This window comes from Dromaius novaehollandiae, chromosome 4 (genome assembly GCF_036370855.1).
Source record: "Dromaius novaehollandiae isolate bDroNov1 chromosome 4, bDroNov1.hap1, whole genome shotgun sequence".
NCBI classification, from domain to species: domain Eukaryota; kingdom Metazoa; phylum Chordata; class Aves; order Casuariiformes; family Dromaiidae; genus Dromaius; species Dromaius novaehollandiae.
The window spans coordinates 68,065,604-68,126,112 of NC_088101.1; the positions used below are offsets into that span (position 1 = coordinate 68,065,604).

General features: G+C 37.9%; 3 protein-coding genes across 6 annotated transcripts; all 3 read right to left on the reverse strand.

The window, feature by feature from the left end:
• Positions 1-4,596: 4,596 nt before the first annotated feature.
• ANAPC4 (anaphase promoting complex subunit 4) lies at positions 4,597-24,850 on the reverse strand. Of its 4 annotated transcripts, none has more exons than XM_026120484.2 (28): positions 24,621-24,848; positions 23,966-24,071; positions 22,722-22,854; positions 21,362-21,436; positions 21,205-21,231; positions 21,063-21,107; positions 19,198-19,282; positions 18,688-18,798; positions 18,061-18,144; positions 17,753-17,839; positions 16,959-17,023; positions 16,815-16,857; positions 16,640-16,716; positions 16,077-16,177; positions 15,936-15,987; positions 15,587-15,642; positions 14,347-14,393; positions 13,068-13,124; positions 12,841-12,897; positions 12,208-12,301; positions 10,311-10,408; positions 9,748-9,809; positions 9,628-9,666; positions 9,439-9,540; positions 8,241-8,318; positions 7,341-7,511; positions 5,978-6,101; positions 4,597-5,549 (listed from the first exon to the last, which is right to left on the reverse strand). In XM_026120484.2, the coding sequence occupies exons 1-28, from the start codon at positions 24,726-24,728 to the stop codon at positions 5,334-5,336; spliced, it is 2,400 nt and encodes a 799-aa protein (XP_025976269.2). In that variant the 5' UTR covers positions 24,729-24,848; the 3' UTR covers positions 4,597-5,333. The 4 variants fall into 4 exon arrangements, with proteins under 4 accessions (XP_025976269.2, XP_025976268.2, XP_025976270.2 ...); XM_026120483.2 differs by having other exon boundaries at positions 14,344-14,393; XM_026120485.2 differs by lacking the exon at positions 8,241-8,318 and having other exon boundaries at positions 14,344-14,393; positions 24,621-24,849.
• Positions 24,851-25,507: 657 nt separating this feature from the next.
• On the reverse strand, positions 25,508-36,564 carry ZCCHC4 (zinc finger CCHC-type containing 4). Its single transcript, XM_026120514.2, has 13 exons — positions 36,316-36,564; positions 35,976-36,094; positions 34,508-34,590; positions 33,530-33,805; positions 32,919-32,999; positions 32,537-32,609; positions 30,929-31,079; positions 30,340-30,440; positions 28,872-28,993; positions 28,119-28,194; positions 27,635-27,686; positions 27,056-27,200; positions 25,508-25,740 (listed from the first exon to the last, which is right to left on the reverse strand). Exons 1-13 carry the CDS (start codon positions 36,464-36,466, stop codon positions 25,605-25,607), a joined length of 1,566 nt encoding a protein of 521 aa, XP_025976299.2. The 5' UTR covers positions 36,467-36,564; the 3' UTR covers positions 25,508-25,604.
• A 672-nt stretch (positions 36,565-37,236) lies between these two features.
• PI4K2B (phosphatidylinositol 4-kinase type 2 beta) lies at positions 37,237-57,764 on the reverse strand. Its single transcript, XM_064511344.1, has 10 exons — positions 57,311-57,764; positions 53,503-53,660; positions 49,263-49,463; positions 48,608-48,739; positions 47,100-47,253; positions 45,430-45,497; positions 44,868-44,967; positions 42,789-42,922; positions 41,549-41,608; positions 37,237-38,961 (listed from the first exon to the last, which is right to left on the reverse strand). Exons 1-10 carry the CDS (start codon positions 57,600-57,602, stop codon positions 38,788-38,790), a joined length of 1,473 nt encoding a protein of 490 aa, XP_064367414.1. The 5' UTR covers positions 57,603-57,764; the 3' UTR covers positions 37,237-38,787.
• Between the last annotated feature and the right edge of the window lie 2,745 nt (positions 57,765-60,509).

Here is a 60,509-nt window from a genome sequence, read left to right on the forward strand (position 1 = left end):
ATTTCATTTTAAAACAAAGCTGATTTCACTCATTCACACTCACACTCTCATACCAATATACTCACAAGCACCAGGATGGACATGTAATGGTAGTCTGTGCAACATTCAGGCACCAAGACTCTTGAATCCAGGAGGTCTGTAAGGGACACCAGCTATTGAGTCCTTATGACTCCTGGGTTCATCTTAGGTTGGCAACCATGTGCTGGTTTTGGATAGGCTTTTTTGTACTTATAAGAGCTGTCCATGATCAGTTTCTCCATCCTCTTCCGTCTCTGAGAGTCATCAGGATTTGCTCATTTGCTCAGGTCTTTTGCCTCCTGAGCTGATGTCCTGCATACCTGCATGTAGATGCATGCTAGGATTTTGATGACCTGCTAATCTAGGTGATACCAGCACATGCCATTCTTATAGCCCTTCTGCTGCTGTTTGTTCCTTCTGGTACCTCCACACCCAGACATTCCCATTCATACCAATCTTAACACTTCCATTACAATTCTCCAAAATGTCAGTGATCACTAAGCATGGAGAAGAACTAAGAAAATGATAACCCTCTGCAGAATGAAGCAGAGGAATTGTTTCAATGCACAGCAGAACTGCACAATGTTTGAAGGCAGTAAGTGAACTAACCACATTTAGCCATGAGTTATCAACAGATTGTCCTCTGATAAGTCTCTTTAACAGTCTTCTATTAAGACTGTTGCAGGCCTTGTTACCTCTCTCAAATAATTAATATACATTGAAACATGCTCTAGAAAATAGACCAAGCTAGAAGAGATGTATTTCTAGGTACCACAATAAAAGCACACACACACACACAAAATAGAACTCTCACCTGCCCTACTCACTAGTTCATATTCTAATGTAATTTTTTTTAAATAACATAATTAGAAATTAGCACAAACAGTATGCTATTTTTCATGCAGCTGATCAAAACAACAGCACCTCAAAATTAATATACACTGTCTGGAAACCACAGTGCCCTGTGATGCCTTCCATCTTACTTCTGCTTTCCAATATTCTAAACATGAGCTAAGCAGTGGGAGCACTGAGCTCCATACAGTTTGACTGCAACAGAAGGGACATTACAAACATATTTCTAAAAGAGAAAATAAAAAATCTCAATCCAGTTTCTTCTAGTCTAGTAGGTCTCCACTATAGAGGGAATATAGTTAATTCAACATACGGAGAAATAAAGTTAATTGTTCTTCAGATTATTGCAACATTTTAAAGCACTGCTCTTTGTGCTGTCCTAAGGGAACCATGCATTACCTCAATGATCTAAAAAAAATATGTGACCAGACAAACAAATTCCTTACCTTTGGCCCTACATTTCTTATCTGTAGTCACTGACAAGGTAGGAGAATGATTTTCAGGGCATCTTAGGACAAGTCTGTATCTTCATTACTGAATTTATGAGTTCTCTTGGAAAAGACTGGGAGCAAAATCAGTCTCTGAAGACTCTTTAATAACTCATTTAAGTAAAAAAAGTACAGGGAAAAATGGTTGTGCCTGTAAGAATCTGTAAAAGTATCACCACTGAGAGAGAGGGGTTTTTTTGTTTGTTTGTTTGTTTTTTCCTCCCTCCAAATCCTATTTTCTGGTCAGTTTAAAAGACCTTGAACCTCACTTTCCCAGATGAGGGCTAGCAAGTGCCCCAATCTCCTGGCTGTAGAATCAAACACTTTTTGGTCAAGTGAAAAAATAATTGGTTTGTTCAAAGTGGAACAGCTTCAATGATTAAGAGAACTGCAACACCAGATCTAACATGCAACAGCTCTACCTGGGTGGGACAGTTCCTGCTGTATGACAATCAGATCACACATTTGAAATTAGGGTCTTTTATTTCCTCTACTAGGCCCTAAGAGTTCTTCCTTTTACTTTTTTAAAAAATAGGCTCAGGATACTTTACTTGATCCACTAGGTTAAGCATGGAAACTGCATAAAACCACCGCAGATATTTGATTCACTGTGGCAAGTGTGACTACATGCTTTATCACAGAGCTGCAGGCAGAGCCATAAAAAACGCAGCTAGGAGCAGTAGCTGTGTAATACTCCCCGGGGGAAAAATGCTGAAACACCCACACTACGTTTATATCCCTTTTTAACTTACTTCAACTCTGGACTTTGCTAGCAACAATGGTCTCTTGGCTGTTTTCTTATCAGTTCTACGTATGAAGCCTGAAGTTATAGCTAACTGCATTTTACACACCTACAAGTGGCATTTCTTCTCTCTCACCTAGAGTTCTCTTTTCCTTTGAGTTCCTCCACAGTGGCATTGTCTTCAGAGATCCTTACACTCTTTTTATCTCTCTGCTTGAAACTCATCCTATGACAATTCCTTTCATTCTCTCTCCTCATTCATATGCATTCTCCTTATTGCTCACTACAAAGGGATCCATGCTGAAGTCTTCCTTCCCCCTTCCAAGATGTTCTTCTTAGGCTGCTACCACTGCTCCTTGCCAAAGTCTCGGCCAGCTCTTCCTCTAAACAAGCTTGTGAGGCCAGAAGTTAGGTTGGAGCTGACTTGAAGAGCAACAGCCTGTTTGGGTTAGCAATAGAGATCTTCTCAGATATCACTGCAGCATGCAACAAGATATATGAGCCAGCCCTGACTATGGATATTGATATTGACCACAGAAACTTACTAGAGAAACTTAAGTACTCACATAACCTTGATAGAACAGGAAAGTCATTTAACAGACAGGCTTAAGGCTTTAAAAAAAAGTAGGTTTTTCAAAGCCAGAGTTAAGATCACCTGCAGGTACTGCTACAGAAATACTTACATCGACTAACGTCTAATAAAGAAGGCACATGTCCCTTCTCCCCTATACGAAAAGAAAAGATCAGTTAAAGCAAGCCCCTGGTTACTATTTCTAATTTTCTCTCCCTCCATCTCCTGTCTTTGTAAGCAGTGCTGAAATAGTCTTTTATGAAAACGTGCGTGAGTAGGCAATCAAATCCACAGAAGTGGGAGGCAACCACAAACAGATCACAGCACGCCCACACTGGGAAGCAAAGCAGCACTAACGGGTGAGGGACTGAGGCAGAAACTGAGTGATATAGCAAATTTGCAAGCCATGGACAACAGACAGAAAAGACATGGTCAAGAAAAGGGATTACACAAGGTAAACAGTTGAAAATAAAAAGAAAAGTAGCCCAACTTCTTTAAAAAGCTAGAAATACCACATACAAAAAAGGCAGATGTCAAAAAAAAGGCAGCAGTAGTGGCTTTATAGACCCAAAAGTGAGTAGGACTGTGAGCACATTTGCTGAGAATATAAAAGTACTTTTAACTACAAAAGGAAGAATGAGAACTCATTCATAGCAGAGAAAGGTTGAATGAATGAAAGGCCTTCAATTGGTGTAAAAATGGAGGAAGAAAACAAGATTGAAGTGCCAAGTGAGATCACTGGGTCCAGACAGTACTAAAATCCTCAAAAATTTCTCAGGATCATTTCTTATCATCCTTTCAAAAACAGATGTATAAGCAAGTTATTGACATTTACAATGACAGAAATTTGGTAGCAAAACAAAAATAATTAAAGCTTGACAGAAGGAAGCAGCAATGCATTGAAAAGTACTTATCTAAACTGATGCATTTGTTTTGTGTCACTGGGAAAAAGAGAAACTGCATATGTACTTAGTGAAGCCTGAAACAAAACTCTTGCTCACTCAAGTATGTCCAAGATTGTATCAGAAAGGTGCAAAGAATAACCATAGGGAGATCTCTGAAGGGCATGCCACTGTGGCATGGGACACAGATGCTCTTACCACAAATTCAGAAACAATCACAAGCAGGACAGATCACAAGATTTTCATGTACCTATGGACTAAAACGACTTAGTAGACAGCACAGCAAAATATTGTTTCCAAGCACTAAAGTGTGGCAATTTTTAAAGTTAGATCAGTGGCAAAAACTTCCTGGAAGATCACAAGGCCACAAGGCCTGAGTTGAGTTGTTTCTGTAATAGCAGCAATTGCTCAGCAAGAGTAACTGCTCTACACAGAAAATCCACAGCACTTCTGAGGGGGCATTTCTGCCTTTCCTGTCCTACAGCTTTCTTGTGGCCTTCAACCATTAGCATCTGTTAGACAAGAGCACTGAAGAGCCAGCAACTTTCAAGGAGGCTGGTAAGGAAAGGGAAAAATAAGAAGTCTCTCTCAAACCAAACAGCTTTTTTACAAGGGTATCTCCCAAGAAACAGTCCAAAAACTTTAAAAGTCCTTTTTAAAAAGTTTCTTAAAAATGGCATATTTCAAAGCAAGAACAAGAGGATGAGTATACTACTTGATTTTTTGCAATGCTACAATGCTACAGCAATTTCAGAAGATTATTTCTGAAGTGTAGAATGGAGCACGAGGGTAAAACCTGGCTTCTTCACAAATACAAGGTTCACTCACTGCCCTGAAGGAAGATCATGCATTTAGCAGCTTTGCTCATTCAAAGAGCTGAGGTACAGTTAACACTTGGCCAGCTAGTAGGCAACAGGAAAACATTTTAGGTTTCTAAACATAGTTTCCAGCTTTTACTGGACAAAACATGTATTAGTAAGGAACACAAATATACCAAAGCCTATGGAAGAATACAGTGCCGCATCAGTATAGAAAAATACATTCTCTGTTGTAACTTTTCATTACAAAAATATCAGTGACAGATAGACTTTCAAGAATAATCTCATGGAAACACAGGCAGGTTGAGACACACACACATATTTGACAAAACATACACACAAAAACGTTGCACTGAGGACCAAAGACCTTCACAGGCTGAACAAACATTATGTTACTGTGAACAACAATGCAACCAAAAATAGTTTTTAAAGTATGTATTTAAGTAACAACTGCTGAATTTTGGTGTCTAACTAGTCTTATGCTGATCTGCAGGCTCATTGCTGGCAATACACATACTTAAATTTTGGCTCCACAAGAAGCTTTTGCGCTCATTAGTTAGAACACAAAGTCTGAGAGGGAAATAATTTGGTCCTTAAAACATGGGATATTGTTGTTATCACATACAAGTTCATTTTATCTTAAGATCAGTATTCAGGACTGAACAGGTTGGCTATGAAAACTTTTGTTGTTATTTCCTTTTATCCCCACCTACACAAAACTGCAAATGCAAAAGCTCTGGAAGAAATCACATCAGCTAATGTGCCTCCCCCCCGCAAAAGTACAATAAACATACTCTAGAACACAGATGGTCTTAGCTGAGGAGTCATACAGTATTCTGTCACACACACATCACATTAATGTTGCTATGTACAGTATACACCATCTAAGTGGCCTGAAGTTAGATTTCAGCTTTGTCCCTTTACTGGTATCAAAGCCTAATGTCAAGGATCCAGGCCTGATTCCTGTTCTTCAGTTTCCCCAGGTAGCTCTTCAGCAGATGCACCACACACACTGCCTTGGTTGTCTGCAGACTGATTCAGCTCTTCAGGTTCCCCAGCTGCGATCTGAGTTGTTTCTTCTTCTTCTTCTTCCTCAGCCTCCCCATCATCTTCTACATCCATCTCAAACACCCTCACGTGACGGAGATTTGAACTTAGCTGTGGAAATATTAAGAATCTCCATTAACAAACCAATCAAACAAAATCCCCCAACCTCTCCCACCCCCACAACCCCAAACCAATACCAATTTACATGTTGGTCAATGGCTTTAAAAATAGCCTTTATCAAAATGTTTGTTTTCTTTGAAAAGAGATATCAAGAAAATCAGCAACTGTTTTATTGCTCTGCAGGTTGAAGAGTAATGCAAATAGATCTATTAATTTCGGTTAAAGTTTTTCACTTTGTGTTATGAGAGGTATGATTGCATCCTGACACACTGATAATAGATTATGATAAAATAATCTGTTTGAAAAAAACATTCTTGATAAATCTCATTAAATTAACAGAAACAGGTTATTACATGCTATGGTTGGAGAGAGTATTTCTTTTAATTATTCACAGGCTTGTTGACAGATACTGTACTTACCACACAGGAAACTTTTCTAATACCATTTACAGCAACATACTGAGCTTTCATATTCTCCAGCACTCTCCACTGATTCTCCAGAAAGACTGTCCGTGTGGATATCTCACCACTTTGCTCATCCAGCCTGGACATAACAAGAATAGAAGCACAAAACTAGTGCATTGGAAACGGCTCTAGTACTAAAAAAAAATCAGTTGGCCTAATTCTTTTGGTCTAAGTTTTATTATAGCATATACAACAAGCAGGTAAGCATTTAAAACCATCATAACTCTACTGCAGATATTCTAGAGCAAAGGATCCAGCTGGGGGGGGGGGGGGGGGGGGGGGGGGGGAAACAGCACATTTCAACTGAGGTAAAAGGCTGCAACAAAAGGGAATGTGGAGTTTAGAGTTTGATCTCCCCCCCCTCATAGGAAACATCCTCTACAGCAAGAGGATGAGGCTGGGCCTCCTTCAAACTCCTCCTCTACAAGAAGAGTTTCAGACAAAGTGCTGAAGGTAATGCCTCCACTTACACACAAGTTTGGCCTCCATGATCTTTCACAGATGTATCATTCCCATTCACTCCCACTCACAAGGGCTTTGTATGAAGGGACTCCTTGTCTATTGCAGTGGCCAGAATTAGTTTGAACTTGTTTCAAATACTGTTTAGTTTTCAATACACAATCTCTTTGTGACATAAAAAAAATATTTATGGTCCAGTATGGCTCTTTATTTTCAGGTAAGATATATCTTAAGCTGTTCATCAGAGAGATATAATGGAAAAAAAGAAAAAGTAAGTGAAACTCAGTGACTAAAGCCCGGAATCACAGGTTGAATTACAGTGGCCATTTTCTTTTTCTGTGCACTTTCCCCCAGATGTTCTCCTCTCCATGTTACCATATACCAAGATAGCAAAAAGGCACCAAGGCTAAACTGACAATAGTTGTAAGTGTGACTACCAGGAGAATGAGGAAGAAATATCTGTGTGTCTTTATTAGAAGGCACAGGCACATGAGCAAATATGCCGAAGACATACTAACTTAGCATTCTGACCAGAAAAGTTAACATCCTCTTATGAAAACAAGTAAGATTTCTGCTTCTATAGGATGTCCTCAGAATTGGCCCTCCCATTTCATTAAAGAAGATTCAAATACACCAGTAGTATTGTCTCAAAAAAGCAAAAAAAGACCCCATGAAAGCAAACGTTCAGGAATCTTCAATGAAATTTAAAATCCCACCCTACCCCCACAGCACAAAAAAGGGTTTTGGTCTTTAAAATATTTATACACCTAGAGCACAAGTAACTGTATATAATGAAAATATTTGATTAATCTGCTTTTCAACTCTGCATTTTGAGACTCATTAAAAGTTTTTCAAATACCTTTTAGCAGAATCCCAGATGAATTCCCTTTCTTGGTCCTCATCAGTGTACACTGAAGTTAAAGGCAGCTGAGCCAAGATTCTTTCCTTCCCCTCTTGTTCCACACTCTCCCTCAGAACTACAGTTACTGTCTCATCATCATAGAAATGTGCATCTAAACAACTGTAGCACCTATGGGAAAAGAAAACAGTGTTTACTTCTTGGAAAGCTTCAAAGAATAAAAGTGAATACAGAACTGATATTTTCAGGTTGTGCAGTGTTAATGTTATAAAATATTGAGTAGTTAACAGCGAGCTTTACTGTAAACGGTAAAAAGCTGAGTCTTGCAGTTAAGACACTGAAAGACAGCCAGAACCACTGCGGGCTATGCAACATTTCAGGGACCAAAAACTTTTCACATTTCACCTGAAATGGGAAGAAATAAGAATGCTAAAAAGCAGTAAACACAAACTCCAAGAAACACTTAGAAACACAACTGAAGGCACAGAGGGCAACCATATCTGGCCTTTCTACATTAAAAGGATAAGCTGGTCTGACGTCTTCTAGTATGCTTTCATTCAGGCATCTCAACTCTCATTGTCTTACTTTAACAACATTACAGATATAAGAGCTGTTTCCAGATAGCTTTGTTTTTAACTAGAAAACTGTAGTTTCTTTACCTTCAGTTGAAGTGAAAAATAAGGCTCCCACAATCCTGGAACTTCACGTACCTGTGCCCTTTCTTATAGCTTGACTCACTCAGAGACTACAAGCTAGGCCAGCAACTGAAGCAGTAATTTGCAGGACAAAAGCCAAACTGTAATACCTGAGAAGTTAACTCCATGTAATAAACACTAGAAAATAGGGCCTTCAGTTCAGCAAGCTGCAACTGTAGAATGAAAATCAACTAGACATACTGACCTTGAGTCTGAGCTTTCATTTATACTGTTGTTCAAGAAATTTCCAAACTCTACAGCAATAAGTCCATTACTGACACACCTAAAAGGAGAGTGATCATTCATTACCTGGGTAATTTTTTTTTTCCACTCTCAGAAAATCCAAAGAACTCTGATGGCAGCTATGGAAAGAGATGGTGCAGCCTGTCTATAGACTTTACACAATACATGGCTACATCTCAAAACAATATAACTGGTGGAAGGAAACCTTTTGTTTTATTCTTCCCCCAGCAAAATGTGACTAATAAGCTCAAATGAGAAACTGCATCTGACCTGTGTTCTCTGCTTAACTCCTGGCTCAATTGTCCTAGTCTCAGGTCTGTTAAGTTACTTATTACCCGTCAACAGAAAACACCAGTTCAGACTGTTTTAGATACTAATGGGGGAAGAAAACGGACAGAAACTACACCATGAGGCTGTAATTTTGTCATCAGAGGCTCTCAAATGAAAACATATAGAATACTTTCACCATATGTTTTCTTCAGCAGTAAAACTACTTTAAAAATTCCTACCTCATCACAGCTCATCATCTCCTCAAATGAAGTGATGGAGATTATAAAATACATCTTTCCGAAAGAAGAGGAGTTTCTGATGTTTTTTAAACCCAAGACATTTCAGTGATCCCACTGACAGAATACAACTTAAGCAGTTGCATCAGAACAACTGAGACAGTGACAAACGGCAACTTGGGTGCAGAAACTCCCGAAACTGCACAAAACTACACCCAAAAGAGATGTTTCACCTGCAAGTCAACCCTCCCATTTGTCGTTAATGCATTAAATTACAGGCTGTTAGGGGTTAACAAAAGAATAATACTTGCAGGAAGATGAACCAACACTGAAAGTTTGGTTCCTTACACATTTTGTTATCACTCAAGCAAGTAATTCTGTGAGGAGCAAAACTAACGGAGCCTGATTTTTTATCCTAAGCCTACAAACAACTTGGGTCTTGTGGTTAGATTCTCAGAGTCTAATAAAACACAAACTCCTACTGCATTTTCCTACCACACTTCCTAATGTCCTCCTCATTTATGGATTCAATCCAAGAGGGATTGTGCTCATGCTGCTTATCCTTTTTTACAGAAAGAATCAAATTGTAATTGACTCTATACACGCATGCACTAAAGCTCACAAACACTGTGCTCCCCTCCCCCCATTTTTTACCTGGAAGTATCCGTATGTCTCCTCAAAATGTATATTTTAGAAACAGAACTGTCTAACATGGTGAAGAGAACATAATGGATATTGGAGGTTTTGTCATTCCACCTATATCGTGAGGGGAGGAAATTAAAAGTTAGACCAAATTACAGTAATTGATAAATGAAATGCAATAAAGAATAGCAGCATACTCACAGAAATGGTAGTTTAGATAACTGCGGTGTGGAATCTTCACTGAAAAGGAAAACAAAATCAGTTTATAAAACACTACCACAATCTTGTGCAACTGAGCTTTAAAAATAATGCAAAAAATACCTTTGAGAAATTTTGTAAAGAGACATGCAGACTGCTTGATGCACTGACTTTCCAATTACATCCTACCAAACACAATGAAAACAAGCCAAAAGATACAGGAAGTTACTCACAGTTACACACTTTTTTAAGGCAAAAAAGAAAAGGCAAAGTAAAACCCAAGGACATGTGAAGGAGAAATCGACCAGTATTTATGCTGGAATAAACACCCCCACTGCAAACACTACTATCACTTGATACACTTGCTTTGCATTTGTTCAGAATATATAGACTAATATATTGCCAACTAATACAGCTATATAATACATAGTGCATACATCAAGCTAATTAATGCTCAAATAGATTCCATTTATGTCAGAAAAGACAGAAAATGAGAAACAAATCATCTCCCACTACTCTCTCCCTAGCCAAAGGCTTGAGACACCCAGCAATGGAGAAGCTAGGCTGTGTGCTACCACATATTGTGTAGGCACTCAAAGGCACAGATTAAAGTTTAAGTCTCCCTAGGTATCTTCAGTTGAGCGCTACCCCAAAATAAAGTTATCATTTGTAAAGACCGAACTTACAGCTGGTTTTTGTAAACATTGATCAATGGTGTCTTCCATTTGTCTTTTGACAAAATGTAGTGATTTCTCAGGATAATAGGGAAACAACAATGGGCTTTCTGTAAACAGATAAATCAAAGTTTATTTTAAGACACATGTACCTCTGTAAAAATACACCACACTGCTAAACTCACAAACTGGAGTGAGTCCAGTGGAGGGGCACTAAGATGTCAGGGGGCTGGAGTACATGCTTTATGAGGAGAAGTTGAGGGGCAGGGTTGGTTCAGCCTGGAGAAGAGAGGACTAAGGACGGGGAGCCACCTGGTCTCCTCAGCTACCAAAAGAGGAGTTACTGAAGACAGAGCAACATCCTTCACAAAGGTGCACAGTGAGAGGAGAAGTGGTAACAGTCATAAGCTACAGTGAGGGAATTTCCAATTGGGTATAAAGAAAAAAAGTTTTCACAAGGAGTGGTGAGGCACTGGGTAACAGTGTGCCCAGAGAGGCTGCGGGATCTCTATCCTTGCAGGCATTCAGCACTTGATTGCACATGGCTTTGAGCAACCTGGCCTAACTTTGAAGTTAGCCCTGCTTTGAACAGAAGGTTGGATTAGATGACCTCCAGATCCTTTTATTATTCCTTGATTATAAATTCAAACTCAGGTAACTAACTGTAATACAGTATGAAATGAGGCAAATGAACAATGGAGGCCTGCTTGTCCCTTCAGCATTCCTTCATTGCCCATTCAAAATTATAAAAACAGGGAGCTGCAGTTAGTCAAGAGCTAGAAATACAGTTGTCATGAAATATCTTGTTTTAGAAAAACAATTTCCATACTTTTTATAGTAGCTGTATTTTGGGTTCAACAGGATTCATTCCTTCTTGTGAAGGAAATTACATTGTAAGAATATCTTCAGCTTTTAAGATAAATCTTACTACTTATTTTATATACCTAATCTGTTTCTTTCCAATATTTAGCTGGAAAAACTACAAAAAATTAAGTCAATCAGCAAAGCAATACGGAACACTAAAGGAGGGTAGTAAAAGTGTCAACCACAGAAGCACATGTAACATTCCTAGCTCTATAAACCTTACAGTTCTAAGGAGAGAACAAGACAAACAAACATCTCAATAATTACCAAATTAATATCAACAAAAACATTTATAGCAGTCTCTCTACAAACAATCATGGATCTTGCATGGTAACAGAAGTGCCTAGTCAAATAGTCTACATATATTCAATGATCTAAAGTATCAAAAGTATTTTAAAAGTATGCTTAAAAAACATTTTCTAGAGACTGCTTTGCCAAACAGAAGAAAGTGCAACAGCTTCCCCTCTTTTTATTTTATTGTTAACAGACAGAAAAAGGCAGTCATGGCAAATTCTCTCTTGTAATAACAAGACAGCTCACACTGTAGAAGTTTTGTAGTCTGTAGTTTCTATGGTTAAAAGAAGAATCATTCTCAGCATCAGTTTGTTATTGTCTCTTACTTCCTTTTCAACACTAATTAAACAAAACAGTGCAGGAGCATTGTAAAATCTTAAAGACTCCCAATCAAAGAGAACAAATTAGGAAGCTTCCCCGAGCTATGACCCAAGTGTACTTATTACTTCCTTAGAGTGGAATCAAAGCCTCTTAAACAGGCATCTTCCTGGGATTCCTTCAAAACCAACATTTCTGATACTTGTTCTTAAAAAGCAGGACTACTCCTAATATCCAGAAAATGGTAACTGACTGAACAAGCAGCTACGTGAAAACTCTGTAAAATAACAAGACCCATTTATTTTATACTACTCAGATAAAGACCCATAACCAACACTGTAGAAATAACCCATAAGTGTGAAAAACAGATTATTCTTCTAAATTTGTTAAAGTCTACATGTTTCTTTGATTCACTGTAAAAAGCACAGGTTACCTTTAAGATGAGTACTATTTTTAAGAAAGTTAAACCACTGATTTCCCTCCGTATTAGGTGGTGATACAAGGTCATCATCTTCATCTTTCAAGTACTAGAAAAGAAACAGACATTCATAAGATCACTATTTAAGAATAAGGGACATCAGAACTCACCCCCAACACTGTCCCTCACAAGTCTGTTAAACATTTCCCCTTAATATAACATGTCCTATTCTTAATATTAAATCCTCCACCTCTTCTAGAAACTAGTAAGAAAATAAATTGTTGTATATAGTGATATTTCCATGTAAAACCGATCTTAAAATGAAGTTTGAATGCAAATGTTTTGAAATCCAGTGATTAATGGCATAAAAACAACAAGCAGATTTCAGTTTTACACTAATTTTGTTAGTTGCAAAATAATTTCACCCCCTTCTTAAAACACAGCATACATAAGGTAAAATTACAAAATGTGTTTTAAACGCTCCTTTTCTTATTAATAGTGGAAAATAATTAATACTCTCCTCTATCATTGCTGGAATGTGCAACACACAGCAAAAGGGAGAGAGAAAAGTGGGCACAGCTTTAAAAATTTTTTCATTTAAGGATTTTTGCACTTATTCTCTTTTCCGTTTATTCCCTAGTTCTTTACCTGGCCAACTCTCTCCACGTTGAAGTATTTTCCTTTACGATTATAGAGCTCTGGTGCCTGAAAAATAAACACAAACAAAAACAAAATTTAAACCCAAAGTTCAATAACAAGTACCGTACATAAAAGGAGATTCAATTATCTTCCCTAAGGTTTTCCAGGTTCAATCAGCAGCAGCAAAAATACAGTCAGATGCTGTACTTGGTACTCAGCAAACCAATACAGCTTACCTCATTGAAGTGTTCGGTAAGAAAATCAGCAACAAACGTGATATCTTTTTGAGTCATCTATAAGAAAAAAAAAACAGATGAGAAAACCAAAGGATAAGAAAGTTCAAACAGCATGGAATGCATGTTCTCCAGGCCAAACAAGCCCAGCTCCCTCAGCCTCTCCTCACAGGGCAAGTGCTCCAGCCCCCTGACTATCTTGATGGCCCTCTACTGAACCTGCTCTAGTTCATTCATGTCTGTCTTGTACTGGGAGGCCCCAAACTGGACAAAATATTCTAGATGTGATCTAACGAGTGCTGAGTAAAGGAGGATAATCCCCTCAATCTATGGGCCCTGCTCCTGTTAGTGCAGTCTAGGGGTCTATTGGCCTTCTTTGCCACAAGGGCACACTGCTGGCTCTTGCCCAGCTTGCTGTCCACCAACATCCCCAAGTCCTTTTCAGTAGAGCTGCTCCTCAACCAGTCAGGTCCCAGCCTGCGTCATTGCAGGGGCTCCTTCCCTCCTTCCTGGGACAGAACTTGGTATTTGTCCTTGCTGAATTTCAGCAGGTTCCTGTCAGCCCATTCCTCCAAGCTGCCTAGGTCACTGTGGATGGCAGCTCTGCCCTTGAGTGTATCAGTTGCATCTCCCAGTTTGCTGTTGTCTGCAAATATGATGCAAGTGTATTCCATCTCCCCTTCCAGGTCATTGGAAAAGATATTAAAAACCCATTACTGTTAACTTCAGTGTGGCAATGATTTCACTCCATTTGGGGGAAGAGGAGGGAGCTTAGGGACAAGGAGAAGGAATGAAATCCCTGAAAGATTAGAAGGTGCAAGATGCAGCTTTGAAATGAGCAATCTGTTCTGATACATGGTGGGACTGCTGTAAGAAGCAACATGCAAAAGCAGCAACACTGACTTGGGTCAGAGGAAGCAAGGCAATTGTTGGAGGAGAAAGCGCTAAAAACAGGCTCCCCATCTGGGGCCTTGACATTTTAAAAGATGGAACAAAAGAGAGGTCATTTAGGGCATATAAAGAGCCACTATGTAAGTATTTCACAGCTGTCACACATTCACATACATGCTTTCTAAAAAGAGTAGTATTAACAAAGAAAACAGAAAAAGTAATACATGTGAAACAGTGCATTAGTATGAATCTAAGGCCATCAACTTTCTCAAAGAAACAATATGGACATTATTGTTTAAGTTTTGGAATCAAAAATAAGCTTTTAATCCTGCCCTCCAAGTCCAGTAGAATATAAAAATATATCACTATATATTAGCAATGTTACTACTACCTTGTTCAGCTCTGGAAGCACATGATCTTCTGACATTCTCAACATGGCTGAGGGAAAAATGATATTCTTACTTCATTAATAGGTTTTTTTCCTAATAGTCTCAATTTTCCATGGCTGTGTAATAAGACACTGCTGATAACACAGGAAAGATTTATTTTGCAGAAACAAGAGTCTAGAATGAAGGATTACAAATTGAGACTGAAATTAAGGCTCACCTGCCCCACTAACTATCTTTTATCCATTCTATCTGCATTCCATCCTCTGCAAGATTGAGATTAAACTATTATTAAAAGGGTTCATAAGGATTTATGTTCCTACTAAGAGCAGTAAAATGAAAATCTATAATACACTGTTATATTGTGCATGGCAATATTCATGCGTTAAGAGAGGTGCAGAAAAGTCATTATAATCAATGAGACTTAGATACACAGCTCTGTTTAGTTTCAATAGAGGCAAAGAGTGATTATTTAAAGGGTTAATGTTATGATCAAGAACTCTTATGGCTCTGCTTTCTGCAATTTTTAAATTAAAATTACCATACTTCAGTTTGTAGGTGCTAACACTGCATTTCTGGTGCTTTTACAGTGACTGATAAGACTGCTTAGGTTTTTGTAAAATAGTTCTAAAAACCAAATTAAAATGATAAACATATTCATAACCACCTTATAAAAATAAGCAAGGCCAAAATATAAAGTTCCCCACTTCTTCTAATGTTTAATCTGTAACTACTCAGCTACAATCTGAGGTGGCTAAAGACTGCATCAGAACATTCACAGCATGTTTACACCTTTGCATAAGTTAACTGCTAATTAGGTGTTCGTGGGAAAAAACAGCAAGAGTAAACAGTAAACAACAGTAAGAGGCAGAGTAAAGACCAGTTAGACCATACTTCAAAATTTGTGTAAACCGCAGTCTTTTCATTTCTCCTATTCAAGACCAGCAAATTGGTCACGAAGCAGAAAACAGTTTGGAGTAACATACTACAAGATACGGGTATAAAATACCTACATGTATTCTGAACTCTGTGTACATAAATTTAATTAAGACCTATCAATATTTAACATATAGATCATAAATTTAAAACCATTCTCGCTCCAAACATAACCTTTTATATGTCCAGGAATTTTCTATGATAATAATAAATAGACAGTTATGCCTCAAATTGGCTTAATTACTTGTCAACTTTCAAGGTTTACAATACAGAACAGATACTGTATGCTTACTGTGTAATAAAGCTTACCAACATACAGCCATCGAAAAAACGCTTTGAAGTTTTTCATACTACTGTCGATAACCCTATACAAGAAACAAAAAAAGAAACTACCTGATCTATATGTCACAAGATGCCCTAGGTTTAAGTTCCACCTTTATTAGAGACAGACCTACAAGCGTTAGGAATTTTTAGAAAATGCTTAATGCATCCTTCGCAGTAGGACTATTCTTACGGTGTGATTCTATGAGATGCAGTGAGACAAGATTTGCTCTCCCCTCTTCCTCTTCTCCCAGCCACATGCTTCCCCATAGATACATGACTTAATAGGCTTTTTTTTTTTCTTTTCTTTTTTAAATTCTCCAGGCAGTATACTTACTGAAGCAGCTCATTTGCTTTCAGGATGAAAGAACCAACAGCAGTAATAGCATCTACAAAGAGAGCAAACCATTATTATTAAGCTTTCGGAAGCAAAATCATAGTGGGTAAACAGCGCGTGTACACACACACATTACTCTACCTTCAATTCCAGATGCATCTAATCCCAGAGACTCATATTTTTGTTTCCATAAAGCCATTCCTTTCAATTCACTCAAGTGGTATAACAATGCCTCAGAGCCACTAGAAAGGCAGGGCAAAGAAGATCTTTTAGTCAACCCTTTGGAAACTCATTACTTCATTGCACACTACATTTTTATTAAATGGGTGAAGTGGGAAGCTTTATAAGGTGGTCTGGCATATAAAAGCAATTTAAGGATGAGAAAATATTACTTTACATAAAAGCAAACATTGCCCTAATGATTTTAACCACCACCTAAAGCTGATGAGAATGTTTTGCATGTATCTATATAAACACTAGTCCCTGATATACAGTTGGTATTTCACAGAGATCGCTCAAAGTATGTTCTTGTATAATTCTTATACTTCTCCAGCATCCAAAATCAAATCAGCACATTTTGCATCACCACAGTCTCCACGTCAACACACCTACATACACAGAACCACTGATATAGCATAAATTCTTTCAGTCAAGCACGTAATATGCCAATTTATTTCTAATCCATTGGATATCTTGCAACCTACCTCTGCAAATGACTTATGACCAACTTTTGTATACTGGAGTAGGAAGACTCTATGGACTGACCAAGTTTTTTTAAACCCTATTAAAAAAGAAATGTTAACATATGTTAATATAACAGAATATTTATTAAAAGATACTGAAATACATGATTTAAAGATTTCAAAAACATTAACATACCTTTACTGTCAGCTGGTTCATTAATAGAGCCTGAAGTTCCAGACTAAGGGGGAGTTGGAGGGGAGAAGAGAACCAAACATTGCTTTCATTTTGTATTTCAATTTCAAATGCAAACGCATGCTCAGATAAAACAACAGTAACTACCTTGCTTTGCCCCATAACAACAGCTGCATAAACTCATCCTGAACAGAAGTGGTTGTATTCTTTTCCTGCCAGTCAAAATGATTGAAATAGATTGGTAAAGAGAAAAAATTCAGTCTACCACATAATCTCACAAATACCTCATTTAAAGCATATAGGAAAAGAAAAAAACCATATCCTTGAATGCTGAAATCAGACTACTGATCACTGGAAACTCAAAGACTAAGAGTCAAGTAATTTAAAAGTTATTTTCAATTGTATTCCCTAGTAAAAATTCTAAGCAGTTTACCATCACGAAGAATCTATGTTAAAAATATATATATATATATTATTAGTTCAAATTAACTTCTAACCATGATCGATGATCACAAAATGTAAGCCAATCCAGTATCATCTTAATCATGACTCTGTTACACATGCTCTATTGAACCAGGCTGCAAGTGCTGGTAGACTGCCACTCAATATTTATAGTAGCCAGCCTATCAGTGGCTGAACTACAAAGAACACAACCTTAAATAGAAAACAACTGAACAATAACTGTGCAAGCTGGAAACTATCATTTTTGAAAAACTTTTGAAAAACTGGAATAAATAAAATACACGAATATCACAACACGACCATGCTTTATTATACTCAGGTATCTTCAGCTTCAAAGCACTTGATATGCAATAGCTTCTGGGTTGCCTCTGAACTTAGAGATTGTTATTTGGAGGCATTAAACTTAAACAAAGCATTAAGATATGAAATATGTTAACAGCAACAACAGAACTACTGCAAAGAGTGTATTTCTACAATACCTGTACAAACTTTGTTAGCCGTGAGTCCATCTGCATCAATATTTCTTCCCAAGCTTCACACATGCATGTCAATGATAACTTTATATACTGTAATACAGATACAAACATTAGTGTTATTACTCCCCCCCAGCTTCAATACATATTCGAGAAGATACACTATATGTATTATCAAATTTCCAAGTCAGAGTTCTACACTAACTTAAAACCAACTTAAGTTCCCTACTAGATAACGTTTATTTTATTTGCATCAAGAATACCGAAGCCTGTAAGAACTGCGATATAAAAAAGATGTCAAAACAAAATTGTACCTGTAACAGAGTTGAAATGTGAGTAAATTTCCGGGCCATTCGAGTTACCTCAGGTAAGTAACTTGATAAGAGACTAGTGTCCAGCTATAACAAATAAAACAAATAATAGTTAACAGATGATTTGTCTCTGAAGAAATTTTAGACTACAGAAATGGAAAGACAGATGTGGAGGAACCCACAAAAAGCCGTCTTTTCTCATTTCCTTGAAGTTGATTTTAAGAGGGAAATACATTCTAAGTCAAAGGAGCACAAATATTTTGATACATCTACAAAAACTCCTCATAAAGATTCTTCATTTTGGAATCCTAACAGTAATAGTCTTAAGAATGGCTGTGTGCAGAATGAAGAAAATCTGAATAAACACAAATATAATTGAATAAATTAATGTTATATTTATAGTAATATTTTAAAAGAATGCCTTAGAATTTTGTCTCCATCAGTCTCATCAGGGAGACTACAAGTTAATATGATAAACCCAAAAGCTAAATTAAGGTGAATATTAGAAAGACTGAAAATAGTAGTTTGTTGTTATCCTGCAAATAATGGGAAAAACAGTAAAGTTACTTTCAAGTAACTAAACTACAGCTTTTTTACTCTTAAAGAACATTTTAAACTTATTTTACTTGCCTGAAAATATGTCATCTCTGCTTCACTGTCTGGAGAGTCTTGTATCTCTGTAATAACTGATAGTGACTTCAAATCACTAGACAAACATAAGCCACGACAAGAACCTGGCACCTGAAGGATTCAAGTTTAAAAGTTAATGAAATACTGCATTTTCTCAATGATGTATTTACTGCACTAGCATATTCACCTATATGGGCAGCTGCATTCAATTACATGTAAAAATCAAAATGAAATTTTCCACTACTGTTCAGAAACTAAAGCACCCTTGTTACTATGGGTTAGTGCTAAATTAGTTTGTTTCATTTGAAACAAGACCTTAAGCCATCCAGTTGGAGTTGGAGTGTGCGAAACAATAAACAAACAAACAAACCAAGACAAACAAGCATTCCTTTCTTGAAACTTCAACAATCCAGTTTCACTTATTTGTAAGCATACATCTATTGTTTTATTCAATCCAGCTGTACTTTGGTATATTTTGAAGAAAAATCCATGGGAAGAAAATGAACGTACCCCAGGTACCATAGCAATTTTGAACATTCCGTAAGCATAAATCTCAATAAATCCTGAGCTGCCACCAAGAACAAGAGCGTTCAGCCTATAAAAAGAGAAGAACATGTGCTGATGAGCATACCAAAAAAAAAAAAAAAAGAAAAGAAATTGCCAACTTCTCTCTGGCCTATCAGAAGTCACACCTGCCTGTCAGTTTCTAATGCATACAAATATAATCCTTAATATTTAAAATGCAAGCCCGTTAGCAAAGATACCCTAATGAATCACTGAAACGGAAAGAAATACTGAACTGTCTATGATCTAAGAAATTTAAGAACTACCAACAATTACTAGCTTGGATTTCCTTAATACAACCTGCCTCTAAGATATACAGAAAGCATTATCAGTTATTAAATGAACAGACAGAATGGGGAAAAAATAACAGACAACATTTAGGCACAAAAGTCCTTCTTCACTAACTTTAGTCCTTACAGAAGGAAAAAGTAACAGTTTCTAGCAACAGTCCACTTTCCAATGCAGACCACAAAGCATTCTTACGAAGCTGCTTTTGTGTGCTACAGATTCTATCCTAATTACATGCAGAATGAGTTTGTGGCAGTCACTCCGTGGCACTCCTCAGCTCAGCCTCAAAGCCAGTAACATTTAAAAGGGATGTAGCAGCTAAAACAGATGTCACAGATAACAACAGCATTAGAGACAGAAACAATGAATAGGACCTGGGATAGACAGATCTGTGTTTTGCTCACTTCTTAAAAGCTGACTTGCTACAGTAACTGGGAAAAAAGCTTCTCTGTGTCCTCTCCCTTTGTTTCTACATTTAAAACATGAAACTTTGGACAGGGAGGTTGTCTATTCCTGTCTTACGCCAATACATCTTCAACTACACATATTTGCTTGCATTACAGTGAAGAGCAACACTCTCCAACATAAAAGAAATGCCAATGTTTTACACATCCCCGTATAAACATCAGAAAATTAATGGCAATTTCTGCCTATTACACAGGTAACTGTATGTGAAAAGAGAATGTTTCCATTAAAGCCAATATAGAACTTAGCAAAGCAGTATCTGGAAAGCTTTTGGTTTGTTTAATCGGATGGCTGAAAGAGCACAGAATCAGGAAAGCTCCTAAAACAAATACACACACAGCTGCCCTATCTTTTTTCCTAGTCCTACTATAAGAAGAGATATCAAGTCTTAAAAAGGACTAACTGGTGACAATATAGAGAAGCAGATTTTGAAACAAGGAGTATGATTCTCAGTGGCAGATCTACAAGGGACAGTAAAAGAAAGCAAATGGAAAAACAAACAGAAGTTAAGTGCCTTCCTCTAGGTTGCATGACAACTGCTTAGCAAAGCCAGTCTCCGACAGCTAAACTAAACCTCATCCAACTGCTCCTCATGTGTTCCCTAGTGAAAAATCCTTAATTATTTTAAAGTAACCTTAATACAGCCAATTTCAGGTTTTGTGTCAAGTTTAGCTTTGTCACACTCATGCAAACCCACAGAAAGTCCCTGTCTGGAATAACAAGAATTCACAATGTTTCCAAGACCAGCTTAAGTAACACATACAACATTCCCTTCAAATACAGACCAAGAAATCTTTTTCTAAAGAAAAGCATTTACGGCAGCAACAGCAGTTGCTGATAGTGTGCCAGACAATCCTTCTAAACGGAGAGGGAAAAAAAAGTGGAAACTGATGAAGCCTTTTTTTTTTAATATTTTCTTTTGACTTCATCTTTCTACACGAAAATAGGAGGCATTCCACATCCTTTCTCCAGAACCATGAAAAACAGGTTATTAATAACTCAAGAGCAAAACTATCCATCGTTTTACCATTAAAAAAAAAGAAACCTCCAGAATTTACCTTACATCACCCAGAAGCTTCATAATTTCATCTGACTTTTCTTCACTAAAAACAAAAAAAATATGATTGGGGTTTATGTAGCTTGTCTCAATAACAGAAAGCAAAAAAAACCAGAGAGAGATATAAAATCACACTTTCTCACCTGAAGATTTTTGCAGTGGTGCTGTAACTGAAAATAAAATAATTATTCTCAGTAACAATGAACACACATGTAATCCAAAACATCTGTACAGTGTTAAAGATTAATAACTAAAAGAATGACAACATGACAAATTAGATCTTCGTAGTATAATGCTTACTTTTTTGGTAGTGCAGGTAACTTAGGCAAAAGGAGATTTGACTCATCCTCAGCATTGTAAAAGGAAGTGAGAACACTGAAAAAGAAGTATGATTGCTTTTTACTATCAAAGTTACAAAAAAGGCGGAAAAAAAAGCATTTATTTCTACCCTCAAACTTACAGCAGAGACTCAAATGGTCACAATATGTTGAAGAGTTGCAAATCTCAGAGGCTAATCCCTTATGTACCCTTTAATAATTTAATTTATAAAAAGAACATATTAATAAAAAGAGTCTGGTAATCTAGTTTTATTTTCACCAAATGAGAATATACAGTTTTTCTTTGTTGGCTCAGTAGCTTGCCACCAAATCCTCCATAAATTATCCGTAATGCAGATATGACTGAGGGTCTCTTTTTAAACAGAACTCTGTCCCTACTGTACCTGCACCTCAAAAAAACATTCAATTTAAAGACATATGTTACAGTATGAGGAAGACTAAAGCCTGGTACTTAACACCGCAGCTTAGACATGCTGGAAGGATGAGGCTCCCTATAAGGAGATAAATCTATCCCCATGAAGAGAAAAATGCTAGACCGATATAAGATACATTTCTGTTCTTACTATTTTTAGATTTGTACTTTAAGGAGGAGAGAATCCCCAAGTCAGACCCCAACCCCCCTCACTTTTTAAAATAAATGTTTAATTATTGCCTTGCACTGCAGTAAGGTATATATCAGAGAGTTCTGTCAGATGACAGAAACGGGGACCACGGTGCCCTAGAGCTCACGAGTGCTACTGAGAATTGCGTAACGACACACATTCACAGTCACTAGTAGCACTCTGACATCCTGCAGCAACTGCACCCAGGACAGAACTGCCAGTAGGTCAGGATGTAATAACAAAGGCACACTCAGAAAGGAGTAAACACCCTACCAAAGCACTGAAAACACAAATAAAGTAAGATTCAATAATACTCTCCCTGGCTGGCAGAACAGATGAATATAACAACAATTTATTAAACTAATTGTAATAATAACACATTAGTTCATATCAAAGTAAACTGGATCAGAAGGCAGACTGTACAACAATACCTCAAGTTACCACTAGATTAAGCAAACTATTAATAGGTGGGTGCTCAAGGTCTTGCTGAAATATTTCCCTATAATCTAAAAGAACCACAAGACTAAGACTTCAGCACTACAAATAAGCATATAAAAATGTCAATTCTAACAAAAAGGAAAATTTTAACAAAGAGGTGATAAAAAGATACAGCTATATAACGTTGTATTATTTTAACTACTTGTAATATACTAACTATAAATTATTAGTAAAAATAGTACTACATGGCCTATCTTTACCTGTAGAGTTTTTCAGACCTACCTGCTTTCTTCAGTTACTTCCATCCATTGCATGTAGGTAATAGAAGAGTCCACAGAGAAGGAGTGCAAGCTTTCAGGTTTTTCCACATCACACAGAATAATTCGCTTGGTATCAGTAAGGCCAAAAGCCAAAACTAGAGAAGGAAAAGTATAATATATAAATAACAAACACGCAAAACTTTGTATTTACTTTATGCTGGACTAGAAAGCAATGTTCCTTCAAAGCCTACTACTAGACACAATAGTTAGGCCTAGTAGTCTCCTTGCCTTTTATTTACTGTGCTTCCAAACTCTCACTTAAAACCTGCTTACCAGAATGAAGGTTTGAACTCCTATCTTATTTTTAAGTAACATATTTAAATCAAAAATCTGATCCCACAATTATTTATCTGCATGTTGAACTGAAGTACACACTTCTAACTATAGCTCTGATAAAGCAAAGGCACCAGTTTCTGCAAACTTGAGGCTAAAATATATTTAAAGACACAAGTTTTCATTTTACTATAACAAAGTACAATTTAAGATTAGCATCACCACCTTTTTTAGCTTTATTTATCTACAAAAACATATGGCAGGCATCCACTACTGCATCTACTTCCTTGTAATCACAGGCAACCAGCTTCAAAAAAAGAAGTTTCTTAAACTCCAACATAAAACTAAATAGGCAGTTTTTACCCATCTCTCATGTCAGAATATTGTTCCCATTCTCACCCTTCTAATAGGCCCCCCCCAAAAAAACCTGATTTCCAACATATACTTGTTAAGCTACTAATTTCACCATTATCTCTATTGATAAGACATTACTGTCTCGACAGACCTTATTCTATCAAGGAAAGGGCTCTTCTTCCTTCTCTGACATAATATTAGAGAACAATTTTCACCTCTAAAATTTAGCCTATCCTAAAGAAACCTAGCTATTCAGTCTGTCCTGATCCTTTTCTATTCTCCCAATGAATTTTGTAGTTCACATGAAAATATTCTGCTTACTTACGAATTGGAAGCTTTGCTATACTTTGGAAAGCAATATTCTTGGACATAATTCACTTTGCAAATCTTTCTTGCAGTTGCCTTCAACAGTGTATCCTTCCCTATAACTTTAAATAAACCTACATAAAATTAAGCCATCCTTTAAATACAGTTTACTTGAAGATCTCCTTCAGAGATGAGAGTTATCATCACCACAACTTGCACTTATTTCCAACAGGTTTCTTATTGCAACATGTCACTTCATATACTTCACATTACTTTTGCCATCTGGTCTCCAAGCAAGAGCAGTCACTTCTTTTCCTGTGTTTTCATTTGGAGGCAAACTCCAAACTCGCTGGAAGTTTGCAAGGCGATGAAGTAAAACCTGAAAAGCAAACAAGTGCAAGATTAAAAAAACCCATTAATACTAGCTTGTAAATCAATTCAAGATGAAAAACTTTACTTTTCTTTAGTAAGTCCTACATCTCAAGTGTCATCTTCTCTAGGAGATGATTCATTCCTATGTCTTTTTACAGTATACTGCTCACTATGCAGCAAAAAATAAAAATTGTGCCCTGCACAGCCAGAAGCCTGTAAGCAGCAGGGGCTACCTCGGCCTCTCAGCCAGGGTGGCCTGAAACAGCTTGTCTCCAGGCTCGATCACAACAGCAGTTGTGAAAAAAAAAATACTGGAAAACTGATGTAACTGAAAAAGGGGCACTTCTACACTGCGCAGATAGGGGCACCGGAGTCTCACCGCCCGGTAATTTAAAAGAAGGCGAGGAACAACGAGCACTACGACGTCTGGCCAAAACGCGCCGGCTCAGCCCGCAGGACCGGTGCGCAGGCCGCACGAGCTGCGCCCACGGCGACGCCAGACGGCAGCTCCTCCCGCCGGCGGCCCCGGCTGCCGGAGAGGCCCCGGCGCCCTCACCTCGCCCGCGCGGTTGGCCAGGGCGATGAGGTCGCGCTTGGGGGACCAGGCCATGAAGATGACCTCCTGCGGCAGCTGCTTCTCCCCGACCTGCCGGAAGGCCGGCATGGCGCCGCCGCGCCGCTCACGGCGGCTGCCCGCGCCCGGGCCCCGCTCTCGCGGCCTCCTCCCCGCGCGCCCCCGGCCCCGCCGCCCGCCGCCCGCCCCCCGCGCGCGGCTTCCGGAGGCGGTGCTCCGCGGCCCCGCGCGGGCGGCGCGGGCGGCCGGTGCCGGCACTGCAGGCCCGGGCCCGGTTTCCCGTTTTCCGCCAGCGCCCGGGAACGCGCTGCAGCTGCAGGCTGTCGGCTTTCGTCTGTACCACAGAGCTGCCCTCGGCGTCAGCGGTGCCCAGCCCCAGATGGTAAAGCTAACGGGTTTTAATCGTTAAAAAAATTTAAATCGTAAAGCTACTTTAAAAATAAAGCATACTTACAGGTCCTTTTGTTCTGCTTCCTAAGCACCTGGAGTACTTCCCATTTCTTTCCTCAGACTTTTTTCCACTATAAGCATTTGAAGAGAAAACCCCAAACCAGAACGGTGCCCCGAGAAGCACAGAAGTGACCCTGAGAAGGAGCGTTAAGAATTTGCGCCTTTCCATCACCCACCCTCGCTTGCTCCCTCGCCCCAAATTCCCCCGTACCAACTACCAAACCCCAGCATCCACTGTCTGGTACCCAGTTTAGTATTTCTGACCTCTCTGCAATATTCCTCTTTTGCCTACAGACTCCAGCTAAATGAGACAAATAGCTAATCCCAGGCAGACACAACATTGTCACATTAGGCAAATACATGGTAAGAGAGCTGTTTATAGTGCATTTTTTCCAGTAATGATGTAGAACATAAAAGGATTGTCACTTTTAATTCGATCAGGTTTTATTTTGAACATTAAGTGTCAGAAAATGGAATCAAAGCAGGCTACAAAAAAATCCTCTGGGTAACAATGTATCAACAAGGAAGGTTGCACCTCTTTTTCTTATTCTTTATTCTTTTCCTGAAGAATATTGCATGCTTCATAGCTGATTTTTTACAGATCCCCATCTTTACCTTCTTTGGAGTTTTCTGCCTTTTCTTTTTGTCAGTTCTGTAAAGCAAGAAAGAAATGCACAGATTAAAGCAGACAACGTACATCTGCATTTGCTTTATTTAATAATCTGTCCATATGTGTATATGAACTCAGAAGTACTGTCACAAAAAGTACAAGGGACTTTCCATTTTATAATGAATTTATGACACAATGAATTGTTTTCTGCCTCTGGCAAAGATGTATTTCATAACAGAACACACTGTATAATTTTAATGAATGAAACATTTACAGATGTTTTAACTACAAAAAGAAACCTAACTAAGCTCCTCTGCTGATTTATGTTTATCACAGAAAATAACTGATGGCCTGAAAGGACTAAACCATCGCCATACAAAATATGCCTAACTGAAGAAACAGATAAGGTTTCACTATTTTCTTTTAGTGTCCTTTTTACCCTTTTAAACAAAGAAAGCACTGTTAAGGGAAGGATTTTAAAAAGGAGAGACGAAAATATATATGTGTGTGTGTGTGCATATACACACATATATACACACAGCTATATTTTAGCTCTACTACTCTATAACCAGAACTCAGAGTAATGTCGTAGCAGGACATAAGCAATACGCCTGTAGTCCAGTTGGTACCCAGCCAGGTACCTGGCAAACCTCCTAAAGCTGATCCAGTAAGTTAACTATCCAAATCTCTCCATGGAACAGAGGTACATCTTTTGAGAAGCAAGACTTATTTCTACTGCTCCATCCATTTGAGTCAGGAATTACAAACAAACCAATGCATTCTAGAGAGAAAGTTTAAAAAGTACTAATAGAAGTACTTAACATGCCCCCCATCAATAAGATCTTACAGGCTGGAGATTTAGGCCCTACCACAGAGGGCACCTGAAGTACCAGATGGAACAGTAAAAGATGCTACAATGAGCAAAACAGACAGGGATCAAGAAAAACAAAGTATTGACTGCTTTCCCTGCCCTCTGGTGAGGAGTTAGAAGTGTTTGATTACTTCAGACTAATTTTGAATCTTCTTGACAGAGGTACCTCCTATGCACTGCAGTATTCACCAAGTGTTGAAGCCATACAAATCCATTTTGAAAGAAAAGCCACTATTTTTACAGTTAGGGAATTGAGACACATAGTAAGCGACCTGCCTAAATCATGCTGCTTTTTATCATAAGCTCCTCCAGTTGACATATTTCTCACAGAACCTCTGCAACAATGCAGCAAATGGACAACAGTGAAAGCCAGTATCAGCATACAAATTCTAAAATCCCTCTTCCTACAACCATTTTCATGAAATAAGAATCACCTCCCATATCTGAAAGCTATCTTTAATTATATTAATGCAATATCAAACTTACTGGCGAGCTGTTTTAGTGAGGGAGAGACTGGGACAGGTACTGCGTTTATGACCTGCTTTGCCACAAACAAAACAGCCAGCTTCAGTCCTCTCACAAACATGGTCTTGAAGAGCACAGCAGTTGCAGTTGTTACAGTGAAACCAAGCTGTAAAATGCATAACAGGATTTATGATCTTGAAAAGGCTTATAATGATCATTTTGAAATCAAGCTTTAAATAACTTACAGCAATTGCCTATGTGCTTATAAAATTCTCATTAAAAAGCTTACAAAATTAGGAAACTCCTATACAATAAATCAAAATATGCAAGCTGTTCCATAACAAATATATGTGGAATTTACTATGCCTTGACTTAACTCCTGTTATTTATCGCATTTCCACACAGTGGAAACCTACCCAACCAAGTTATTTACTGACAATTTGTGTGAAATTGAGATTTTTTCCTTTATTCTCTGTGTTCTAAATGATTACATTTTATTTCTTCTATAATATATTTTCTGGTTTGTCATCTGAGTTTTTTTGCATTATATCTTAAACAGTAAGCGTACTATTCCTTAGAAAAGTATTTTTCTGTACTTACAGGGTTTTACACATTTGTTGCAAAGAGCACAATGCTTCCATCGTCTACCATCCTGCAAATAAAAGATGAATAAATGCATTGTTTTTTTCTTTCGAAAAGACACCCAAACAAATAAAAACATTGATTCTCTCAAAACTGAGCTAGTGATACATGTTCCCATTTATTTACAGAAGCAACATACACATTTTAGGGAGTGTAAAAACAAAAGCCTTGAGAATCTGTGAAAACCACAGCAGAACGGTTACATTTTGAAGTTAGCTAGTTCTTCAACTTCCCAAACATAAGAAAAAAAGGTGTGTGTCAACAAAAAAACCCCAAATGTCATGAATGATGTCCTGTGAAGTTAATAAAAAGATGCCTGAATTGAGTTGCCTAGGGTTTTCCAATGAAATGAATGCCAGAACAGTTTTTTAGCAGGGAAAAATTACAGAAGTTATTTGACTACTGCTAAAATTGCCATCCAGAAAGAAGTCAAAATACTTACTTTTGATGTACATGAATTGCATATCTCACAGTGCTGGTTACCAGAGCTAACATATCGCTGACATATAGTGCAAAACCTGGAAAAAATAGTTACAAATATACTGGTTCAGTATTTGCTCAAGAAGCTACCTAAATGAATTTTATACAGTCTCAATAGTAAGAGTAAGGATTGCAAAATCACTTTGCTAAATGAAAGATAATGTTTTGGATTCATACAACAACTACTTAGGTCCAGAGCCTCGTAGTCATTTAGACACGTGAAGTACAAAATAGTAAAATTCGATGCTTGAATTCAAATTAGCAATATATATTATCACCAGCAAATCGAACAAGAAAAAACCAAAAAAAAAAACCCCCAAACCCCCACCCCAGCTACTTGAGTTCCATTGGTAAAATTCTCCTGTCCCCAAAACTTCTCTTAGTGTTCATGTTCTGAACTACTGCCTCAACCAAGATGATTATCAGAGACAGATGTAAATCTCTGTCTCCCACAGGCATGCACATTTCCCATGGGCTAGCTGAAAAATCCCATCATTCCACACTAGTTAATGTAAAACTCTTTAGATGCCCAACTCTCCTATGCCTTGTTTATAAAACACAGGAGCTTAGCCTGAGACAGTAGAAATTGCTATTGAGCCTTGCATCCAAAATTAGGCAATAGCAGTACTGAACATCACCACCCCAAAATCATTTTGAGACTTTATGCCCCAATTAAAAACACGCTCTCATAGTCACTTGAGTAAAGACACCTTACCTATAACCCTCTTCAACAGGAAGTACAATCATACTTGGGATGATGTTGGTAAAGATACGAACAGGAGACTGTCTACGACCTGTCTTGCCATGCTTATAAAGTGCATGATTATCATAGTCTACCTAGAAAATAAGAAAAATAAGGTGGGGGGGGAAAATAAGTCTTAAACTGAATGCTAAGCATGGACAGAACTTTTTCACATTTACTCTCTTTATAGATGTTTTATGAAATTCTCATTTTTTTATATAAAAGACTAACCCCTACTTAAGAGTACAAATTTTACAGGAAGTGTTTGGTCTCATTTATTTTTAAATTTGTGCAACCGTAATAACAGGCGAGACTCCAGAAATCCAGTTCCCAACACTACAATTACCATATTTTACTTTTCCCTTTTTACTCTTTTGCACTAGATATCTGAGATATTGCAGTTGTTTTATATTAGCAAGGTGTTTGTTCTGTTAGAAAGTAATCCATGAAAAAAAAAATAGAACTATATTGTTTGTTCTGTCTGGCAGTACAGGAGTTGTTATGCATCTTAACCTATCTCAAAATAATTAAAGACCTGCAAATCCAATTAGTGCTGCTTCTTCCACCACTGCACTCAAAGACCTTGGCACAAAAATTCTCCTCTCTGAACACTAGCAGGAATGCAGAGTCTATGGCCTAACACAAGTTTCCAATTTTCTTCTACAAATTTCCATCCTATGAGATACAGATAGGTTTTCTGGAACACCCATGTCAAACTTAAGGCAGAAACAAATGAACTACACTAGAACTCCCTTTACTTCCTGACATATGTAACAGGAAGTGGCTTTATGTTAACAGTACAGGTTATACTGCCAGTAATAAATAACAGAAACCACAGAACAACTCAGTAAATATGTTATGATGTTAAGTCCTTAACAGCTTCATTTTTTACACAATTCTAAAAATTTCTATTGTTATAGTTCCACTCTAATCCCAACAGTTTTGGAGATGAAACATCTTAAACTTTTTTTTGATCAGGACTGGGTATTACCACCAGGCTACTGACATTTCAACATTTGGGAAAAATAAAACACTTCTCTTCAAGTTCTCAGCACCACAATAATATGCACATGCTGAAATTACAGCAAGTTTTGTCACACTGAAAATATTTTAGAATAAACAAGTGAATGGACAAAAGACAGGTGAGAAAGAGGTAAGTAATAACTGTCATGCTGCTGCAGTTCATCAACAGTATGACGAATACAAATACAAAATCCAAAGTTCACATGATGAGCGGCATCACAGGATTTGCAGTGCCTCCCATACATTGGGAATTAAAGTTGAAGAAGAAAGACCATCTACAGACAAGCGGATCTATGATCCACTTCCATTTATTTTCTCGTTTGCACTGCACACCACAAATTAGCAAATTCACTGGCCTTGATGACACTGATAATCCCCTCGCACTGAAGCATGGGAAATTCACTGGTCTTAGTCGTACCTGATAATCCATCATACTAAAGCTCGGGAAAAACTCAAGAATGCGAGACTCAAAGAAATACGGAAATATCCAGAACACAGGCATCTCTTGGTTGTCATGACCTAGAAATGAAGAGACTCAGATGTACTTTAAAGAAAAATATTGTAAATGAAGCATGCAACTTTTCTGTAACTGTTCTGAATGCATGAATGTGTGCATGTACATCATGCTGGTCATAAGAACTAGTTACTTCAGAGTGACAGAATGTTGTTGCCATATTCTATATATACACTGAGCAGTAAGTTAATTCAGACCATTTGTTTCACCTGCCTAGGTTGGTAAGAAATGGTACTTGTTTGATAGCTTGTTTTTTCCCCCCCTTTAAAGTCCACGTAAATTGTAAAGTGGATTTGTAAACATTTTAACAGAGAATTAGGTATTACTTAACTAAGAGTATGAGGAGGGTAAATCCAATATATGGTATTTCATCTTTAGAAATTGTAATACAAGTGTTAACACTCACTAGAATATCAAGAATTAGGGACTTTTAAATAAGTACTTTTTCTTAAGGTGATGTTACAAGCTCAACCCACCTATCTGCTTGTAATACCTTCTTTTTTTGTCTCCCTCCACATTGTCATCAGCTTTTTAAAACTAGAAGCCAGTGCTTCCACTAATCCTCCGAATGGGGGATCAGTAACCATAATGACTCTTTCACCTTTGTCTTGATACAAGAATTTCCTGCAAGTTTCATGTGCAGCCTGTAAGAGACAGAGATTAGTTTCCAGAAATGTAGATTCAGGAACTGTAAATAGAGTGTATTTGACAATAAAAGGATTATTTTAGTAGTTACAACTTTGAAGAAGTAGGTTTTTTCTTCTTGTGTAGGCAAATGTAGGCTTTCAGGGAAAAAAAAAACCACACTAGAACTGCAGCATTTAAAACAACTGCCCTGTTCAGTTAGAGCTGATTTATCAAGGACAGATACAGTTCAAGCTTTCCAAATAATCTTCTAAGGGTCCTAAATTTAACTTGTTACAAAAAAGAGGTTGCTTATAGCAAGAAACCAGAGCTCAGGCTTAGAATACACTTGATTCATATCTTTTTCCTTTAGTTTTATTCCACAAAACATTATGAAAGTAATGGGAGAACTTTCAGTCCACCGAACACCGATTCAATCCATATGGGTTAGAAAAATACACAGTGTTCAAATTTTAGTAATCCAATCTTGATTCTATTATTTTAAAAAATAATTTTTAAAGCTACATAATTACCATCATCCCAATTTAGCTTGCAGTGTTCCCTCTTCTATTGCTTCAACTTTTTCGCAGTCCAAAAATAGATTTTTTCTACAATATAAATGTTCTGAAGTGCTACAATTTAATTACTTAAATGATACAGTGCCATCACAGCTGTCAACTTTTCACATCTTGGGAAAAAAAAAAAACTAGTGTACTATCATGCAGATGAACACGGTCTTTCATTTTAATTGAATAAAATAAAATCTGAATACAGTGATGAATTAAAAAGATTCAAAGATAAGGCTTTCAGACCAGCCCTTTTAGGTAATTTTTTTCTGTTTTCAAGAACCCATTCGAAATGAGGTTTTAGAACAGAAAAATCTCAAAATTATCTAAAAAGTGCGAACAGTATCACAATAAGCACACTTTACACAAGTTAGTGATGGCTTAATAACGACAGCTGGGGAAGAACAAACAGCAATCGAGTACATTACTGGGATAAACGCTCTGAAAAGAATGTTTGGAATTGAATTACACTATGATTCTCCATAAGCACATACAATACATGTCCCATTGCAGTTGCAGATTTCCTAATAAACTCAAAATCAAATACTCGATATGCCATTTACAAAGAAACAAGAAATTCAACGCTTTTCACCAATGACACTAATTCAACCTCATTTTTTATCAGCAAAGTTAATATATTTTAACTTTGCTTGCCTGGAATAAAGAAGGAATACCTCTTCCCTCCCACGTCAAGTACCAATGAGCAAGTTCTGTGGCATCTACTGGGCTTGTAAAGGCAAAAGTGGGCGGAATTAAACAATTAATTCTGTCGTAGGAACAAAAAGAATAGTACTATTGATGATTTATGTCATGACAGCTGTTTCCTACTAGATTAGCCATGACTTTCTTACAAAATTCTTCATTAACAACATGCACTTATTATGAAATAATCAAGAAATATTTGGCCTTACCTCTCCACCAAAGAAATAATGATTAAACATGTTATAGTGACAGAACTCATCCTCTGTATAAAACTGTGAATACCTGTAAAGCAAATTTTTAAAGTAATAGAAAAATAGAAACAACCTTTTGTCTGCTCTACAGGGCATTTACAGTTAAAATGAGGCCTTAACAAAGGCAACACCTTTAGGTTCTGATTACTGACAACACATACTAACAACAGGAACCATAAAGTATAAATATTTTTCTCATACACTGGCTGTCATGGATGAATATGTGTAGAAAGGCAGATAGAGAGCGAGGAAAGTGAAAAAAACACCAATTTATCTTTAAAAATAGGAACAGAAAACTTTGTACATATTCTTCAGACAGATATATGCTTAGAAAACCTACCTGAAATCAATATCTAGCAGAAGGCTTCTAACACTAAAATCTTCTTTTTGTGATGCTTTAGATTGGATCATTTCATGAAGCCTAAAGTACAATTGAAGCAAAGAAATTTAACATAGTCATAAGCTTCAGAAAATGTCTTGCAAGACACAAATGCCTGATATTTTACTAAAATTAAAACCAGATACAGAAAACAGAATAACCAGAATTTTGATGATATCAGCATGACTCCATTTGGCTAATATTCAGAGTTATAAGCATATCCATCTTAAAAAAAAGGAAAGTCAGTGAAGACTATTTGATCCATCGTGAAGAAAAGAAATCATATATAAGCAAAGGAACTCCTTGCCACTTTTGCAAGAAACAAAGCAGAACATTTTAATTAGCAGATTTCTTTTAAATTGCAGTGCAGGTATAATCTTCTTGTATATCTTATGAGATCAAAGCAAGATCCCACTAGCTGCTTGGATAATCCCAAACAATTAAAGCTTAGTGAACTTCTTACTGAGGGAGAAAACCCTTCTAAATAAATTCTAGATGATTTTAATATTAGTGAGCTGCACAGTTTTGAGACAAGTATCATTTGGAAAACGTAACAATCCCCACTAACATACCTGGGTGTTCCAACAGAGAGCACTCGTCTGAATCCTAAAGCAATAATAAGGTCCAGCAGGAAATGGCAACTTCTGTCTGCAAACAAATACTGCGCATTTGTTTTCTTATTCTCCAGCGGATACAGAAGTTGACTGGGACTTTTTAACTGGGCAATGGAGATATCACATAGGAACTGGTGACCACAGTGTTTTTCCCATTCAGCTGGCAATAGCAATTGCTGGCATTCCTGACAAAACTTCCTCTTTGATAGCGGCAGAAGAACAAAACTCTTGTACCTTTAAATACAAAAGACAATAAGGAACAAATTTTGAAAAGCCCTCTACAAAAGATATGAAGGAGAGGGTCATATTTTGTAAGAATTTGAACATTTAAAAGGCATGTAGTTTAAGCTGCTCTTACAAAAATCCACCAACTGTAAGTGAATGAAATAATATTTATGAAAAAACATTCAAAAGACACTTCGAAAAAGCCTACCCTGACTGCAAGTAACATGCTACACAAATGTGTTGAGACTCCCCATAAAACTACTGGATTATAGAGTGAAAGCTCTACATCCACTACCAGCAAGCAGTCCTGTATGCTTACACGCAAAACTCAGAGATTACTTGCTACTGTATTACCTTTGCTTGTTTGCGCAGTGTTAAGTAATAGCCTGTCATTTTTGCACAGTTCACTGAAAATTAGGAATAATTTTTTGAACTCAGACTACTATTGCCCTGCTGTTAGCACATTATGAGCCACAACATAAAAAGAAATACAAGTACAAAAAAACTCCATATAATTCCCAGGTTGAAAATACCATGATCTAATTGGATGTTTCATGTTATTTTCCCTTTGCAGTCAACCAGTTCTCATTTTCCCAAGTCCATTTGGCATGTTTTCATATTTTAAGAAATCCTGAAACATGGTATCTACATCCACAGTACCTAAACTTACATTAGCCTGTTTTAACTGAAGAAAATGTTTAGTAACAATACCTTTCCACATTTTGTCTGTGAGTAAAAGAAGGCTGACGATTTCTATTACATTCTTCACGTGCTGCAAGCCTAGTTTCTGACACCTGTAAAATTTACATATATATACACACAGTTACAAAACAAGTAGATACAGCTCTGTGTTGTAGATTAAATCTCAACATTAAATTAGAAAGGTGCAAAGGTCTCATGCTTCAGGTACTCTGCTTAGAAAAATTCTCACAGTCCTTTGATTCTTGAATCATGAGAACAAGTGTGACTGCAGAGTAGCAGCATGCTACATAAAAATACAAGTCTCTCATTCTGAATTCAAACTATGCAAAATAATAATAAATAAAATAATTTAATTCTTCCACTGCAAGAATACTCTGGGAAAAAACTTGAAATGATGAAAAGAGATGTACTTGCTACTAATGCATGCCAGCAGTTACATTCCCTCTAAAGAACTACGATCTGATCCTGCATGACTGATGACAGTGGAAATGTCACCAGTCTTTTGAGTGCATTTATTTCAAAAGCATAATAGCTCTTCTCTAAGTCTTATTTTGTTTCCATAAAACATACTTATTTGTTTCATTGTTAACAGATGTTCAAGACATTTGGACAAAACTTAAGGAACCCACTTGTTTAAAGGGGAAGACAATGAAACTCAAAGTAACAAAATACTTTATGATACAAGTTATGCCCATAACAAAATCTCACCAGGAATACTATCTCAGTCTATACAAACCAGTGAATAACCACCTTGTTTTCACTTTAGAGAACCAATCAGTAATAACTAACACATATAGAGATGAAAGGCCTAAGAGCCTGATAAAATTCCCAAGCTAACCTGCTGAGAACAGTAACTACAACACAACGTATTCACTTAGGGAACAGAAAAAGTGACACAAAAAACAGGGGGCAATGGCAAACTTTCCATGAACACACATCAGTCCCAGATTTGCTGCCCTGTAATTATCTGACTAAAGTTCTTTAGATGATGAGAAAGTGCTGCAGATATTCTGAGACTACCAAGTATCGGGCTGATCCCTGCCATCTCACTAATTTTTACACCCCTCTGCCTGCCTAAATCCACCAGGTGCTCTCTGTTTTGACCATGGAAGATAGGAAACTCCTGGAATAAGAATTACCTTTGTGCGTTCAACACACCATAGTATTAGCCAAGCTTTTAACTTGAATTCTTAATGTTTTGATAATACAGTAACAAATATCAGCTTTGCTGAAAACATACATGGCTTTCTCTGAAAGTTATATTTCAAATAGGCTTTCCAGGCATACATAAGTGCCCTACTACCTAAATACAAAATATGAGAGAAAGTTTATAAGACAGTTTTCCAGACTCCCCCACCACCAAAAAAAAAAAAAGAAAGAAAGAAAGAAAGAAAGAAAACTCTTCAATTTTCTGGTAAAGAGAAAAGAAAATCCTAACTATTTATATTTAACATAGTCTTAGGCATTGCTCTCTTACCTTCTCATCTTCCCACTGGAAAAAGTTACAATCTTTCCTATCCCTGCAAGCTGAACAAGCATAAAACCTTCTTCCCTCTTCTTTTCCTTGGCTCATCTTTACAAACAGAAGAGCAGGACCTAAAGGACAAGCGTAAATGCATCGTGATGCGCCGGGCAGCAAACATCTATTTTAACAGCTCCACTGCAAGTGTCGCCTCCCGGAACCAAGCACGGACACAGGCTAGGGTAAACAAAACGCTCGTTTCAGGGGAGGCCATGAAAGCAGCTGGAGACGCTCAGCGGCACGGCGACAGCTCCCGGCCCCGCTCCTCCCCGCCGCCCGGCCCGGCCCGGCTCACCGTGCGGGCAGCTGGGAGCGCCGGGGGCGGCGCCGAGAAGGGCCAGTCCGCCCGCGCCCGCGCCCGCGCCCGCCCGCTCCTGCCGCGGGCCCGCCGCTGCCGCCTCCGCGCCGCGCAAGCCCTCAGGGGCACCAGTGCCGTTGGCCGCCATGTCACCGCCGCCGTCCCGGCAGCCCTCGCCAACGGCCCGCGCCCGGCCGCCAAGGGGAGGGAGGGAAGGAGAGGGGCGGGGCGAGGCGGCCCCTGCCGTGGCGGAGCGCGCCGCGGCGACACCCGGCGGCAGCGCTGCAGCCCGCAGGGCCGCGGCGCCGGAGGGGCGTGGCAGAGGGCGTGGCGTGCGGCCCGGGGGCGGGGCTTTGCGGCTTCCCGCCTCAGAGGAGCTGGGCAGGTGCTCGCGAGGCGCCCACAGCTGCGCCCTTCAAAGGCGCAAAAGGAGGCCTGAGCCCCCACCTTCTGCCTCCGAGGCAGCGACACAGGCCCGAGGGCGAAAGGTTGTGGGAGGAGAAGCCCCACTTCCCAGAGCCCACCAAAGCACAAACTTCACCTTTTCACTACCTCAGTTAGGCTGCTGCTGTTCATAAAACCAAAAGCCAGATGAAGGCTTCCAAGAAACTCAGTCTTGCTCTCTTCCAAGATCTGGAAAGCATGCAAAATGCTTCTGCTCACAACCTGATAACCCTTAAGTTACATGTTCACTATGAAAAAGCAGTAAAATGCTTATGCATGATCCCATTCAGCAGAGCACGCAGAGCAAGCTAACCACATAGCCAGAACTGCTGCACGCTAACACCAGTGTGCAGCACCATACACAGCTATGCTCAGTACTACAGAGAAAAGCAAAACTATCAGAGGAAAAAAAGTTAATTTTGCTTCTTTAAGGACCACCTTCTGCAGAAGAAATAAAATGAGTCTAAAAATCAATGCATTTTAGATTATGACATTTATTGTCTTCAGAAGGCAGGTCTGATACATAAACACCTATGAATTTTAATAAACTGTTTGGATAAAAAACAAATCATGGAAACTTTATAAAGGTGGTCGTTTCAGTCTTATTTTAAACCCCACAGTACAGTAAGTTTTACATTTAAGGCTTAAACATTTCAGTTAATCAAGTGGACTGCTGACATGCTACATTAATATTTACATCCACTCAAAATTACATAAAATACAAGCATTTTATTATTTTTGAGTTCAACAGTATTGCTTAGAATTACAAAATACAGCAATGTCTGAAATACTGAAGGTTTCATAAAAGCAGCAATTTTTCTCCCATTCCTGTTTTTGACTGTCCAGAAGATTACTAAAATAAAAATATTGACCATGTTACATAAGCCACTGATTTGAAAAAGTGACCAACAAGTCTTAAACACGTAACTTAAACATAAAAGCCAATGAAAATTGGCAGATGAGTGTGACACCGCTAAGAGTCCAACAGTACGCCTGTGCTCTATGTATTACAATTGTTTTCTCTGGTCAAAAATAATGGTGTGTTTGGATAGGAATTTAGAAGGCAGGCTGGTTTAGTGATGAATACGTTAGTGCTTCTGTCAATAACAAAGAACCACTTTAGTGACTGTTGATGAACACACTGTTTAACTATACACATTTATACGCATATGGCAAATCAGACTTGTAACAACACTATGTAATTCTTTTGTGATGGGTCTATAGAGAAATATCACAGTTTTCCATACCTGTATTTAAACACACAAGTTAAAAAAAACTACAAAGAAAATTTCATCGTCTGAAATATATACCTAGTTTATTTAGTCACCGTAGGAACTGTATGTACTTACCAGGGGGCAGGATTTTGCCTTAATTTAAAATACAAAACTATAATTTTTGATCCCCACGTTGAGAAAAACAAGAAACAAAAAAACCATGCATTTAGACCACATCTTCCCCACATTCTGTTACTCGGGTGTTAAGGACAGATATCTGTCCTTATAAAATACATATTTTTTTTTCCAAAATGCATGACTTCCCCCTCCCCTCAAGTAGCTAGCCTATGAAAACCTACAAATAGCTTAAGATATCAGAAAGAAATTACATGGAAAAGCATTTTCACAACCAAAGGTAACATTCTGCGCTTTTTAAAGAGCATAGAAAAAGAAGTTGATAGGGAATAGTTTCTCATCTTTATATTAAATGAATAGAATTTCTGTTGTATTCAAAAGTAGTATTTCAGCATTTGCAAACTGTGCAGCTTCCCTTTATTATTATTATTCAGAATACATTAATTTAGCCTATAAAAATACAGTATAGACAAGTTCTTCTCATTCCCTGACAAAAGAATTCACAATTTTGACACAAAAATTGTAAACTTTGATTACATTCAAAATATATTTCTTAAGTTCTGAGGTGTCGGCAGTCAGAGCTCTTGGTATACAGCAGAATTACATTATTGCAGAGCCTTTACACAAAAGTAGCTTACTAAATTACAGACATTTACTTTCTCATATATTTTTGTTGCTACCAGGAGGAAAAGAAAGGCTTTCTGCTATGAAAGGTTTGTGTGAACGTATTACTCAAATGAACAATTCGGCCCTGACTTCCAGTGCTACTTCGCTCCACAATCACACGTGGCATCTGAACAAGCTGAAGAGGACTCTTTCCATCCTTTAATGCCTGAGTAAGGTTTAGTATCTAAAAGAATAAAAGGGAGAGGGGTGCACAAATTAAACTGAAGTTAATAGGTTTGTAAAGTTAGATGCTACTCTTAAAATCAATTCTGTAGAAAGAGATTGCATTGACACATAATTTAAGATATTCTATTGCAAGTAGAACTATTTTATTTGGTAACATTATGACATCCTACTGTCACTTGATTATCCTTCTTTTCTTGATTTTAAGCAAGTACCCTCTCAAATTTTGGAACAGTGTTATAAAAAAATCTATAAGCATTTTCAGATTTGACACATCTCTTAAATACATCACGTCTCAGAAGAAGAAATCTTACAGAAAAGCAATCACCACGTATTAACTTTGGGTCTACTGGGAATTTAGCTACAAAACACTTCCTATCAGAAGATATGAAGCCATATTACTAAACCCAGTGCTAAGGTCCAAATTCAGCTTTCATCTCCCCTCAGTCTATGAATTTCAGTGCCCACTAACCACCCTGATGTGCAGTGTTACCCTTACTGAAAAAAAAAAACCCAGCAAGAATTCAATTTAGTTTTATGAACATATCAGCATTATGCTTAATCTCAAGGATTTGTTTCACTGTACAATGCCCCTTTCTTCCTTAGCAACTTACTGATCCCCTGTTTATTCTGCACTTACATGGCTGAGCAACCCTGATGGACAATATCCTCTGCATGGTTTACTACAACTTGACTCTTCTAGCAGCTCCACTTTACCTTTACATTATCCAAGGCAATCTTTTGCAGATCTGTTAGTCTGTATATTCTTGAGGTAACTGTTTTTCTTGTTGGTTTGAAGCCCTCCCTGAGAATTTTTTCCCTGCTTTGCAAAAATATGCTTCTAACTAGTTTTGGCACCTGTGATTTAAAGATCTTCCCCTTTACATGGAAGACAGTGTTCTTTAGCCTCCTTATCTTAATCAACTAGATCCTTAAGAATTAAAAGAATTAAGTTTTTAATTTAAGGATTTATTTACAGACCTAGTTTTGGCTGTCCTGCTAACGCTAATCTTAACTGAATGAATCCATAATCATGTGAACCAGAATTACCTAACTCTTCTTTAATGCCTTTGAAGTTTGCTTTGGTTTTACAACAAAAGCAAGTCTAAAATCAGTAATAAAATGCATCATTTTTTGACGAGGAAAAATCTATTAGCAATTGCATCCAAGAGTAGTTGACTGCCAGCATTTTCTCCTCTAATCCATGCCCGAGAACCTAACATCTCCTGCAATGACACACATTCTTGTACCACTAGAGAGAAATTTTACTAAGCTCTCTATTCAAATCCACAGGGTGGGAGGTGCTAAAGAAAGGGTCCAGATTTAACCTTTACAGTGGGAAATAAATTCAGACAACCTTAGCCAGATGCCTCTTTTAAAAGAGAGGCTTTTGATTTCTCTTAATTATATAGATTAGGATTTTTTCCTGAATGTTTTTGTTAAACAATGAATTCCCTGCAGAAAATTACTTTATCACAAAAAAGCTACTTAACACAGTTCAAGCTGAATGAATACAAGTGACCTTCCAGTGACTGCACACTAAACTTCTCAGAAAAGTTATTTCAGAAACCACTCCTGGTAACTCAATTTAACAAATAAGCTTTGATGGCTTTTAGCCAGCACATATACCTAATGTTAACTGGGATTCTGTTTGACTAAGCAGAGCAGCAGTTTTGTGCAAGGCACTTTTGGGTATAGCAAACTTTACAGAAAAGAAGGTCAGATTAAGCCACTCCAGGAACTGTGAATGGCTTTAAACTATCCATGTTGAAATTATGAACACAGAAAAGTCAGTTTCAGTAAGTTAAGGACAAAAGAGACTATTAAATCATCTAGCTCTATTTCTCTATATCACAAATCATTGTTTTCCATCTAGTTAACTGCAATGACTTAAATAGTTTTTAAGCTAAAGCTTTTTTTCCTAGTATATCACCAATCGTAAATTTTAGAAGAGCAAGGAGATGGAGAATCCTTTTCCCTTCCTTGCACAAGCAGTTAAACACACACACACAAACTGATAAATATTGCCAAATTTCTAATCTGAAAAACCTGGATTACTTTTTTTAGTTATTGGCTCTTACTGTGACCATCTCTGCTAGGAGGAACAAACTTTATTACCTAATATTTCTTCCTTGTTAGGGGTATTCCAGCGATCAGGTTAACCCTCCAAAATAAAGTCACATTTATTATAGTAACATAACCAAATTAGCCACCAAATTTTCCATCCAAGTTTGTGTGACCCTTCTTCATTATTCTTAGAAGATATCTTAAAAATTAGGAACATACATATAGGAGAAGAACTCTGCACAACTGACTGCAGAGGGGGACCCTCCGCCCCCCCACAAAGAAAACAATAAAACCCTATTTGAGAAAGTTTTCCTCTATAAAACCAAAAACGATTATAAGCTTTTTACTGCCTCAATGACATGCAAATAAAAACAGCCTCTATAAGTAAATTCAGTCTTCTCAGATAAAAATACCCTCAAGTCTCTTTCAATTAGAGTTCGCTTTGGTATCTCTGAAAGAAAACAGCCAAGAAGTGATGATAGATTAAATAGATTAATAAAATTTTAAAAAGACAGTCTTACCTGCCCTCTCATAACGGACATTTGATTTTCAAAAGTAGCCTTGTCAAACCCTTTATCAGTCTTTGTTAAAGAAAACAAAGGTATTATTATAGGAAATGACCAATTTGTTTTTAGCTATATACTTAGCATGCAAATTCATCAAGTTCACAATATGCATGGTCACATGTATCAACATTACAATAATTTCTGGAAGGTTCAAACAGTCATAGTATGACCCACAAAAAGGCCTATTTGTTACAGCAAGTAGGCATATGTGAAAATGAAGGATTTACCATAATCATAAAAGTAGAAAACACCCGTAGATATGTCTTTAAAGCACTTCTAGATAGGCTTGATACCACCATATGATATTACACAACTCCGTCTTGCAAAGCATGCCTTTACAGATAAAGGAATACTTCCTCCTTCAGATTTATTAATCAGTTTCTGCTGTGATTATTGGACAATGTGGAGCCATTTTGAACACAACTGAATCAAAGATGTGAACATTAGTGAACATTTCTCAGGATCTAGTCTTACAGTTGCAGCTACATTTTCATTACATGTCTTAAATTACCATTTCTGTCGGCCCTTGCCATTTGGATTATTGAACCTGGACATCAGATACATTTGTGTATTTTGCAAATTATCTCTACCAAAGCTTACAATTGTTTATGGAATGTTTCAAAATGGACAGTCCTTTGTATGCAAATACTGCAGCACAGTTTTAGTGTCTTTAAAATAAGTTTGACAAAACTTTTATTTGGAAACTCATTCAATAACAGTCAAGATTTTAGTGTTAACTTAGCACAATATATAGTATGTAAAATTATTGATACGCAAGTTATGCAAGTACCTGAAGTTACGTTAAATATGATTTTCTCAGGTTGCTACCGTTTTTGAAGCATGTGTGCATGTGCGCATGCACACACGTGTGCATGTGTATCTATATACACACAGGCACATTAAGATTTTACACACATGTTTGTTATTAAAGTTAACTAGCTTTAATTGATTGCACAAAACATTTATATAAAAGAGGTAGTTGTGGTTTTGGGTAAGCTGCTTACTATCAATCAGTTACATTAGTGACAGCTTCCTCCAATTATAAACACTTTCTGCCATCCCGGCATTACATTTAAAATAGCACAATATCATGACATACACAAGCTAAATTCATGAAAAGAACAAACCTCTAACTGTTCCATTATAAATATTAGCTATTTCAATAATGTTCATTTCAAAGCAGCAACATATTCACCTTAAACAGTTCGTAAAGATCTTCACAAAGATCCTGTACGAAGTTCATGTCAGAAATACGAGGAAGAACTAAATCTCTGGTCTCCTGAGAGAAAGGAGCTTTTGCTTGAGAAAGCCAAGCCCAATGAAAGGGATCTAAAAAAAAAAAAAAAAAAAAAAAAAAGTTACATTTACAGATTAAGAACAAGCAGAAATTAAATGTTTACTCTCAAATGTTTACTATGTATATAATACTCTGGTGCCTTCTAAACATTCAGGCACATGTACTTTTTTAGGCATCATCCATTACCCATATACCTTTTTTGGCTACAGTTGCAGAAGTAGCTTTACAGCTTGCTTAACCTTTTTTCCAAAGAGCAAAGAACACATTTCTAAGTAATAAATACTTAGTTGATGATGTAAAAAAGGTGTATCATTTAAATACTGTGAATAGAAGTAAATGCTTTCTCCTATTTAGTAATGCAGTTTCCCTTGGAGTAAAATAATGGCTACTATCAAATAAAACATTTCAGAAGTATTACCTATACTGAAGAATTAATAAAAGCAGCAGCTACTATTTTTTAATAAATCTTTAGTTTATTAAGATGCCTTCTAAGCAGTTTGAGAAAAACATTTCTTATTTTTTCCCCATAGATATTGTTAAAAACAGTTTTTCAAGAGATATTTAAGAGTATTTAGTATTAATATTGTATCATAGAATAATTTAGGTTAGAAGGGATCTTTTGAAAGTCACCTAGTTTAGTTGAAAGAATACTCCATCCCATCATCCAGGTCGTTAAAAACATGAAACAGTATCGGCCCCCGTACAGACCACTAAAGAATGTCACTACTGACAGACCACCATTTGAACTTTGAGTACTGGTCACAGCCCTTTGAGCTTGACAGTCCAGCCAATTTTCCACCCACCCTACAGTCCATTTCTCCAGTCCATATCTTATCAATTTGACTACACGGATTCTATGGGAGATCATCCTGGAGGCCTTGGTAAAGTCAAGGAAAACAGTAACCACCGCCCTCACCGAGCTAGTCATCTCAAAGAGCTATCTGGCTGGTCAAGCAGTTTGTCCTTGGTAAATCCATGAAGAACAAAAAGGTGACAGGGAAGCCAGCACTCAGACATGACTTTTAGCAGGCTTTGCTCCACAACATTCCTGGGGACTGAGATGAGGCCAGCCAGCCCATGGTTCCTCATACCCTCTTCCTGCCTTTCTTAGAGATGGACAATTAGCCATATTACCCAATTACCATAACCTTGCAGAGCTGAGAGAGCAACCTCACATCATCGGCCAGCTCAACCATGTTTTGGATGCATCCCACCTGCTCCTATGAACTTCTGTATGTCCATTTTGCGTAAGTACACCCTTTATTCTTCTACTTCAGATAATGGGACCAGATACAGATCTGAGTAGGGTAATTAGTTTTTTGACAGCTAAACTAGCCCACACTTAACTCAATACTGCTAGAAGTACCTGATGGGCTAACGGTCCCCAGATGAAGTAGTTTTAAGCTGTGTCAAGCACTTCCCTCTAGACTACATGTAGTCAGAGATGTGGTCAGAAGCAACTCCGACTAGTTTTAGTAATAATGTCAATTTTTGGTCTGCTTAGGAATAATGCTAACTAAAATTTAGTTTCTATATAATAAAGACAAAAATAACATGAAGCTAGCCTATTCATTATTCACTTACAGCAATATCTTTGAAATAGTTTTGAAATTTGGTCATTACAGTGACAAATTGGATATCCTTCTGCTCAAGTGATTTTTCTACAACCGTAAGGGGAAAAAACACACGCCTTGCTAAATGCTTGCATTTCCTCCAATTCCACCATCGGTGAGTATACATACAGTCATACCGTCTTTACGAATATGCATATATTATTATTTAATGTAAAAGGGTAAAAAAAGAACAAGGACTAAATCACATATTCCATTGCAAAAATGGAATTTGTTGCTTATTTTCTGAGGAAAAAAATGCCACTATTGAAAATTCAATACATACTTATGATGATTTCTCACTACAGTAACCTAATCTATTTAGCAGTGACTCTTCCCAAAAAAGTGATTACTTAATCACACTTACACGCTCTCCACTCATCAGGATGCTTAAAAGGAAATGCTAACCCGTTGTCAATTGCAGCAATTTTAATAATAGGTTCTTTATTTACAGTCCACTGGATATCCTACAGAAAGAATATTTCCAAGTGAAATACACATGCAAACAAAACAGCAAAATACATTAAAGATACTACATATAGGGCTTTTTAGCCTCATTGCTTAAAGTCAACTTAAGCATTATAAGGAAGTATCCAAATAAAACAAATTCAAGCACACAATTGTTACTCTAACATCAATGAAAAGGAGCCCTTCTCCAAATACAATATAAAAAGAGCACAGAAATAACTGAAGGAATGTATTTGAACAGAAAATATTATAAACAAATCTAAAAAACCCTACAGAACAGTAAAAATAACTTCCAGCATGATTTTATCCAGACCAGTCTAATATGAACAGCTTGTCCATTCACCTAAAATAATTTTTGGTATCAGATTTCTTGACTGTGCACCAGCATTAAGGCCATTCACTTCCTCCCACACAAGACCAAGTCATTACAAAAATAAACTGTTTAAGAATATAATTCTTACCTTATCTGACAGATCAGTTCCATCATCTTGTTTTTCATACTTGACCAACCAGTTATCATTACCTCTGTCTTGAAAAAGAAAAATGCATGTCATAAGTTATTTACAAAGAATTAGTCATCTAAAATGGCATACAACAATTTGTGCTGTAAGCTGAGAAATTACCAAAGTAGTCAGGCAAAGTGTTCACTAACTCCCCCCCAATCAAAATACATGTATTTTAGCTTTACTGAAAGATTTGTAGCAGCTGATTTACTGAAGAGATTGAAAATTTATCACAAGTTTAGTCAAATATTACTTTCAGTTTCCCCCACTGGCCAAATACAGTAAAATACCAAGAAAGCTAAGAGAAACTATTTTGATTCATTTATGCAGAAAGACTGGCTGAAGAATGCACTCTTCCTGCGAAAGAGAATAGCAGCAGCCGCCGCCAGGATGACTTAAGTTTTATGCTTCTGTTTTAATGCTGGTGGGGAAAAGGAGAAGCCCTCTAAAATTGTAGATAGCATGAGGTTTGAGGAAGAGGAGAAGTGAACTCTTTGAAGATGGAGGGCAAGTAAAAGGTCACCTTCAGTTTCTGAAAAGGCCATCTTCACCATTCAGAAGGAATTGAGGTGTTCAGCACTTTCACAGGGTCTTCCAGATACATGATGCCATGGATACAAAGGTGTTTGTATGGTCTTAAGGTGCTCCCTTAAGTTTACTTAAGCATCCACTTTCAGAACTTTTTCATGTTCTACCATGATTAGATGTATTAGATGAACATGCATCACCATCCACACAGTGAATTCCTCCATTTTAAGTATTTTCCTTACAATTTTAAGGAAGTCATAGGAAACAATAATTGTTTTGGAACACTGGGTTCTATTCTACAGAGCTGGCAGACCACAGTAGTGACAAGAAAAGTACTGTGCCCTTCTCATCAAGCTTACTCCTTTCAGTCTGTTGCTAAAAAACAGGTTATGGTCACTTATCTTCAGCTGGATTTCTTTCCAATAAGTGAATTTAAGAAAAGGAAAATAAACTCGAGCTGGTATACCTGAAGAACAGTAAAGATGACCACCTCTGAAAAAGCAGCAAAGGAAGTGTTTAGATAAAATGGTCTTTGGATCTTTGAGGAAGCAAATCACCTGCATAGTCAACAGAATGCCAGCCTCCAGGTGAAAGAATGCACGGGAACTGAAAGGTGTACATCACAGTTCTGTTTTAGTGCCTGATCATAATAGATACAAACTCTTTTGCACTCATGCAAAACTAGGTTGTTGTTGGGCTCCAGCTTAGCAGAAAGGAAAGGTAGCTGTGGTTTCTTTTATCGCCCCGAAACCCCAGCATCCCTTGTATATTCTTCTAAGGGAAGCAGACAGCTAGAGCCTACTGACTCACTTAAAAGAACAACAAGAAGCATGTGTTTTCAACTTCCTATGTTGCTTAAAACTATCAAGTAACTGCCAAAAAGGGTTGCTTAAATATTATAATATATGGTAAGATCCAATGTTTGAATCCAAAACAGATTTTGTAAGTTTATAAGCAACATTCTGGCCTTCAGTTGTGGGTGGGGGGGGGAAAAGATGTGAAGTGCAATAGAAAACTTCCTTAGCAAGTATCAGCCAGCACCGTTTGCCATTTCTGCCTCAAGCGAGTAAGTAGACATTATGGGACATTGTAACAAATACCTGTATTCCTGATGACATAATCTAAGATAACCAGTCTTTCAAATTGTGACTGAAATTCTTTCCTTGTATTCTCAGGTAAAGGATCAGTTTCAAACTTCCTGAGCCAGTAGTCAGCTTCCTTGTATCCTTCAACAAACAGCTGGAAGGAGCCAACCTGAAACATTAAAAAAATGCATTTGGAAAATGCTTTTAGTATTAAAATTAGTTAAATGATCTACATAACCGAAAAATCGATGATACTCCTTAAAAGTTCTGAACACAAGAGATATGACACAGAGCCATTTGGTAAGGGCTACATAAAATAGTAAGACTACTAAGTGTTTTTTCTTTCACTCTGAATCCTAACAGTAAAAAAAAAACAAAAACTAAAAAACAAAAACCCTACAGATTCAAAACATAAAAAAAAAAAAAACATTGTTTAAGCACTCATTGAATTAACCAGGAGCAAAACACAGGCAAACAGCCAAACATTCAGCATCATGCACAATGTGTGGAATGAAGAAAAACCATTATTCCCTTTTTCACATAGGATTTTAGATACACTTGGTTCAACAGTTCATAAGAAAAATCACCAAAAAGTTACAGGAGAAAATACTCCTCTCAGAAAAACTTGCATGCTTCCTTGTTGACAACAACATCTTTAATCTTTTTCAGGACAGACATTTTACATGAGAAGGGCTGAATTACTTTTCCCAAGAGTCCAAGGAAAAAAAAATGCTGATGGGAGAAGCTCCATATATGTGGGTAACATGGAAGGTTCTCAGGAAGAAAATCGAGAAGTATGGCTTGCATTTGAGAAGCAAAGCACACATAGGTGCACATGTGCAGAGACATGGGTGAATGCATCCTGTGTGGAACAAGCATGCTGATACAAGCTTGCATAACATGCCACACTGAAGTTGCACGGAACTGATACAAGTGGATTACCAAAGCTGTCTGTGTTTAAAAAGTTTAGGAGTAGTAAGATTTTGGGGCTACAACAAGGCATGTATAGCTCAGCAGGTTTTAATCAGTGTAGTACTGCACACAAAATGAAAAGAAGGTGGGATGAACACAACAAAAGGATACCTTAAGGAGAAAAAAAGACATAGGGAGAAAAAATATTAGGAAAATGAAGTTACTGGATAATCGAATTGCAGGGGGAAAGTAATTACACAATATGAAAGCATAATACTGAAGGGAGAGACTAAATAGTGAAGGGCAGGGGGAAGGATGGAAAGGTAGAACATTTTAAAGTGTTACTTCTCTAGGAGAAAGCAAGACTGCAAATTGATACAAGTGGCTGGATTATAGAAGCAGTTTAAATGAAGGAATGACATCGTAAACCAAGTACTCAAAATTTGCGTAAGATCAATCCTATCTGTCAACCTTCAGGCATTCAGAGATAACTTCTTTTAGTAGAAGAAAAGCTTTGCTTACTAAAAGCTATCTATGAATACCGATTTTTTTTAGTCAATCATTTATGTAAAGAGAAGGAAATGCATAAACCACTACTTTTTTAAACTTACCTTAGGAGGTAGTCCAATTCGATTAAATTTTTTAGCAACTTTTGGCACTTTCTCTAAAGCATATTTTTTTCCTCTTGACTTTGCACGATCTATTGCACTGTAGTTAAAGGTCTCACTGACAAGCCAGACAACCTTAAGATATAAAAGTTAAAACATAGCTCAGAGCTGCTTATTTTAATTATATCTTTACAGTAAATTTTATGTTCAGCTGCCAAAAACACAAAAAGGAAGCATCAGCCTTTTTCTGTATAGACAAGTTTCACATGAAAAGATGAACACATGCTATTTTATGTAGCCTGAACAGAAAATTTTGATAAAATACTTATAACTGGGGATCTTTATATGCTGCTCTTTTTACAATCTTCATGACCCTCACCAAAACATCAGGCATGAAAGCATCAGAAAGTGCTAGAAAGAAGTTACTCAACAAAAAAAAAGATTCAATTCAGATCTAAAACTTACTCTTTACAACAAAATCTCACAGTCAGACACTGTGCCAAACCACAGTGCCTTAGAACTTGCAATAAATAGTTTAAAAATGATTTAGGGCTGATACATGATATACAAGGATGTCCTCACAACTACAATCCAGAGAAAGACAAACCTGTGGTTGTGTCTTTTTCACATTCTAGTAATTTATGCAATTTAATTTTACCTTAGTTTTAGGTACAACTCCTAGCCCCAGCTTGTCATCCACAAGATAGGCACCAGCTTCAGAGAGGTATCCCTGATTTGGAACGAGGCAGCCTCTGCCAAAGCAGCAAGGACAACAAATCTTGTGAAAATATTTGGTCCACTTTGGATTTAGATGTCCATAAGGCTCTTCAGATTTTGGTTTGAACACTCCAATGCTTTTCTAAGATACATAATATAACATTTAAGTACAAATATTTGAGTTGCAAAATATTAATACTTTCAAATAACTAATTTTCAAAATGAATTTAAATATTATCCACTGCATTTTACAATTTTCTCTTTTCAGATGATGAAATAGGAAAACTAGAAATAACAGCATTCCAAATAAATTGATCATTAAATGCTTATCTAGAGGTAGCACAAAATTCAAAATAAAATCTTCATAACAGAAAATCTGAAGTAGTTCATTTACTAGCTTTTTGAAATTAAAGAGGACTGTTGTTTTACAATCTAAAAAGAGCTTTTAGCAGAGTTACAAAAAAGCAGGTTTTAGCCTCCCTGCTGGCTCATTTATCAGGTTTTTCAGACAAAGATGCAGTGTTTCCAGGAAAGTGAAAAATACAGTGTGCCAATAACAAAATATATTTCCTCTAATCTTTTACATGTTTTATTTATTGCTTTTAGACAAAATAAATTAAAAAAATAATTCTGCCATTATTTGATTGCAATTCCAGAGAGCAGTGTTGTCTTCTACAGCTGCTGTAGATTCCTCAGATCAAAGTTGACAATGCTTCACATTATCAATCATAATTTACTTTGGAGAGATAGAGTAAAGCGTAAAACTACTCAAGAATATTGTGTCCAATTTTGGGTGCTATACTTTAAGGAAGATGTAAACTAACTGGAAAAAGTTGAAAAACAATAAGAATGAACAGAAAAATGCAAATAATGAAAGACTGTATGAACTGGGATTGTTTAGCCTAAGACTCAGTAAATGGGGACCTGAAACCTCTAACTATACAGTAGGTTGCTATAAAGAAGAGAGGAACAATACATCCGCTGCTAATGTGATGATAAATGATAGCCTTAAATCCCAGCAGGTAAGATATAAGAAGAAAAATCCTTTTGAACATTAAGAATAACTCAACACTGTACTGCACTACCTGGTTGCGGAGTTTCCAAGACAGGATGTCACTAAGAACAGGTTAGTCAGACATTCATCACGAATCATGTAAGATGATCCTGTTCTACAACAGAGGTATTAAACGTGCCTCCTACACAATTCTGTATTTGTTAGCCACAAACCCCAGGACTGCTATTACACTAAAACATACAACCTCCTGATCATCTGCAACAAACTTTAGCATAATGCATGAAGTCCATGTAATGACGTTCCTACAGCTCAAATTTAGAAATGGTGCATTTTCATTCCTTCCCACGGGGCCATGATAAGTCAAATTCTTATCTAATAAACATTTAAAAGAACTGTTTAGAAAGCATTTTCACATATTAGTTCTCTCCTGAATGCATATCAAAAGCTGGATCTCTCAATAAGCCAACACTGTCTGTAGTTGCACTACCAGTCTCATAGTTGTTTTGCACCAAACAGCTAAGATTGTAAGTCATGAATAAGGTTCCTGGCAATCCAAATATCATCATCCTTCACTCAGCGGTGGTTTACCTTGATTATGGAAAGGAAGAGACTAGTTCCTCTAGATTCTAGTAAGTTTTCACCTGCTTTTAATCTTGCTTTTGCAAAACATACTAACTACAGAGAATTCCTTTCAGTTTCTAAATAGAATACACAAGACATCAGTAGCACCACCCATCTCATCTATCCATTTTGATTAATTTTCATCAACTACCCAGAGAAACAAATGATGAATCATCACTAATTGCATTCATCCTACAAAATAAGTTTCCCATCAATAAGGGAAGGAAACAAAGTGACAATTTCTTTATGTTTTCAGGGTGCTATTATCTGTGATTCTAAGGTTACACTCAAAATCACCATCAAGTTCTATGCAACAGCACAGTTGCAATTCAGTTTAGACCTATACAAGAGGCTTATATGCTTACAGTAAATTTCCATGTCACATGACATTTTGGAATGCAAACCAATGTTTGTTGAATACATTACCAAACTGGCTTTTTCAAAATTTTGCAACACTTTGGATGCTGGATTTATTTGGTACACTACTTTAGTCAAAGTTCCAGTGTTAGGTTTAGAATTGTTAAAAAGTTATTTCATCTAATCTACTGAATCACATGGAGCTCCTCTAAACAAAGCTGGCAGCTTTTAATTTCCCAGAAAACACAGCAGTATATGTGGTAGCATATGCCAAACCATTAATTATCTCTTTTCTGCAACTCTCTTTGCATAATACTTCCTACAAACAGGTCATTTTAAAAGGTAGCTTAGCTCATTCCATTACACCCCTGGGCCTTACTGTGATATACTATCACACCTAGTCTGCACAATCTAGATAGTTTTAAAGGTTTCACTAGGTTAGAACCTTGCTAAATTTTGCAGAGCCATTGAAATTGAGGCCTGGAGTAGAACTAGGCAGCTCACTGTGTAGACAACCTACCAGGCCAGTCTTAATTTTGCATGTTGAAATTAATCGGCTCCATTGGCATTACCAGTTAGCCAACAGCTGAACTATCAAAAGCATGCTGTAGAAGAGCTTGCATTTGTAACAGAGGTAATGTCTTTTACCTGGTTAACCAATAAGCAACAGTCACAGAAACATTCATCACACCAGGAAGAGTACTGCTGAAGGACTGAACTGCTTCTTATCAGTATACAACTGGGGCAAATAAACATGCAAAGGTAATTTTATTTGGACAGTTTCACTTTTATCTTTCTGACAGAAGCAAATAGACCTAGACCTAATAGAAACAGGTTATTGTAGCTAAACTTAGTGTTAGTGCCAGTAAACACTTCAGAAGCTAACAAATAAGAAAACTAAGCATTTCTTTAATAAGCTCTTTCCCAACATAAGGAGGAGGAGATTACATAAGGAGAGCAGGATAAAGAAAGCAAGTCACAAAACTGGTCTTAAGTAGAATGATGCAATACTCTGTAGCTGATCCCAAACAGGATGTGAGATCCACTGTACAAATGAGAGCTGCACTATTGACAAAACAAAGTTTTATTAGACCTTTAAAAGGAATAATCAATCCAGATAACCTCTAAGTTTAGCACAAATAATAAAGGAAAATTGAAAAGGAAGCAAGGAATTTAGTATCAGTATTCCTGCAGTCCCTTGCTGGCAAACACACTCATATTTTGCAGTGAAATTATTTTTATGACCTACAAAAAACTGGTCTTTTTTTTTTTTTTTTTTTTTTTTTTAAAAGTAAATCTTCATTTCTCCTAGATACTGACATTCAAATATGACTTGCATAGGGGAGGGGTAAGGAAGGGAGGAAGAGGGAAGAAAAAACCAACAGCAACAAAAACTTCTGGGAACCTAGATGGGAACAAAAACACTACAACCTTCAATGCAAAACAAAAGTAAAACCAACTACTAAAATTAAGAAAGTGGTGTATACGCTCCCATCAGCCACAGGGCACAGCAAGTCATTGCTAGTCCAACACAACTGAATTAAGTTTTAAGTGGCTTTAGACAACACAGATTTGCAAACATGTAAATCCAAGACAAGCATGATTTTTTTTCCTAGTAATTTTTCCACTCACTCATTTTTTTTAAATAATAAAACATCTTGATTGCACACATTAGTGCAAGAAAACCTCCAACGAACACTGAAACAGTTTTAAAGTATTCTTAGCATAATACCATAAAATACTCTTTAGACAAGTCACACATTTGATTTTTGCAAAGTATTGATTTAAACAAATATTTGGTCACTCATCCTGAATTTTTCTATTGCATGTTAATCAAATAAGATACAATCTTCTTTTAAAATTCCACTTTAAAAGCAATATGAAGTTTGAATACATACACAAAAGTATACAAGCTGAAAACCTATGAAGAACTGTACTACTAAAGTGAGGAACTGATCTGAAATCAAAGCCTGCTGAAATCTAAACAGAGATTCCACATTCATATCATTGCACACAAGCACAAGAATCCTACAAACTGATTAGAAAGCATTAATTTTTTTTCTGATTTCAAAAAGAAAGACTTGAATCTATTTTAGCACACAATAAATTATCAACAATTAGTTTAAAAGATGGAAAACCATTTAAATAAATTGTTTGCTAGTGTCTGATTCAGCAACAAGGCACTCACCCCCTTTAGATCCTTGACAAAGTAACTCCCACTGGATCCTTGAGAGATTCTTTCTGGAAAAACTCCACACTCTATAGCTTGTTCTGCTCTCAGAATCATTTCTGCAAAATCTGGATCATCCAAAAATATGTTCATATCAACAGTATGTCCTGTATTTCCTGAAAAACAAACAAACAAACCACTCTTCAGTGCAATTTACACTAAGAATTAACAACAACGTAAGTAAATACATAGAAAACCTATAAGCTTTTCCTGGTAACACTGACTCAAGAGAAGGCTGAAAATTAAACCTATTAAATCAGTGAAACTTGATTTCACCAAATGCCTAGTAAATCTTTTGTTCAAAATAACATTGCCAAATCTGCAACAACTAATTTGACATCACCATTGCAAAAATTTCTGTATTGTTCAAAAAGACTTTTTTTATTTACATAAGGAAGCCTAAAAATAATTTTAAACAAATTTCAAAAACAAGCCTGTCAAAAAACACGAGTGCACTAAAGCTTTTATGTATAATCTTTAGCCAAAAAAAAAAAAAAAAAGAAATATATATATATATAAAAAGCAGTATCCCTTTGTAGAGTCAGCTACCTGAAAGTAAATTGTCCATTAAGCACTAAATATTAGAAGGGTATCATTTGACTAACAGCTTTGCTAACATATTCATTATCTGCTTCCAGGACACAATGATGTTATTCACTAAACAATCTATTACATGGACCACTGACAAGTAGCATTAATGCCCCAATTAAATAAAAAATGCCCAATTAAGTAAATACTGCATGCCATCACCATTCCAACATTAAAGCATATTAACTACTTATAGGATTTGTATGTAGACTGACCAAAACATCAGCTCTTCACAGACACTAAACATTTAGAAAAGAACTAGAAAACTGTTGCCAAGACTTCATACATTTATTGCTACTTAAACCCTTTGAGATTATTTTACCACAACTTTTGGAATTGGAAATTTCAGCAATTTATTTTTAGGCTAGAATTATACCATATTCTTACTGAGAACATTTTAATTGGTCTGTGCAGAAATTTGGGCTTACTTATATATTCAGAAACAGCCACATTATTCTAAATAAAGTATTCACAGACAATGTTGTCGTGTTCCTATTCCAGCACTCTAGGAAATGTAAGCTAAAAGGACTTGTACATCCTTCTGGAAAGACAACTGACACACCAGAATTTATTCAGAAGAGTTACTCCTAAACAGTTTAGGGACAGACAAATCAAAAATCGCTCTTAACATTTCACTGCTAACACTTTCTTGTAGCACAGGCCATTCTTTGAGGCTGTTTCCTGGACCACTGCCACTTTCTTATTCATGAACCACCCAGAAATAACAATATGGCTTTAAACCAAAAAAGCTAAAAAGCATAAGACACAAGAAAGCCTTAGCATAAGAGTTAAAACTAATGACAGCTCATTTTTGAGGACCAACAACTACAGCCCACTGGATCAGATGGACTACAGTTTAAATTAAAAACTTTTACTGAAATTATCAAGGACAATTAGTAAATCGTTTTCAGTTAACTCTGCCACCAAAAGACAGGCAGAAACATCACAACACACGGCTGAACTGTTACTATGATATACCTTTGCATCAATGAACACAAAATTTGGGTTTTGTACTGTTACTACTATGGAACATAATATCCATATTAAGATACACATTCATCTTCCCAGTGAGAGGCCCTACAGAGGAACTTTCTACCACAGGGACTGAAATTGCCTATACAGAAGACAGTTTTGTCAGAGGGCAGTTTTTTAATTTCTATGCGTTCACTCCAGAAGCTAAGACCATCAGAAGCCTCGTTGTCTTGAGGGATATATTCTTCAACCTTGTTTTTTCTAACAAAAAAGAAAATTGCAGGAGGAATAGCTTAAATTTAAAACAAATAAAAAGGTTTAATATACTATGCTGTATGCTCAATTAGGAAAAATAAAAGGAGGAAAAAATAAAGAGATATCTGAAACTTATTTGTTCATTGTTCCTCCTGTGCAACTAGAAAGCCTTATGTTACTATGGCAAGCTGGGCAGTACAAAACCCTATAAGGTGAAAACACAGAAACATGCAGTTATAAGAAGTTCCCCTTTAGTCTATCAACGGCCTCCATAGGAAAATAAGCCACTTGAATTGACACTAGTATTTGCTGAACATGACAAAGTTCTGTGCGTTTGTTTCTTAAAAAAAAAAGTTGATTTAATCAAATTTTCCACTACAAAAGTGTGCTACAATCACAACTTATTTCCAGTACAACCTCTAAAACCTACAGTTACAATTCAGCAAAGTTTTTCTTGCAGCTACTCTGAAAATCATTATTTTTAATAAGCTCCAGTTTTGGAAACCTATGCTCACCCACACCATCTAACTACTAAGCTCCATAACTTGACAGAAGAACAAGTTGAGGTATAAATATTATCATTTGCATTTTGTTTGGGGCATCCTCATCATTCAGATACTCAAATCCTCCGGCCTCATCCAAATTAATTTGGAAAAACGCTAACAATAACATAAGCTGAACTACGATATTTTGCAAGCGTAGCATGAATCAATTCCTTTAATACTAAACTAACTTTATATCATTTTAGCACTAATATAATTCATTAGTCCCTTCAACCAACTCCATCTCCTTCTATTCAGATTCTCATATTTTGGTCAGAATTGCATTAATTTACTTGTTATTGCACTAATCAGTACCAATAACATCTGTTGCATGTTTGTTCTTCACGCAGCAGAGGAGAGCATGCAACAGCCCAGGGTTTTCAAGTGTTTTTGTATGGAAAAGGCAAGGACAAGGAAGCGAGAGAAAGGTGCAGCGACTGATCAGTCCTGAGATTTTCCTATGTACTCTTGGGGCATGTCCTAAGAAGTGCTCTGCATTTTACACACTTATTGCCCAAGCCGTGCAAGACCTTGGCTCTACACTCCGGAGTATTAACTAGCATGTTTTGTTAAAAGCCCTGTCTCATTGACACATTTTAAAAGCCTTTTGGGAACAAGACAGGAAAACCCTAATATTTTAGGACCATGTTCACATTACAGTGTCTGTTCTACCCTTAAGACTACTGCTTAAAAGGTGAGATCTTATTCTTAAATACTGAAGTACGCTAAAAGAGTTGCTAGCGCATTTTATTTTGCTCAAAAGCTTTTGTAAGCTGTTTTTGCAAAAGGAACAGATTTTTTACGAGTCTCTAGCAAGCAATCCTGTGGTATAGCTACATCAGCAAATGCTATTTAGCAAGACAAGTTCTGTTCTTGTAAGAATCTGTTTACAGTTACACATGATCAGAAACGCTGAAAGTCTGAAGGAAAAAAAAAAAGGGAGCAAGCAGTAAAAGCTGTTATCATCTCGGCCGTTTCTTTAGAGTTAGGCTACGACCACGCTGATGCTTCTTTTCAAATTCACACCTAAGCACTTCATTTCTGAATCTTCATGTTTCCGCTCCTCGAGGCGCAGAAAGCCCACGCCTTTACCAAGCCCCCAGACACGCCAGACAAGCGCACACGCACACCTCTAGCACACGCGGGGATGCCAAGAGCGAGGGGACCGGCTCGGGCAGCGGCAGCAGCCGCAGTGCCGCTCGCAGGGCGCGAGGACGGGCGCGCAAGAGGCGCCGCAAGAGAGGGACTCGGCTGGCCAGGGGCCCCGGCGGCGGCCCCCCACCCCACCCCACCCCACCCCACCCCCCGCGGGCCGCAGCCTGCGCGAGCAGCGCAGCCCGAAGCCCGCAGCCCGCCCGGACGGGCCCAGGCGGCAGGAGACCCGGCGCCGGGGCCCGCCCACGCCGTACCCGCAGCGCCGCGCGGCTCCTTGTCCCAGGCGGCGGCGGCGCTGCCCGCCCGGCGGCGCCCGGCGCCCGGCGCCCGCAGCAGCGGCTCGTCCTCTCCATCGCTCTCGGGCCCCGAGCCCTCCTCGTCCTCCTCCTCCTCCTCGGGCCGCCGCTCCCCGCACAGCCGCACCGCCCCGCCGGGGGCGCCCTTGGCCCCCGGCGGCCCCCGCCAGGCCGGCTCTGCCCGCAGCGCCGGCTCCGCGAGGAGCAGCAGCAGCTGCTCGTCCGGCTCCTCCGGGCCCGGCTCCGCCATGGGCGGCCACGGCCGGCGCCGAGCGAGCGCGCGGGGGTTGGGGCGGCGGCGGCGCCGCCGGGCTCAGAGCCCCCCGCCGCGGCCCAGGGCGCTCATCCCCGCCGCTGCGCGCTCCGCGGCGCCTGTCACCGCCGGCGCATGCGCGCGGCCGCCGGCGACCCGCCCCGCGGCGCCCACCTGCCTTAAAGGGGCCGCGCAGGCAGCGCTGTGCCGCCGCCCGGCGGGCCGAAGCCCTGGGGACCTCCACCGTGAGGCGGGCGGGCTCGGCTCGGCTCGGCTCGGCTCGGCTCGGCTCGGCTCGGCTCGGCTCGGCTCGGCTCGGCTCGGGGGCCAGGCCTCAGCCCCAGATTACGATCTGCCTCCAGCACCTCCAGAGCTACCCCAGGGCTTTGGGAGCAGCTGGCACCGGGTTGATGGGGTGTCTGGGAGGGCTCCAAACGCTTTCCCAGGCCAGCTGGAAGTCATGAGGTCAGGGCAGCAATTCGCAAAAGATTTATGTCTCCTCGCAAGATTATGCTCGGGGATCAAAGAGTTCCTACAACGAGGCTTCTGTTCTAAATGACCCGGAGGGGGGAGAAAAATACCACCTGCATAAGCAGTGATGTAGCATCAGATAATGCTACAGTGAGCTGGTCCTAGTCTGCAGGTAACTGGAGACAGCGCAAGAATGGTTTGATCTGCTCTGTGTTCCTGCAGGAAATCACAGCTTCCGATCTCAGGAGGACACCACGATATTTTCACTGAGGGCCATTTAACAAAAACATCCCTGCAATTTGCTTCATCCCCAGTCTGAAACTGGCTTGTCCCCATGGTCACCACTTCCCACTGTGCTGTTTCTCCCCCTCCCCACGCTTGATACAATGTTCTACACTAGGGCTGCAATTCCCAGGAGGAGGTAGAAAAACAGTGAGTGAAACCACTATGGACAAAACTGTAATTGTTTCCATGGTGCCACAGCCATCTTTGCATTATTAACCTGAAGAGGAATACAGGTGTAACCCCATCACATTGCAAGACTGTGACTTGGATGCTTTCTCACCAGCTTCTCTAGGCAAGGGGATCTTTCCTCAGGATTCAAATTCAAAGCATTCAAAGACTTCGGTGAAATACAGGAGAAAAATGCACACATGGAGCACTTCTTCTATAGAACTGAGACTCTGGATTGTACTGGGAGCAAGCCACTCCTCAGCTAAAATAGTAATTGCACATATTTATTATTAATTTTTCTCATAATTATTCATGATATAATGATTCATTTCACACATTAGCTGCATCACTGAAAGAAAAGTTATTTGCTTAGTTATTGACAAAATAAAAGCTATTGAAACACTTGAGTTGTGTTTGTTTTGTCTCAGGTTATCTGTCAGCTAGTGGACCTTGGAACTAAGTTGTGTATCATTTACTTGTGTAGCTATTAATACCTATAACATGTGATAAAATCTGTTCATATTTCCATTTCTGTCTTCAATTCTTTCCACTAAAAGTGAACATACTCATTCAAATGTGACTCCAGTCCAAATGAAAAGGCATTTTACACCTAGTAAACAAGTATATGAAGTTTACAGCAACTGAATCTAATTTTCCATACAGAAAATTACTGGATATTAAACCCTTTGTGAAGCAGGCCAAAGAGATCAGAGTAATGTGGCAGAAGTCTAACATTTTGCCCAGGAGATCACTGAGAAAGACTGTACCTCCATTTATCTGCATTAGTTATGAGTGATTGTGGCTGTCTCAGTAACATTCTGTTAAACAGCTCATCCATGGGTTTCTAAAAAGTTTGAAAGTTCTTTCTTTCGAATAAGCTAAACAAGAAATAACTCATGAGTCCTTTCTTCTGTTTCAGAGATCCACCTACACATACCTGGGTATGTGGAAATACAGTTCTGTTAATTTTGATCTTCTATTGTAACGTGAATTCTGCAATTTGTTCATATGCCTTAATCTACACAAGCCTTTACATTGCCTTAATCTTCAATAGGTCAGAGTTCAAACCCTACCATAGCTCACAATTAAGCAAAATACACAGCACTGTAATAGTTATTAACTTTAATTCAGAGTATTAGCTACGTGGATCAGTTCTTAACTGTTGTTTAAATAACGTGTATAAGTTGGATCATTTTCTTCATGCTAACGCTTTTGTCTGCATCCTTCTAATCTGCAGTCTACCTTGTCACCTGTTTATAGTGTGTATCTGAGCACTGTGTCTAAGCACTGGAATGGGAGAAGCAGAAAAGAAGAAAATTGAGTATGCGCACAAACGTCCTCTGAGTCGGTATGTTTTTAGCTTTAGGTGAGCGCCCTCTTGTGAGATTTTCAGATAAAGAACAAGCTGAATAAATGCTCCATATTTCTAAGACAGTATTAATACAATTCCTCCTAACAATCCAAATGCAACACGACTGGGGCAGGGGGGGCTAAGAAGCAGGACAGTTTAATTTGAAAAGCTCTTTTGTGCTCAAAAGGCAACAAACTGTGTTAATTATAGTCTGAGCCAACAATTCACGCAGGTGTGTAAGATTACTTTGCCAAGACACCCAACAGATCATAATCAGGCTAATTAAAGCTACAGTTGAGTAGAAGCAAGACAGTCACTATGTACTTTTCTCATGCTATTTAATCATCTGAACCTAGAACTGTAAAACAGAAGAATCAAATAAGACTTCATTAAAAAATTCAGTTGACCAGGTATGGCTGGTCAAAACTAAACAGAGCAACTCATACATTGGGTACTTATCCTAAAATCTAACATTAGAAAAAGAAGGAAAAAAAGGCACCTATTCAGTTTTTGCACACTAGTTAGGGGGTATTTTAGGGAGGCAAATGGCAACCTGCCAGCCCCCAAGAGTGCCTGAATACAAAGGAAAGAGCAGGGGCAGCCAGCATGGCACAAAGGGCCCACATGCT

What these genes read in the sequence shown, in the direction of transcription:
- PI4K2B (XM_064511344.1), bottom strand. Translation starts at nt 57,602, where the DNA reads ATGGCGGAGCCGGGCCCGGAGGAGCCGGACGAGCAGCTGCTGCTGCTC. An exon ending in ATCTTTACGAACTGTTTAAG is followed by an intron (nt 41,609 to 42,788) that starts GTGAATATGTTG and finishes TCTTTAACAAAG; the next exon opens with ACTGATAAAGGGTTTGACAA. An exon ending in TGTCCGTTATGAGAGGGCAG is followed by an intron (nt 38,962 to 41,548) that starts GTAAGACTGTCT and finishes TTATTCTTTTAG; the next exon opens with ATACTAAACCTTACTCAGGC.
- ZCCHC4 (XM_026120514.2), bottom strand. Translation starts at nt 36,466, where the DNA reads ATGGCGGCCAACGGCACTGGTGCCCCTGAGGGCTTGCGCGGCGCGGAG. An exon ending in TCCAGTGGGAAGATGAGAAG is followed by an intron (nt 34,591 to 35,975) that starts GTAAGAGAGCAA and finishes TAAATTTTACAG; the next exon opens with GTGTCAGAAACTAGGCTTGC. An exon ending in CACAGACAAAATGTGGAAAG is followed by an intron (nt 33,806 to 34,507) that starts GTATTGTTACTA and finishes TTGTATTTAAAG; the next exon opens with GTACAAGAGTTTTGTTCTTC.
- ANAPC4 (XM_026120483.2), bottom strand. Translation starts at nt 24,728, where the DNA reads ATGCCGGCCTTCCGGCAGGTCGGGGAGAAGCAGCTGCCGCAGGAGGTC. An exon ending in GTCATAAGTCATTTGCAGAG is followed by an intron (nt 16,178 to 16,639) that starts GTAGGTTGCAAG and finishes CTGCCTTTCTAG; the next exon opens with TGGCTCTGAGGCATTGTTAT. An exon ending in TTTTCGATGGCTGTATGTTG is followed by an intron (nt 14,394 to 15,586) that starts GTAAGCTTTATT and finishes TTTTTCCCTCAG; the next exon opens with CCATGTTGAGAATGTCAGAA.